Source organism: Schistocerca nitens, chromosome 1 (genome assembly GCF_023898315.1).
Source record: "Schistocerca nitens isolate TAMUIC-IGC-003100 chromosome 1, iqSchNite1.1, whole genome shotgun sequence".
In the NCBI taxonomy this organism is placed as follows: Eukaryota; Metazoa; Arthropoda; class Insecta; order Orthoptera; family Acrididae; genus Schistocerca; species Schistocerca nitens.
The window spans coordinates 845,109,030-845,181,118 of record NC_064614.1 but is presented as its reverse complement, the minus strand read 5'-3'; positions in this window follow the sequence as shown (position 1 = coordinate 845,181,118).

Genomic DNA, 72,089 nt, shown 5'->3' with positions numbered 1-72,089 from the left:
AACTTTTGTAAAACTTTTTAAAGGTGCCGAGGAAGGTAGAACGAGGCAGCTGGTACCCCACTTTTAAGTCAGTCTTTATGAAATAAACAGGGACATATTCGCATATTTTTCACTGGTTCCCTTCTTTTTCCCTGGTGCAGCAGGGCATGAAAAGAAATGTATTGCTCAGTAAAATTTAGGTAGTTCACTTACGTGAAGTTGAAGTACGCAAAACTAATTTTACACTTCAGAGCGGATTATACGGGTAAAGTTTTTATGTGCTTCAGTATTAAGACATTGGATTCCCAGATGATAACGGATACACTTTCAGGATATTTCTCCGTATTACGTCAGCTTATAAACTACGTTTTCGCCTCACACCGGATTTTACCTACATATTTTACGTGTAAAAGTAGCGTAACTTTGCACCTCTGTATCTCTGAAACAGATGTTCAAGGTTGTTGGAGATCGGGATCTTAGAAACACATTGTAAAAACTTCAGCCATTCGCTGTTCATTGCCGTCTTGGAACTCTCGGATAGGTTTTAGTCCGCTGGTAACGACGAAAATATAGTAAAAAAAACTTTCTTGTTGTTCTCCGAGGAACCGTGAATGAATTAATGGTGCCTTCATGACTCCCGTAAAACCCGCCGTAGACCACGTCAAATGCAAAAAGAGCCAGACGATTTGCTCGGTTTGCGTAAGCAGGAGGAAGTACGTAATATTCATACGCTGACCCTGTACTATACTATAGTGACACTAAGACGATCTTCCTGTTTCGTATACAACTGGTGCCTAGCCCAAGGGCTATCCAAAACATTTGACCCTATCTTTTTATCAGGAATAGAACCTGAGGAATGAGCATCTGAAAGTACAGTTTTTATGCGCGGCGTTTTGGAATATTTTTTCAAACGTCTGTGGGAATGTCAACTGTAGCGAGTGTCAGTAATTCGCTCGCTTGGTATTTAAATGTACTGACACACGCTTTTACGGCTTCGTTGTGATGAATGCAGTGTCAAATTATTATGGTTGATGACAGTGTGTGTTTATTCATAGCACGGGGGGTGGGGGAGGGGAGGGGGCCGGGGGGGGGGGGAGAGATAACGAGAGGTGTAATCCGTAGCAGCCACGGTTGCTGGTTCCAGAGTTCTTTAAGTACATCCAGTAGTTACAAACATGGCACTGGAGGTAATCATGGAGAGGAAACATTGTAATATTTCATCCATCCTTGGTAATGTTACTTTAATGTGAAAAATGCCGATGTTCTTCGTGCTTCAGTGTCGACGTCAGTTGGTGTCTGTGTCAGTCAGTTCAGAGATCGGAGGAAGGCCAGCGCATACCGCCTCAGTAGATGTTCATACCACGCCTTTGGTTGATGGCAGCTTTAATTTACCGTAGACAACATTTGTCACCTCGTTGTCTGCGTGGAGTGAGCAAATATATATATATATATATACATACATATATATTACAGGGTGTTACAAAAAGGTACGGCCAAACTTTCAGGAAACATTCCTCACACACAAAGAAAGAAAATATGTTATGTGGACATGTGTCCGGAAACGCTTACTTTCCATGTTGGAGCTCATTTTATTACTTATCTTCAAATCACATTAATCGAGGAATGGAAACACACAGCAACAGAACGTACCAGCGTGACTTCAAACACTTTGTTACAGGAAATGTTCAAAATGTCCTCCGTTAGCGAGGATACATGCATCCATCCTCCGTAGCATGGAATCCCTGATGCGCTGATGCAGCCCTGGAGAATGGCGTATTGTATCACAGCCGTCCACAATACGAGCACGAAGAGTCTCTACATTTGGTACCGGGGTTGCGTAGACAAGAGCTTTGAAATGCCCCCATAAATGAAAGTCAAGAGGGTTGAGGTCAGGAGAGCGTGGAGGCCATGGAACTGGTCCGCCTCTACCAATCCATCGGTCACCGAATCTGTTGAGAAGCGTACGAACACTTAGACTGAAATGTGCAGGAGCTCGATCGTGCATGAACCACATGTTGTGACGTACTTGTAATGGCACATGTTCTAGCAGCACAGGTAGAGTATCCCGTATGAAATCATGATAACGTGCTCCATTGAGCGTAGGTGGAAGAACATGGGGCCCAATCAAAACATCACCAACAATGCCTGCCCAAACGTTCACAGAAAACCTGTGTTGATGACGTGATTGCACAATTGCGTGCGGATTCTCGTCAGCCCACACTTGTTGACTGTGAAAATTTACAATTTGATCACGTTGGAATGAATCCGTAAATAGAACATTTGCACTGAAATGAGGATTGACACACTGTTGGATGAACCATTCGCAGAAGTGTACCCGTGGAGGCCAATCCGCTGCTGATAGTGCCTGCACACGCTGTACATGGTACGGAAACAACTGGTTCTCCCGTAGCCCTCTCCATACAGTGACGTGGTCAACGTTACCTTGTGCAGCAGCAACTTCTCTGACGCTTACATTAGGGTTATCGTCAACTGCACGAAGAATTGCCTCGTCCATTGCAGGTGTCCTCGTCGTTCTAGGTCTTCCCCAGTCGCGAGTCATAGGCTGGAATGTTCCGTGCTCCCTAAGACGCCGATCAATTGCTTCGAACGTCTTCCTGTCGGGACACCTTCGTTCTGGAAATCTGTCTCGATACGAACGTACCGCGCCACGGCTATTGCCTCGTGCTAATCCATACATCAAATGGGCATCTGCCAACTCCGCATTTGTAAACATTGCACTGACTGCAAAACCACGTTCGTGATGACCACTAACCTGTTGATGCTACGTACTGATATGCTTGATGCTAGTAGTGTAGAGCAATGAGTCGCATGTCAACACATGCACCGAAGTCAACATTACCTTCCTTCAATTGGGCCAACTGGCGGTGAATCGAGGAAGTACAGTTCATACTGACGAATCTAAAATGAGCTCTAACATGGAAATTAAGCGTTTCCGGACACATGTCCACATAACATCTTTTCTTTATTTGTGTGTGAGGAATGTTTTCTGAAAGTTTGGCCGTACCTTTTTGTAACACCCTGTATATATATAATATTTTTGCCGCTGGTGTCTACATTATACTCAGATGGCGTTCCGTCCGGTGTACTCTCCCGTCCTGATCCCCTCCCATTTCTCTCTCTCTCTCTCTCTCTCTCTCTCTCTCTCTCTCTCGCCCTCCTTCCCTCCCTCCCTCCCTCCCTCTTTCTTTCTTTTTTCTCTCTGACTGTTGTGTTGCCACAGCTGTGTGTGGAGCTTTCCGTACTGCACTGCGTGTGACTTTTTCGCTGCACAGTTAATGCAGTACAGGCCGGGCCCGCGCTGGCAGCAGTCGGCGCCCCAGTTGTGTATTTTAATGAACCTGTCCCGGGCACTCTCCCCGGTAATTTTATTGATGATATGCGCTGTAATGTATACACTGTATGATAAACAGCGTGAATAAACATGTCTTGTTGAATGAAACTGGAGGTGGCGGCGACAAGTGCGGCCGCGCTCTGGAAAGCACTGGCAGCCCTAAACTGAATGAAAATCGGGATTTAGGCTAGGAGTCACTGCAGTGACATGGTCTCGGTGGCCCTGCTGCTCTTTCCAAAGAGAATTGTTTCCACGAAGCTGTGTGGGCCACTCCCCAGCAAAGTGAGACCTGGTCACCGGCAAAAGTCAAGGAGGCCTCCACGTCAGCAGCCACGAAACTCACTGTTCATGTGTCCAGTTTGGTACCCACTTCAATGACTTTCCGACAGTGTATTCCACATCGAACTACCCCCCTGCGGGTCTGGGGTAAGAATAGGCCCGAGGTATTCCTGCCTGTCGTAAGAGGCGACTAAAAGAAGTTTCAACTGTTTCGGCCTCCTAGTAGTAGGTCCCCCTTGGGGTTTGACCTCCGTTTTTCAAAATTCTACAGAAGTACGAGCTTTTTGGGGAAGAACGCCTTACATGGTGTATCACGGGTCCTCAGTGCACTAAACCTTGGCACTCAGCATTGTAACGGCGTTGTAACCACACCCACTATTCCTCAAATTGGGCCTAAACGCCTGATGGGTTGCACAAGTTACGCCCATAGTGCGTCCCCATCTGCACCTACGATCATGATGGACCTTCCATGGCACCCGAAATCCAGCACGGTAGCCAGCCCGTTGTGGTGGGGTCGTCATGTACCCTCTAGGTTGTAGCCCCCTGACAACACAGGGATCGTACTGCCGATACCTGAGCTGCACCCTCCCCACGTCGGCCAAGGAGTAGATGCCCGTCTCCTTGGGGCATCGGGACTCCCGGCAACGGTCATCCTGCCAGGTGGCCCTTGCTGAGGCTAAGTGGTGCCCGTGGGCAGAGCCCCTGGTCGGAGTGGGTGGTATCGGGGCGGACGTTTCGCAGATGAAACGTCAACATGTATCAGGTCGCTCTCCGGCCGAGTCTTTTAAAAAGAAAGGTACTGTCTCTGGTTCTGGTTCTCCTGCCCTTTCCCCCTTGGCCACTCCCTGGGAGGAAGGACAGGCCCGCCGGCTTGGGGCGAAGTCCTTCCCCCGCTATTTAGTCTGTTCTCGGACCGATGGGGGGACGTTCGCCACCTCCAAGCCCATGTTCTTTGTCCAGCACATCGAGGACATCTTCGGGGAAATCGAGGCTCTCAGTAAAATGCGTTCGGGGTCCGTTCTTATAAAGACCGCCTCCGCCACACAGTCGGCGGCGCTCCAGGCGTGCGACCAACTAGGGGACATCGCAGTGTCTATTGTCCCGCATCTGGCACTGAATAGGACGCAGGGGGTTATTTTTCATTGGGACCTCCTGCTGCAATCTGATGAGCTCAGGGCCAACCTGGAGCGCCGAGGCGTGCATTTCGTCCGGCGAGTTCAGCGCGGCCCCAAAGACCGTCGCATCGACACCGGAGCCTTTATCCTCGCCTTCGAGGGGGACGTTTTCCCGGAGAAGGTAAAGGTGATGTGCTACCGGTGCGACGTGCGACCTTACGTCCCGCCTCCTATGCGCTGCTTTCGGTGTTTGTGCTTTGGGCACATGTCGTCACGGTGTGAGGCTGAGCCCGTTTGTGGCGATTGCGGACGTCATCTTCGTGAGGAACATACATGCACCCCACCACCTCGGTGCGTCAATTGTCCTGGCATCCACTCGCCTAGATCTTTAGACTGCCCCGCGTATCAGAAGGAGAAGATTCAAGAATTAAAAACTTTGGATCGTCTCTCTTATTCTGAGGCCAGGAAGAAGTATGACCGCCTCCATCCCGTGACGTTGACAACTTCGTTAGCCTCAGTCGTGTCCACTCCTTCCACAGTATCCTCACCCCTCTCCTGTCCCGCCTCCACCTCCTCACCCCATCCGGGGTCTATGCCTCCGCCTCCCAAACCCCTCCCTTCCAAATCCTCCTCCCTCGCGGCCCCTTCCCCCTCTGCCCCGGGGCCACCCTTCCTCCTCCTCCTCCCCCTCCGCTGCCTGAGAAGCGATCCTCTTCTCAGGCGTCCATCGGGGAAACGTTCCGGAACCCGGCTTCCGAGGTCCGGCGTTCCAACACGGACCCCGCGCGTGAGGATCTTCTTCGGGTGCAGCCCACCATCCCTGAGCCTCATCGGACTTCCAAGAAGGCATCCAAGAAGAAATCTTTATCCCCCTCTCCACCCCGGCGCGTTTCGTCTGACGCTCCATCCGTGAGTCGCTGCTCCCGGCCGTCCTCAGTTTCGCCGGGACGCTCTGCTGCCAGGCGCTCAGCTGGCCTCTCGTCGGCGAATGATGCTGCCCCTCCTACGCAACCCGGGAAAGCGGCCGCCGCTGGCGACGACTCGATGGAACAGGATCCGCCTCCCGCCGGTTGTAGCGTTGTTCCCTCGACACCTGGCCCTCCGCGGCCGTCGAGGTGACCAGCTCTTCTTCCGTTTCGTTCCCCCTCTTTTCTGACTAGCGATGGCTTTGTTAGATTGGAACATAAGAGGTATTCGATCTAATCGGGAGGAATTACAACTGCTCCTCCGCCTGCACTGTCCGCTCGTCCTTGGTCTCCAGGAAACCAAGTTGCGCCCGACTGACCGTATTGCCTTTACCCACTATACCTTGGAGTGGTTTGACCTCACCCCTGTGGACGGTATCCCAGCTCATGGTGGGGTCATGTTGCTCGTTCGGGACGATGTCTATTACCATCCCATCCCATTGACCACCCCACTCCAAGCAATAGCTGTCCGTATTACTCTTTCTGCTTTTACTTTTTCAGTTTGTACCATCTACACTCCATCGTCATCTGCTGTTAGTCGGGCTGACATGATGCACCTGATGGTTCAGCTTCCCCCGCCGTTTTTATTGTTTGGCGACTTCAATGCCCATCATCCCGTTTGGGGCTCTCCTGTATCCTGTCAGAGAGGCTCCCTCTTGGCGGATGTCTTCAACCATCTCAATCTTGTCTGCCTCAATACTGGCGCCCCGACTTCCCTCTCGGACTCTACTCATACCTACTCCCACTTGGACCTCTCGATCTGTTCTACCACTCTTGCCCGTCGGTTCGAGTGGTATGTCCTTTCTGACACCTATTCGAGCGACCACTTCCCCTGTGTCGTTCGTCTCCTGCACCACACCCCATCCCCACGTCCTTCGAGCTGGAACATACCGAAAGCTGACTGTGGACTTTACTCCTCCCTGGCGACCTTTCCGGACCACGATTTTTCTCAGTTGTGACAGTCAGGTCGAATACCTCACGGCTATTATCAATGCTGCCGAGCGTTCCATTCCTCGTACTGCCTCTTCTTCACGTCGCGTTTCCGTCCCCTGGTGGAATGAGGCTTGTCGAGACGCTATCCGTGCTCGACGACGTGCTTTACGCACCTTTCGCCGCCATCCTACGTTCGCGAATTGTATTGGATACAAACGACTCGGAGCGCAATGCCGTAGAGTCATCAAAGACAGCAAAAAAGCTTGTTGGGCCTCTTTCACCAGCTCCTTTAACAGTTTTACTCCCTCTTCTGTCGTCTGGGGTGGCCTGCGCCGGCTGTCGGGCATTAAGGCCCACTCCTCGGTACCTGGCCTGACTTCAGGTGATGAGGTCCTTGTTGATCCTGTGGATATCTCCAACGCCTTCGGCCGCTTTTTCGCGGAGGTTTCAAGCTCCGCCCATTACCACCCTGCCTTCCTCCCCAGGAAAGAGGCAGAAGAGGCTCGGCGACCTTCCTTCCACTCGCTGAATCTGGAAAATTATAATGCCCCCTTTAATATGCGGGAACTCGAACGTGCACTTGCACTGTCCCGGTCCTCTGCTCCGGGGCCAGATGCCATTCACGTTCAGATGCTGGCACACCTTTCTCCAGCAGGCAAAAGCTTCCTTCTTCGTACCTACAATCGTGTCTGGACCGAAGGTCAAGTCCCCATGCGTTGGCGTGACGCCGTCGTTCTTCCTATACCCAAACCCGGGAAGGATATACACCTTCCTTCTAGTTACCGCCCCATTTCTCTTACAAGCTGTGTCTGTAAGGTGATGGAGCGCATGGTTAACGCTCGGTTAGTTTGGATTCTTGAATCTCGACGGCTACTTACCAATGTTCAATGCGGCTTTCGCCGCCGCCGCTCCGCTGTTGACCACCTTGTGACCTTGTCGACATTCATCATGAACAACTTTTTGCGAAAGCGCCAAACGGTCGCCGTGTTCTTCGATTTGGAGAAGGCTTATGATACCTGTTGGAGAGGAGGTATCCTCCGCACTATGCACAGGTGGGGTCTACGCGGTCGCCTGCCCCTTTTTATTGATTCCTTTTTAATGGATCGAAAGTTTAGGGTACGTGTGGGTTCCGTATTGTCCGACGTCTTCCTCCAGGAGAACGGAGTGCCTCAGGGCTCAGTCTTGAGCGTAGCCCTTTTTGCCATCGCGATCAATCCAATTATGGATTGCATTCCACCTAATGTCTCAGGCTCTTTTTGTCGATGACTTCGCGATCTACTGCAGTGCCCAGCGAACATGCCTCCTGGAGCGCTATCTTCAGCGTTGCCTAGACAGCGTATACTCATGGAGTGTGGCAAATGGCTTCCGGTTCTCTGAAGAGAAGACGGTTTGCATCAACTTTTGGCGATATAAAGCGTTCCTTCCGCCATCCTTACATCTCGGTCCCGTTGTTCTCCCATTCGTGGAAACAACTAAGTTTCTAGGGCTCACACTGGACAGGAAACTTTGTTGGTCTCCGCACATCTCTTATTTGGCTGCCCGTTGTACACGTTCCCTTAATGTCCTCAGAGTTCTTAGTGGTTCATCTTGGGGAGCGGATCGCACTGTCCTGCTTCGCTTGTATCGGTCCATAGTCCGATCAAAGCTGGATTATGGGAGCCTCGTCTACTCGGCCATCCCTCTTACGCCGTCTCAACTCCATCCACCATAGGGGGTTACGTCTTGCGACCGGAGCTTTCTACACTAGTCCCGTCGAGAGTCTTTATGCTGAAGCTGCCGAATTACCATTGACCTACCGGCGCGACGTACTGCTTTGTCGGTATGCCTGTCGGCTGTTGTCAATGCCCGACCACCCCTCTTATCAGTCCTCCTTCGCCGATTCTCTCGACCTTCAGTATGGGTTGTATGTGACTGCCCTGCCCTCCCTACCACCTTCAGAGAGGGTGAGAGCCCGACACCACCTTGGCTCCAGGTTCCAGTTCATGTTTATCTCGACCTCAGCTCGCTCCCGAAGGAGGGTACTCCGGCTGCAGTGTATTGCTCACGGTTTGTCGAACTTCGTGCGCGACTTGCCAGTCACACCTTTATTTACACTGATGGCTCCAAAACTGACGATGGTGTCGACTGTGCCTTTGTCGTCGGGGCCGTCACCTTTAAATACCGGCTCCTCGACCAGTGTTCCAGCTTTACGGCCGAGCTTTGTGGTCTCCATCAGGCCGTTCAGTATGCCCGCCGCCACCGCCATTCGTCGTATGTACTCTGCTCTGATTCACTCAGTGCTCTTCAGAGCCTTGGAGCTCCATATCCAGTCCATCCCTTGGTGCAACGGATCCAGCAGTCCCTCCATTCTTTCGCCGAGGGTGGCTCTCCTGTCAGCTTTCTGTGGGTTCCCGGCCATGTAGGAGTGCCTGGGAATGAGGCTGCTGATGCTACAGCCAAGGCTGCAGTCCTCCTGCCTCGGCTAGCCTCCCATTGTGTCCCGTCATCTGACGTTAGTGGGGTAGTTTGTAAGAGGCTTGTGTCCTTGTGGTGGGATACTTGGTCCTCACTTCAAGGAAACAAGCTCCGGGGAGTAAAACCGTTCCCAACTGCTTGGACAACCTCCTCCCGACCATCTCGGCGAGAAGAGGTCCTTCTGACCAGGTTGCGGATTGGGCATTGCCGGTTTAGCCACCGCTACCTGCTCTCAGCCCCGCAGTGCCCTTGTGGTCATGCATTAACAGTGCGCCATGTTTTATTGTCGTGTCCCCGTTTTAGTCAATCTCGTGTTGTCCTGTCTCTGCCATCTACTTTACAGCATATTTTAGCGGATGACGCTCGAGCAGCTGCTCGTGTTCTTCGTTTCATTACTTTGACTGGATTGTCCAAAGACATCTAACTCTTTCACTTATTTTATCTGCATCTTTGTAAGAACTTTCTGGTGTCGTCGTTCCCCCCCCCCCCCCCCCTTGAGTTTTACTAGATTCTATGTGCTCTAACAATTGTGACTGGGCGCTAATGACCTCAGTAGTTGAGCGCCCTTAAACCCGAAAAAAAAACATTGAACTAATAACTTCTCAGTGTTCGTGATCTACCTCTGTGTGTGTGTTTTTTTTTGTTTTTTTTTTTTCATATTCGAGCAGGGAGAATTTTGCGTTCCTCGTCGTTTTTCGTTTTCTGAATACTGAGGTGGGCTGTCGGACGTCGACGTTCTTCGGCTAAATATCTTCTACTGGTAGTTGCAAAATGGGTCGAATACTGAGAGACGTTATAGTCTTCAGCACAGATCAAAACTGTTTGACAAACTGGGACTCGAACCTAGACGTCGAAGTTCTGACAGGTGGAAGACAGATTCGGTATATCGGAAACTGTATTAGAGGATAAGCCCTCGAATGGGACGGACGATAAAATGGTTGATAAAGGAAAATCAACGATAATAAAAGGAAAGATACATCTCGTCGACGACGCAGTTCAAAAGACTTAACCTCGCCAAGTAGAACTACTGTAACAAGGTATGCAGCAGTAGTGTGCAGACACGGAGTGAACATGCCACCGCTAACTGTGAAGTACGTCAGGAGATATGTATGGAAAGGAAGGAAGATTATGGATTAACGTCTCTTTGACGACGACGTCATAAGACACGGAATGCAATCTCAGTTTAGGGAAAGACTGGGAAAGGTATCGGCTTTACCTTTGGAAAGGAACCGTCTCAGCATTGGCCTTAAGCGAGTTAGGAATATCACGGAAAATCTAAATCAAGATGGCCTACGTCACATTTAGATGACTACTCCGCAGTTCTCAATATAGTGCCTCACAGAGGCTTCATCGAACCACCTTTATACTATTTCTCTCCGTTCCAGCCTCAAACGGCGTGGCCAGAACGAACAGCTAAATTTTTCCGTGCGAGCTCTGATTGCTCTTATTTTATTATGATGACTAGTTGTACTTACGTAGATTGCAGTCAGCAAGGTAGCTTCGCATTTAGTTGAGAAAGTTGTGACTGAAATTTCGTGAAAAGAACTCGCCTCAACGAAAAACGCCTTTGGCTTAATGACCTCAACTCGGTTATCATGTTAGTGATACTGTCTCCCCTATTTCGTGATAATACAGAACCAACTGACCTCCTTTGAACATTTTCTATGTACTCCGTCATCCTATCTGCCACGGATCCCATACGGCGCTGCAATACTCTAGGAGAGGACGGACAACCCTTGCGTAGGCAGTATCTTCAATAAACCTCTAGCATTTTGTAAGTGTTCTGCGAATAAATCGCAGTCTTTGGTTCGCCTTCCCCACAATATTATCTGTTTGATCTTTCCAACGTAAGTTGTTCGTAATTATAACTCCTAGGTATTTAGTTGAACTGACAACCTTGTGATTTATCGTGTAATGAAATTTAAGCGGATTTCTTTTACTGCTCATGTGGATGACCACACAGTTTCCATCATTTAGGGTTAATTGCCACTTCTCGCACCGTACAAATGTCTTACCTGAAATCATTTTGCAATTGGTTTTGGTTCAAATGGCTCTGAGCACCATGGAACTTAAATCTGAGGTCATCAGTCCCCTAGAACTTAGAACTACTTAAACCTAACTAACCTAAGGACATCACACACATCCATGCCCGAGGTAGGATTGGAACCTGCGACCGTAGCAGCAGCGCGGTTCCGGACTGAAGCGCCTAGAACCGCTCGGTCACCACGGCCGGCGAAGAGCAAAAGCCGAACAGTGTTTACATTTGTGTATTATTATGTTCGTTGCCCACTTTTTTTTGTACTATACATAGATGTTTTCCCTTGTTTTGGTGTGTGTGTGTGTGTGTGTGTGTGTGTGTGTGTGTGTGTGTGTGTGTGTGTCTGTGTGGGTGGGGTGTGTGTGTGTGTGAAAATTCCTAAGGGACCAAACAACTGAGGTCATCGGTACCTAGAGTTACACAGTACTTTAAACTAACTTTAACTTATGCTAAGAACAACACACACACCCAAGTCCGAGGGAGGACTCGAACCTCCGGCGGGAGGGGCCGCGCAAACCGTGACATGGCGCCTCTAACCATGCGGCGACTCCGCGTCTCTGGTTTTGCCAAGGAGAGAGTTAGCGTATTTTGTTAATGTGGATCATACATTTCTCTTAATCATTTATGGCTTAATTATACTTCTGTTATTCTTATAGTGAATGAATAATTTATTTGATGTAAATAGCCTACTCATCTAACAATTTCAGAGTGTGTGTGCTTGAGAGTAAAATGGAACTGAAGCGATGAAAAAGGAAAGGAATATAGAATATTGTATCTACAGATATAAAATTTAAATTTGTAAACCATTTGATTTCGTGATTTAGTGCGGTCAATATTGCACTGTTGACCATATATAATGGTGGATCATTTTCACCACCACCGCCGCCATTATCACTATCTGTAAAGGAAGGGGGCGGGGGGGGACAAGTCTTATTTCATGAGCCACTCCACCATCAATCTAACTCTTTTCTTTCATCGCGATTGCAATTAACTGGGCGTTTTACGAGCGGGTGGCAATCAGCAGCGAGATTTCCATCAGTAGTTTGCCGTCACGTTACGTATTTTTCCGTCGACTCGCAGTAGCGAATTCAAGGACTGGTGGTTCAAGAGAAAAACACTGGGAAAAACATCGTTAAAGCAGATTGAAATACGCATACATAAATCTCAGCTCTGACCCATCTGCGTAAATTTGTATCACGCTGTACAGTTTTATATGGTCTCGACTGCTCAGCGGAAGACTACATTCTGCCTGTCGCGCTGATTTTCGTGCACCACAGACGCGTTTTCTGGTATGGTTGACACCTGTTTTCTAAAATAGACTATAGTTTTCAGAATGACTCACTTCGCTGCATGATGTGCCCTTTAATGAATGTTTCCAACAAATTACAGTTGCCATACCTGGTTTCTTGCCACTTACGGGCAATCTGCTTTACAGCTGACCCCGAACTTGTCCGCTACGTTCTGTTCTAAGACGTGGTAGTTACAACAATATCTGGCGTCTCCGAGTGATTTAATGCAACATATTGTGCCTTCAAGACAGAGCTTTGATACATTATTCTGTAGCTTCCTTTCTCCCTACTTCGCTGAACCGAAAGGTGATTATTTCTGTAGTGTTTCTAGAGGGAATCGAATCCGTCAGTCCAACTGGAATAGTGCTAAAGTGTGTGGAACCCATACCAGATAGGGCTGACGGGGCATATTCAAAGTATGCAGAGAAGGGCAGCACGAATGATCACAGAATTGTTTGAGCGTGGGACAGAGTCACGTAAATACAGAAGAAACGTAAGTGGCGGGCTGTTGAAGATAGGCCAGCCGCGGTGGCCTCGCGGTTAAGGCGCTCAGTCCGGAACCGCGCGACTGCTACGGTCGCAGGTTCGAATCCTGCCTCGGGCATGGATGTGTGTGCTGTCCTTAGGTTAGTTAGGTTTAAGTAGTTCTAAGTTCTAGGGGACTGATGACCACAGAAGTTAAGTCCCATAGTGCTCAGAGCCATTTTGTTGAAGATAGCAGAATTTCTCGCGGTAGTTTACGTCTAACAACATTTCAAGAAGCGACTTTAAACGATGAGTGAAGGAATATATTCTAACGCCCTACTTATCGCTCACATAGGGAGCGTGAGGTCAAGAGTAGAATAATTATAGCACACAGAGGCATTCAGTCATTCTTCCCGCACACCATAGGCGTATGGAACGGGAAGAAACTCTAATAACTGGTACAATGGTATGTACCCTCTGCTATCCATTTCTCTGTGGTTTGCAGAGGGGGGGGGGGGGACGTAGATGCGTCTGGTTGGACAATGAAATTTGATATTGTCAAACGGGAGTACGAGATCCATTTTGAAAAATACTATTTTACTCTCAGCTGTGTTCATCGTGCTGGACAAAATGTATAACAATTTTGAAAAAGGACATTTTTCCACCAGAAAGCATTTTAAAATGTGTATTTGCGCCACTAGCCCCTATTCACCACGTAACTTAACTGCAGCGATCTTAGAGGGACTTGATAACGCATAAGCAGTTCAAGAAAAACCAATGATTATTTTATCATATTCACGCTCAGCATCGATGCTGTTAAAATGGTACAATATCAAAAACACCAAATGTCCTTAGGTTAGTTAGGTTTAAGTAGTTCTAAGTTCTAGGGGACTGATGACCACAGATGTTAAGTCCCATAGTGCTCAGAGCCAGAGCCAAACAAGAAAACCAAGGAGTAGACACTTTGGTTAAGGAAGCTGTGTATAAGTGTTTCGTGGAATTAGGAAGTGTCACATGATGAGCTCCTACGTATCATAAGGACTAGAATCAGGGCACGGAGGATTAAAATCATGCATCGTGTCAGGGAGCTTGAATTGGTCGCCTGGATTAGTCTTGCAAATGCGCTTCCTGCTCAGTCATTTTGTTTAGACCCATCTGCGTAAATTTGTTTTAAGGATGGTCATGCTGCTAAACTTCAGCAACGATTTTCTATTTCATTATAATATGGATGTATGGAAGGCGTCTTAATGTTCAGCGTCTCGTAGGTGATGGCGAAGGGCTTAGTGAAGCAGCTCAAATTTGGGAAAGAGGTGATGTACTCACGCGAAGGCAAAGCGTCAAAATAAAAATCTGCTAAGGGCGGCAGTTTAGTGGTAAGCCAATATCTGTCTGCATAAAAATTAGTAGGGAGTTCTATAACCATTGTTAATAAACTGCAATGTAAGAAGTGGAAATGCTTCAACAGGAATTTGGTGGTGATGCATTTCCTGCGTTGTTCTAACAGCATTTCATTTGCTTCAACCAGCAATGCATTAGTTTTGTAACTATAACGTGGACACTGAAAAGAGACATCTACTGAGATTGGGAGGGAGGGGGAGGGGGAATGTATTACCCAGATGGATGAGACGAACGCGTGGTCGTGCGGTAGCGTTCTCGCTTCCCACGCCCGTGTTCCCGGGTTCGATTCCCGGCGGGGTCAGGGATTTTCTCTGCCTCGTGATGGCTGGGTGTTGTGTGATGTCCTTAGGTTAGTTAGGTTTAAGTAGTTCTAAGTTCTAGGGGACTTATGACCACAGCAGTTGAGTCCCATAGTGCTCAGAGCCATTTGAACCATTTTTTTTTGAGACGAACGCGCGCAGCCAGAGTGACAACATAGCGTCTGCTAGCGAGAGCGGCGTACTTGCTGCGGAAGACCTCGGCTCCTCTTGCGTCCAGCTGCTCTGCTTTCTCCGAGCACTGTCTAAGCGGAAGTCCGTCGTGTCTCGGCCACAGTGAGGCGACCTCTTTCAGGAAAGTCCTCGCGTGTGTTGACGGCACAAAAAAAATATATATATAGCGCACGCCTGTTTGCTTTGTATACGCGACACGGCGGAGCTTTCGCAGAAGCAAGGCGGTGGCGTCTGGTGCCGCGAGTACATAAACGTCGCCTGAGAGAGAGAGAGAGAGAGAGAGAGAGAGAGAGAGAGAGAGAGAGAGAGAGAGAGGGAGAAAAACGCACATTACACAGCGCCCAGCGTGTTGGGTGTTCTCGCAGACGTTGATTGCGCCACGGGGTCCCGCAAAAAGCAGCCCTCGGCGTGACGTCGGGCAATTTAGACGTTGCCTTTGCGGCGGCCCTTCACTGCGTCCCCCTCTATTCTTAGTTGACGCCGGAACTGAAGGTAACTCGCAACTTTGACACAGTCATTACAGCGCGAAATTGTCCCGGTCGCAATGCGGGCTACCGACGGCACTCCGTTTTACTGCATCAGTCGCGGCGGCGGTTGAGTTGTTAAGTCAGAACAGCCAGGGGCCTGCACAGTGAGGAGCTCAGGAATGTAAGACCGGGGAGGTAAGAAAGAAGGGAGTGATACCGCTGCGTGGTTTCCAGCACAGAACGTTTTGTCACCTCTGCGGAACGTGTAGAACCATCGGGATTCACATGATACGGGTCTGCGATGTTGTCCATACGACAAGATGGGTGCATTCAGTATGGCCCATATAGTAAATATGGACTGAAAGCTTTTGAAGGGAAGCGGGGAATATGGAAGAATGCGATACAGGCAGAACACATATATCAACTATATTCATAGGTCTACAATATAATTCAATTTGTCGACACTGCATGTAATTTAATCTCATAGTGTCAACGTACTGAACTATGCTGACCAGCACAATTAAAGGATCACCTTTACGAAACCCTGTAACTGCCTCCCACTACGACGTATAAAAGTGGGTTGATGATGTCATATTGGCACTAAACTTCACCACACTTTTGCCCTACGCCACCGTGGAACTGTCACACGATGGGATGGTCCTCTTACACAAATTTCACCCTTTATTTTGACGCCTGTGCGATGGAGGTCAGAACCGCGTTTCATAGCGTTGAAATCACGCGGTTTTCTTATGGTTGGTCAAGGAAAACATTTTAGACACAGTGCCGCTGAGAACAGACACGTAAAGGCGTGAGGGCAACATAAGGGGTGTCAGTGAAACCACCCCTTTTCTTGGGGGCGTAGATTCTCAAAAATTTCGCTGTTGAAAACGGCATTTTGCATTGCGATGAGGAACAGAACAGCGTTCTTGACGATCTTTGAGACTGCTGGCTCCCCCGACGTTTCAGGCCTTCTGAGGGTGTTGTGGGGTTGCATTCCAAAAATGATTCAAATGGCTCTGAGCGCTATGGGACTCAACTTCTCAGGTCATTAGTCCCCTAGAACTTAGAACTAGTTAAACCTAACTAACCTAAGGACATCACAAACATCCATGCCCGAGGCAGGATTCGAACCTGCGACCGTAGCGGTCTTGCGGTTCCAGACTGCAGCGCCTTTAACCGCACGGCCACTTCGGCCGGCCGGTTGCATTCCCATTGAACGTGATCACACCCCTTTGTAGTGCAGCACGACTGCAATTTTTGCTCTCATGTACAGGTAGGAACCGCTAGGGATCGTTCAAAACCGTTCGACGAAACTTGAACGTGAGCCAAAGCAGCAAAGGGTGGTTGTGAATTTCAACTCTCTTGCTATACGCCGTCCTTTGGCGTGATGGCCGCCCGTGTGGCCGTGTGGTTCTAGGCGCTTCAGTCTGGAACCGCTCGACCGCTACGGTCGCAGGTTCGAATACTATCTCTGGCATGGATGCGTGTGATGTCCTTAGGTTAGTTAGGTTTAAGTAGTTCTAAGTTCTAGGGGATTGACGACCACAGCAGGTAAGTCCCATAGTGCTCAGAGCCATTTGAACCTATCTATCTCCCTACGTCGCAGAGTTGACCAATCAGTATCAAAGCGTTGACGCCATACGTGGAGTTTCCCTGTTTGAATCCTTGTGCTAAAAGTAATTTCACGTGCAATCTGTGACTGGCAAGGTGAGAAGAGGTGGTGGCTACGTACAGTTCCTAATTTCCACACTGCCCTTCGTTGTCGGGCACTTCATTAGCAATAGTTCAGCCGTGTTTCAGAGTAGATGAGCAGCCAGGCGTATTTCTTTCCCGAGATCCACGCTCACGCTGTGTTGCCTGTTTCGCAGGTACGTCCTGCGCCTTGTCTTGAGTGGCTGACTGCACGTTGCTAACACTGCGCCCCCCCCCCCCCTCCCCCCAACTACAGTCTGTCAGTCACCAAGTTATTTTATTCAAGTCGTACTGTTAGGTACCCGTGGTCTAGGGGTAGCGTCTTTGATTCATAATCGAAACGTCTTCGGTCCCGGGTTCGGTCCCCGCCACTGCCTAAATTTTGATAAATAATCAGCATTGGCGGCCGAAGACTTCCGGCATAAGAAGTCAGCCTCATTCTGCCAACGGCCTTGTCAAAGAGGGCGGAGGAGCGGATAGAGGTTCAGGGCACTCTCTTGTCCTAGGGGTGGGAAATTGCCCCTAAAGGCGGAAGAATCAGCAATGATCAACGACATGAGGGTGCAGAAGGCAATGGAAACCACTGCATTAAAGACACGTAACGTGCATCCACAGGACATGTGGCCTGTAATTGAAGAAGTGTCACGATGATCTCTCCATTGGCAAAAGATTCCGGAATAGTCCCCCATTCGGATATCCGGGAGGGGACTGCCAAGGGGGAGGTTACCATGAGAAAAAGATTGAATAATCAACGAAAGGATAACGTTCTACGAGTCGGGGCGTGGAATGTCAGAAGCTTGAACGTGGTAGGGAAACTAGAAAATCTGAAAAGGGAAATGCAAAGGCTCAATCTAGATATAGTAGGGGTCAGTGAAGTGAAGTGGAAGGAAGACAAGGATTTCTGGTCAGATGAGTATCGGGTAATATCAACAGCAGCAGAAAGTGGTATAACAGGTGTAGGATTCGTTATGAATAGGAAGGTAGGGCAGAGGGTGTGTTACTGTGAACAGTTCAGTGACCGGGTTGTTCTAATCAGAATCGACAGCAGACCAACACCGACAACGATAGTTCAGGTATACATGCCGACGTCGCAAGCTGAAGATGAACAGATAGAGAAAGTGTATGAGGATATTGAAAGGGTAATGCAGTATGTAAAGGGGGACGAAAATCTAATAGTCATGGGCGACTGGAATGCAGTTATAGGGGAAGGAGTAGAAGAAAAGGTTACAGGAGAATATGGGCTTGGGACGAGGAATGAAAGACGAGAAAGACTGAGTTCTGTAACAAGTTTCAGCTAGTAATAGCGAATACCCTCTTCAAGAATCACAAGAGGAGGAGGTATACTTGGAAAAGGACGGGAGATACGGGAAGATTTCAATTAGATTACATCATGGTCAGACAGAGATTCCGAAATCAGATACTGGATTGTAAGGAGTACCCAGGAGCAGATATAGACTCAGATCACAATATAGTAGTGATGAAGAGTAGGCTGAAGTTCAAGACATTAGTCAGGAAGAATCAATACGCAAAGAAGTGGGATACGGAAGTACTAAGGAATGACGAGATGCGTTTGAAGTTCTCTAACGCTATAGATACAGCAATAAGGAATAGCGCAGTAGGCAGTACAGTTGAAGAGGAATGGACATCTCTAAAAAGGGCCATCACAGAAGTTGGGAAGGAAAACATAGGTACAGAGAAGGTAGCTGCGAAGAAACCATGGGTAACAGAAGAAATACTTCAGTTGATTGATGAAAGGAGGAAGTACAAACATGTTCCGAGAAAATCAGGAATACAGAAATACAAGTCGCTGAGGAATGAAATAAATAGGAATTGCAGGGAAGCTAAGACGAAATGGTTGCAGGAAAAATATGAAGACATCGAAAAAGATATGATTGTCGGAAGGACAGACTCAGCATACAGGAAAGTCAAAACAACCTTTGGTGACATTAAAAGCAACGGTGGTAACATTAAGAGTGCAACGGGAATTCCACTGTTAAATGCAGAGGAGAGAGCAGATAGGTGGAAAGAATACATTGAAAGCCTCTATGAGGGTGAAGCTTTGTCTGACGTGATAGAAGAAGAAACAGGAGTCGATTTAGAAGAGATAGGGGACCCAGTATTAGAATCGGAATTTAAAAGAGCTTTGGAGGACTTACGGTCAAATAAGGCAGAGGGGATAGATAACATTCCATCAGAATTTCTAAAATCATTGGGGGAAGTGGCAACAAAACGACTATTCACGTTGGTGTGTAGAATATGTTGTGGCGTAGTAAGACAACCACGCCACTTGGAAGTAGCCGAAAGGCACGCGTTAACTCACGCAGGCTAGTAGATAGGTCTGAAACAGGATACGTAATGAATGCTATAAAGAAAAGTACGTAGCTCCTGGAATACTTAACTTTAATCCATCCTTGTGGTACATCGCTGTTGATGAGACATGCGTCATACGATAACTATCAATTGCTATGTAATGCTAATGGCGCCTTGCTAGGTCGTAGCCATTGACTTAGCTGAAGGCTATTCTAATTATCGGCTCTGCAAATGAGCGAGGCTTCGTCAGTGTGCATCGCTAGCTACGTCGTCCGTACAACTGGGGCGAGTGCTAGTAAGTCTCTAGAGACCTGCCATGTGGTGGCGCTCGGTCTGCGATCACTGACAGTGGCGACACGCGGGTCCGACATGTACTAATGGACCGCGGCCGATTTAAAGCTACCACCTAGCAAGTGTGGTGTCTGGCGGTGACACCACAGAATATATGAATCTGGCGACATACCATCTGACTTTCGGAAAAGTATCATCCACACAATTCTGAAGACGGCAGGAGCTGACAAGTGCGAGAATTATCGCACAATCAGCTTAACAGCTCATGCATCGAATCTGCTTACAAGAATAATATACAGAAGAATGGAAAAGAAAATTGAGAATGCGCTAGGTGACGATCAGTTTGGCTTTAGGAAAAGTAAAGGGACGAGAGAGGCAATTCTGACGTTACGGCTAATAATGGAAGCAAGGCTAAAGAAAAATCAAGACACTTTCATAGGATTTGTCGACCTGGAAAAAGCGTTCGACAATATAAAATGATGCAAGCTGGTCGAGATTCTGAAAAAAGTAGGGGTAAGCTATAGGGAGAGACGGGTCATATACAATATGTACAACAACCAAGAGGGAATAATAAGAGTGGACGATCAAGAACGAAGTGCTCGTATTAAGAAGGGTGTAAGGCAAGGCTGTAGCCTTTCGCCCCTACTCTTCAATCTGTACATCGAGGAAGCAATGATGGAAATAAAAGAAAGGTTCAGGAGTGGAATTAAAATACAAGGTGAAAGGATATCAGTGATACGATTCGCTGATGACATTGCTATCCTGAGTGAAAGTGAAGAAGAATTAAATGATCTGCTGAACGGAATGAACAGTCTAATGGGTACACAGTATGGTTTGAGAGTGAATCGGAGAAAGACGAAGGTAATGAGAAGTAGTAGAAATGAGAACAGCGAGAAACTTAACATCAGGATTGATGGTCACGAAGTCAATGAAGTTAAGGAATTCTGCTACCTAGGCAGTAAAACAACCAATGACGGACGGAGCAAGGAGGACATCAAAAGCAGACTCGCTATGGCAAAATGGCATTTCTGGCCAAGAGAAGTCTACTAATATCAAATACCGGCCTTAATTTGAGGAAGAAATTTCTGAGGATGTTCGTCTGGAGTACAGCATTGTATGGTAGTCAAACATGGAATGTGGGAAAACCGGAACAGAAGAGAATCGAAGCATTTGAGATGTGGTGCTATAGACGAATGTTGAAAATTAGGTGGACTGATAAGGTAAGGAATGAGGAGGTTCTACGCAGAATCGGAGAGGAAAGGAATATGTGGAAAACACTGATAAGGAGAAGAGACAGGATGATAGGACATCTGCTAAGACATGAGGGAATGACTTCCATGGTACTAGAGGGAGCTGTAGAGGGCAAAAACTGTAGAGCAAATAATTGAGGACGTAGGTTGCAAGTGCTACTCTGAGATGAAGAGGTTAGCACAGGAAAGGAATTCGTGGCGGGCCGCATCAAACCAGTCAGTAGACTGATGTAAAAAAAAAAAAAAAAAAAAACTGTTAGGTAATCAACTGAAGTCTTCACCTCCGACACGCACCACGGCGCAGACGTGTTCGCATTATGAACGCCTTTCGTGGCCTGTTCAGTTTTACTTTGGAGAATCACAATTGTTGTGAAAGCATTTTTTTGAATAATTGAAAAATGAGATCACGAAGGTGTAGTGAATGCAAGATTATAAATACTTGGGAACATTGATGTCTGCTATGCACCCAGTCATCACTGTGCAAGATGTGAATTTCTTTTTGTAATTCCAATCGGTGATCAGAAACAACTTGTCACAATATCGATTTTGTTAATAATGAACGTCTTCAGATCTCCCTCGCTCATGCTGCGGACAACCTTCTCATTCCTTACCTTAGCGGTCCACCTAATTTTCAACATCCTTCTGTAGCACCGTATCTGAAACGCTTCGATTCTGTTCTATTCCGGCTTTCCCACAGTCCATACAATACTGTGCTGAAATTTGTTCCACAACGCCTGTATTCGATACTAGTTGACTTCTCTTGGCCAGGAATACCCTTTTTGCCAGTGATAAGTTTCTCGCTGTTCTCATTTCTGCCACTTCTCATTAGTTTTTATTTTTGTTCGAGTGACTTTCAGTCCCATATTCTATGCTCATTAGGCTTTCCTTTCCATTCAACAGATCCTGCAATTCTTCTTCACTTTCACTCAGGATAGTAAGGTCGTCAGCGAATCTTATCATCGACATCTTTCACTCTGAATTTTAATCCCACTCTTGAGTCTTTCTTTTATTTCCGTCATTACTTCTTTTATATACAGATTGAAGCCTACGGGCGGAAGACTGAATCCCTTTCTTATACTCTTCTTAATCCGAGCATTTCTTTCTTGGTCTTCCGTTCTTATTGTTCCCTGTTGGCTCAAGTACACATTGTATGTTAGCCGTCTTTCCCAATAGCCTACTTCTATTTATCTCAGAATTTCGAACATCTTGTGCCATTTTACATTGTCGAACGCTTTTTCTAGGTCGACAAATCCAATGAACATGTACTGATCTTTCTTCAGTCTTGCCTCCATTATTAGTCGCAACATTAGAACTGCCTCTCTGGTACCTTTACCTTTCCTAAAGCCACACTGATCGTCATCTAACAGATCCTCAATTTTCTTTCCCATTCTTCTGTATATTATTCTTGTCAGCATCTTGGATGCACGAGCTGTTAAGCTGGTTCTGTTACAGTTCAAGCACTTACATGCTCTGAAAGTCTGATGCTGTACCACCACTCTCCTATATTCTACACACTAACATGAATAGTCGTTGTTGCAACTTCAATTAAGGATTTTAGAAATTCTGATGGAATATTATCCATCCGTTCTGCCTTATTTAATCTTAAGTTGACTGTAAGTTCTTTTAAATTTATGTAATCCATAAATTATAAAATAATGAAAAGGTACTAATTTCATATATGAGAGAGAGAGAGAGAGAGAGAGAGAGAGAGAGAGAGAGAGAGAGAGAGAGAGAGTTGAGCTTCGATAAAGACAAGTTTTATGTTAACCGAGTTCTGTTAGGAAATGATACGCCAGTAAGATTCCGTGCAGACAAAAACGTTAAAAAATCACCGTAGCCCTCGAGCGCTAACGACCCGTGGATATTAACAAGCGAGTAAACAGACCGAGCGCTTAATGCTGATGAGACCGGCCTAACGCTTTCTAAAATGAGTGCCCCAGTGGTTCGGCAACCCACACCACTACTCCGCGGATGACGCACGGAGTTCCCGAGAGCTGCAATACAATGCATCGTTGCATAGTGTTATAAATCACCTACAGTAAGGCAGTAGCATATATTGAACATCAGACACCCATAGTTCCACTGCATGTTTCGTAATTTAGTTTTCTTTCACCCTCCAACTATTTTCAGCCAACAGTTCTTTTTGAAGTACGCGCCATGTAAGGGTTATAGGCAAACTCATCAGCTCATGCGATACCGAACGAAAGCAATGTTTCTGATTAAGAGTCGTCGTGAACATTGCCTATCTGTTTGCAGGCACAGCGCCCCATTGTACGCCAGACACGGTCAGACAAGCGAAGCACGTCTTGTACAAGGTGCAAAATAGCAGCAAAAATACAGAGTTCACCAGAAAAATGCATACACGCTTTGTCAGGCTCTATCGAGATATCGATATTGTCGTTCGATTTGAATTACGAATGTGTTGTAGTATAGTCTTTCGCTCAACAGATGTTGCTACATACATCTCCGTATTGAGAAAACAAGATGGCTGGAGCACGCTTGACATTCTAGCAACGAAAATGTATTGTGAAGTGGTTTTTCAGGTTTGATAATGCCATTGAAGTGCAACGTCAGTGGAGGCAGGAGTTTGAAATAGAACCTCCAACCCGTCTAACAATTAAACACATCACTGACGAGTTTGAATTGCATTGAACGATTTGTGTTATTCACAATGGAAGATCAGGAAGACAGCGTACATCTACAAGTCCTGTTTCGCCGGCTCTCGTGTTGGAAACGTTTGTTAATTCTCCATAGAAGTTTGTTACGCAGTGTGCACTTGACGTGGGGGTTAGAAGTATAAGTGTACGAAGAATTCTGAAAGCTGCAAAGTGGGAAGTTTACATTCCACAATTACTGCACGCCAATAATGATGAAAATCGTGATCGCCGAATGCAATTTTGCGAATGGTATCAGCAAATGTTAACTGATGAACAATTTCTGACGAAGGTAGTGTGGAGTGACGAGGCACTACTTAAACTTAATGGAACCATGAGTCGGCATAAAAATGTGGACTGGGCACCGGAGAATCCACATGTTTATGTGGATAAACCGGTCAGTCTGCCAGAAGTCCATGTGTGGTGTGGCATATCATCTAGGGGCTTAGTAGGACCCTTTTTTTTATGCTACTGTCGCTGGAGAAGTGTACCTGGAAATGTTAGGCACATCAGTTTTGCCACGTATACGTGCGCTTTGCGGAGCTGGTGAAGAGATATTCTACCAACACGACGGGGCGCCACCACACTATCACCTAGCCGTACGAGCTTTCCTGGATGACAATTTTCCGGGTCATTGCATTGGACGAAGAGGGCACATTGAGTTCTCTTCACGGTCGCCAGACCTAACACCTATGGACTTCTACTCGTGGGGGACTGTGAAAGATAACGCCCATCGACGTAAGCCACGCACGCTGTAGGAACTTTGCCTGGAGATTACAGCGACATGTGCAGCGATCTCCACTGTAACATTGACTGACGTAGTTGCTTGTCGTTCTGCTATGTGTATAGTCGCCAACGGTGAACATTTTAAACATTTAAAGTAACCATGTGCTAAACTGAACGTTACAAAACATGTGTGATCAATTACTAAATGTAAAATACACACATAAGTAATGCTTTTCGTTCCTTAAAGTGTGTATACATTTTTCTGTCGGATTTTGTAGGTAATGACCCAGGAAGTTCAGAATTTATTTTTTTAATTCGAAGCAAACTGTCGTCAGACTACAGATTGTGGTCTGTAATGATCGTATTCAGTTCTGTCAGAAAGAAGGTGGATGATATACATCTTGTAAGCCGTAAATTATAAAATAATGACAAGATATTTATTCAAAATATGCAGAAAACATGAGCACAAAAACGTAATGAAACATACTTGCATAAAACAGGTGGCGGCTTATATTATGCTAATATGTAATTATGACGAAGTTGTATAATAATACAGTGCAGGCCAGGCCATGGTTCTGGGAAAATCGTAATGGGAACTGCGTGCTGTCCGCAACAAACTTGGATGCTGTGACAACATGAAACAAATGTTTTTTATACAAATTCTGTTGGTGTCACTACGCACAAATATTTAACAAATGTATAAGTACAGTTATATAATCGTATTAGGACAGTAAAAGCGTTCTGTTTTATTCAGGTACGTTTCATCTCATTTTGAAGCCTTGGTTTGTCCGTAATCCATATTATGAACCAAGTTGGCTGCCATTCAGTTGAATCGTTCTTTTCAATTTTTCAGAATCCTTGTGTCGTCATTGAACTTTATAATTAGTGGCTGCTCTCGTTGTACATTTTTTCCTTTCTTCTGAAATTCTGAGTTTTAGTTTTGTTACTATTCTCATTCCATTATTGTAGATATTGTACTCTTCTCCCTCTGTCTATACTTCAAATTATTCTAACGATCCGAATCTCTGATCCTCTCAGCGGAATTCTTTTTTTCTTTATTGCACAAAATTGTTAAAGTCGTAATTATGTTGAATGACAGAAGACCGAAGATAAGGGTTTAACGTCTCGTCGACGACAAGATCATTACAGACAGATTATGTCTCGTATTGATGGAGGAGGAAAGTTGCTCATGTCCCTTTCAAGGGAACCATCCTGGAATTTGTCGTATCCATCTGTAACAAGAAGCTAAGCTGACACTGTTTCAGTGCACTAAAAGAAACTCCAATAGAAAATAATACAAAGAATGTCTTTGGAAAAGTTATTGATTGGTTTTCTACGAATGGACTTACTCCGAACTTTGAAAAAACACTGTACATCCAATTTTCTACTGGACGGAGCACAGTTCCTTCAATAAATATCACACATCAAAAGAAGTCAGTAGCCAGGGTAGAGCATACTAAGTTTTTGGGTGCACAAATATATGAGAATCTTAGTTGGAAAATTCATATTTTGGATCTCCTAAAGCGACTAGGTTCAGCAAATTTTGCAGTCTGAATAATTGTAAATTTTGAGGATATAGAAATTAGTAAGCTAACACACTTCGCATACCTTCACTATCTGATGGCATTCGGAATAATATTTTGAGGTAACAACCTTCTTAGGCAAAAAGTATTCACTGCTCAAAAGAAAGTGGTTAGAATAATGTGTGGGGCTGATAGCCGCACATCTTGTAGACATATGTTTAAAAGGTTATAAATTCTTACAGCAGCCTCACAGTACATTTATTCAGTAATGAAATTTGTTCTCAACAACATGGGCCAGTTTAGAAACAACAGTAACATTCATGATTATAATATCGGAAGAAAGACAGACTTACACTGTCATCTACATAAGCTCAGAAAGAGGTAAAATATGCTGGTGTGAAACTTTTCGTAAATTACCAGATGAAATAAAATGTCTGACAGACAGCAATAATAGCTTCAAAAATAAATTTAAATCACATCTCCTTGACAACTCCTTCTATACCACAGACGAATTCTTGAATAGGAATAAATAAATCTATAGGTATAATATATGCATTTTGTGTCATTTAATGGAATGTGGTAGGTAATAAAATTTTTAAGCTGTAGTAAAAAAAAAAAAAAAAAAAAAAAAAAACTCGATTCATGTGTGCATTTCTAATGCATTTGACATGTTTCACCTCACAATGGTTACCGTGAGATTGATCAATGGAACACCTAACTAACTATCTAACGAACGTTGCCCTGTACGAAATCCTAAATGTAGATCGCCGTAAGGGGAACAGAACTCTGGGACATTATAAAGCAAGTTCATTGCTTAAACCACTGCATCATCTCGATCGGTTCACGGCACACTTAAAAACGCAACCCGTTCAGCCGTTCAGTAGCGAGACCGAACCCGCTACCTGCAGATTACGACGCAGCGCGTCCGCCCTTCACACCAAGGTGACAGACTTCTGAAGTGATTCTAGGACTCCGCCTCTGTGACGCTCACATTTGTGCAGTACGCCGCAGCTGCATGATGGCAGTCAGTGACATGTTGTTCTCCTTTCACGTCACAGTTGTAACGCATCATTTCCTGGGCGCCAGTGTGTGCTAGCTTTGTTTGCTATTGTAGTAGCCTCGGCTGGTTTCCGATTGCAGGGGTAAGAGGGCTTTTGTTCGGCCTGAAGACGACTGGCAGGTGTGTACCTAATCCTGCTAAAGTGGCGGCACTTTTAAGTCGATTACGCTGGTTTTAAGGACGAGTAATTTCTCTGTCTAAGCCAGTCTTTACCTACATCAGTCGTAGAAAAAGTTGTTTCTTGATGTCGCCCGCCACGAGTCTCTTTTTCCTGCGGTAATCTCTTCAACTCAGAGTAGCACTTGCATATTACGTCCTCAGTTATTTTTTCGATGTATTCCAGTCTCTCTGTTTCCCTACAGGCCTTACCCTGTACAAAACAAACGCCTCTATCACAATTCCCGTACGTCGAATCACATGCTCTCACATCCTGTCCCTCCCTCGTATTAGTGTCTTCCGTATGTTACTAACTTCGCCGACACTCCGAGGAACCTTCTCATTATTTTTTTTACCTTACCAGTTCACCTACTTCTCAACATTCTTGTGTATCACCACGTGTCGAACTCTTCGATTCACTTCTGTTTTTTTTTTTTTTTAACTGTCGTTGATATACTACCATAGAACGCTGTGCTCCAAACGTACGTTTTCAGAATTTTCTTCTTCAATATTTGATACCAGTAGACTACTCCTGGTCAACAATGCCGTCTTTGCCTGTGCTAGTCTACTTTTGATATCCTCGTTGCTCCGTCCGTCATGAGTTATTTTGTTTCCAAGGTAACAGTAGTCCTTAACTTCTTGTATTTCATGGCCACCCATTTTGATGTTAAGTTTATTGCTAATCTCATTTCTGCTAGTCCTTATTACTTCGTATTTCTGCTAGTCCTTATTGCGATTTACCCTCAAATGGTTCAAATGGCTCTGAGCACTAAGGGACTTAACATCTGAGGTCATTAGTCGCCTAGAACTTAGAACTACTTAAACCTAACTAACCTAAGGACATCACACACATCCATGCCCGAGGCAGGATTCGAACCTGCGACCGTAATGGTCGTGCGGTTCCCGACTGAAGCGCCTAGAGCCGCTCGGCCACACTGGCCGGCGATTTACCCTCAATCCACATACTGTGCTCGTTAGCCTGTTCATTCAGTCCAGCGAGATCTGCAGTTGCTCTTAAGTGTAATTCATGATAGCTATATCATCAGCGAATCTTATCATTGATATCCATCCAGCCTGAATTTTAATCCCAGTGTTGAAACTTCCTTTTATTGTCCTCCATGTGTAGACTGAACAGCAGGGGCGAAAGACTGCATACCTGTCTTATCCCCTTATTAACTCTAGCACTGCCTTCCTGGTCGTCCACTCTTATTGTTCCTTCTTAGTTCTTGTTCATATTACATATCCGTCTTTCCCTATAGCTTATTCCTATTTTTGTCAGGAATTTCGAACGTCTTGTACCATTTTACATTGTAGAACGCATTTTCTACGTCCACAGATGAGCGTGTCTTCCTTCCGTTATCAAGCCGAACGTCAGAACTTAGTCTGTATTGCCTCACGTTTCCTAGAGCCAGACGTCGTCATCTATCAGATCCTGAACAGCACCTTGTAGAAGTGCTATAAGTGTGAGCAGAAAATGGCTGGAAAATCTAAACGCTAAATAATTTCCTGGTTTTGAGCTCGCGAAATCAGGAAGTCGCTCGGTAGCGCTCGCTGAGTGTAGAAGTCGTGTGTTCTTCGGGGTGGAGCTGATGTTCTCGTAGTGATTCTCAGATGTCGGGAGACGTGATTAGCTGAGATATTTCTTGCAATACCGAAAATGACGCAATCGTGAATTCGGGTTGAACTTCGCGGTGTCATGGGCAAGCATTACCTTTATGTGAGAATGCGCATGTCTGGTAAGTAGAGCCAGTAGCCAGTTCTAATGAACGAGACAGATTTGACGAAGTTTAGTAGAATCTATCTGCGGCAGATCATTCGAAGGCAGGTTATATTACTAGCGGGTATTACGCAACCCGATAGCCGTGTCATAAACATCTGTTCGTCGTAAAGAGGCCAGTGCGAATCGATGCCGCAGCTGTCAGTTGTGACTGGGCGTAGCAGCAGACGCAGTCTGGCTGCAGCTTCTTGACCATCCAAGTCCCCGTCGGCTTCGTCAAGGGCCGCGGGCGCAGCCCTCGCCGTCCAGTGGTGGGGAAGCTTCTCTGGCGCGGTTTCGCTGTCGGGTGGGACGTCCGTCTGTTCGGCCACTACTTCTGCTTGCGGTGTGTCTTCTGCGATGTGCGGTCAAAACGTCGTATGATTGCTGCTGCTGCCGTCCTTACGTAGCCGCTCTGGCTTCAGTGACGCCTCTGGTTCTCGCTCCAGCACCTTGTACGGTAATTTCTGTGGACAGTTTTATGTCGGATAGACTGTGCTTTCTATTGAGCATCCCCCGGTAGAACACGAGAGATGTTTTCGCCTGCGGCAGAGGCGGCCACGGCGTGCCAAATTTCGCGCGGGCTCAATGTGCGGGCCACAGCCGAACATCTCTTGGTTTTTGTCGTTCCTTCCCATTAGTAGTACTACAGGGCGACACTTCGTTTAGTATTGTACTGTGGCATTTTTCAGTCGGCACAACTCTCTTCAGTTTTGCAGAATCGTGGCGGCAGCACTGTTTATCCCTCGCTATTTGTTTGTGGTATGAACGACGTTCACAGGTCCAGTGACTGCCTGCACAAGAAGAGGCAGTTTAATGACCTGTCGTCAGAAACCTTTAAAAATTAGTGGGAATGACAGAATATAGGGATGAGAAATCACAATATATGTTGTGCAATTGCGTAAGCAATGGGTGCTGCAAATTTGCAATGAAACAATATTACTATACCATGCAGAAATAAAGATTCAGTTGACAATTAAGGACAAAAAAATGACAACTAGCGACAGGCGAGATTCATTGTCCTGTACGTCAAGAAGCAGTTGTGCTAAACTTGCAGGCATACGGCACATGAAGAGATTGTTGGTACGAATAGTAAAATTTCAGAAGTCGCGAGCATTATTCAATTGTTAGTTGGAAGAGTCTTCGAAGGAATTGATCAAAGAGTATGGAGACTTTATATATACTGTCAGGTACGTTGGTTAAGTCACGGGCATGTCTGGAATGAGTTTTTGATTTAAAAATCACTATTTTTGTTTTTATGAAGGAAAAATGAGGGCAGAAACGAACACTAAGACATCCACAATGGATTGCAGACCTCGCACTTTTAAGTGCTGTTGACTGCACGCTACCCATAGTAAGACACTGCAAGATGAGAATCAACTTTTTTAATTTGGTGGTGATGCATGTAAAAAGAAAATTTCGTTGTAGTAGGCTCACAATGTGACACCGTCCAGGTTCCTAAGCTCACTGCTTCTAAACAAAACCTGAGGCTTGAAAAAATTCATGGTTGCCTGGAAAGAATTAAGAGGATAGTATCCTAGACGTTTTAAGGACGCTGCCTATCTTACATCTGTTTTCGAGACTGTTTGCCATTTCATATGAATGCGCCCCTGAGCTCGTGCAGACGTAACTTACTGGCCCGCAAGGTAATTCCCGTTTTAATAACAGATCCTTTACATTAAAACTGCCCACAACGTTTACGTTGCTTCCCTCAGGCAGAATTTTCATGTCTCATGGAAAATTGCTACAGTATTTCGATAAACATATTTGCTTGATAGACCTTTTTTCGATTATGAAACCAAATATGTCACGATTACATGGCAAACTCAGTGCAAAAATTTGTGTAAATATCTGTACCTGTGTGTACGCCGACAGTTTGTACAAGACAAAAATTAATTCTTAAGCGCACCGAAAATAATCAAATACCGATTTCTTTTTTGTGATCTATATTGGAGTGAAATGTGAAATAAAACATTTAAATGCGGCACGTTCGCAGTTTTCGAACCTTCCCCTCCACGCACTCTGACACGGTGCAGTGGTGGAGGAGGAAACGTGCAGCGAGACTGATCACTCTGGCAGGGCAAGGCTCGAGTCGAATTCTTGGCCGCGCGTGGCCTACAGTATCATGAGAAATACGTGAGAGCTGAGCGTGCTCTGCAAAACGGACACAGTATTGCATTTGACGAGACATCTGCTATCACGCGGCCTAATGGTTTAAAGGGATAGCGTCATAAAAGAAATGATCGAGATAAAATTTTGTGAGAACACTCTCAAAGGCAGTGGCCTGCGTCTAAAGACAGCTTGAGAGCCGGCCATCAGAAAGTTGAAGCAGGGGTGGCGGGAGCGCAACAAAAACATTACCATATATGGCGCCGAAGAGAGCGCCAAGGATGCCACAGAAGACAAGACAGTGCGGCTACATAAGATATAAACAAAATACAGTCACCATTTGACTGTGGACGAGGAAAACTCGGCCAGAAACTCGTGGAATCAACAATTTCAGGCAGCTGGAAGCACAAAAAAAAAAAAAAAAAAAATTGTTCAAATGTGTGTGAAATCTTATGAGACTTAACTGCTAAGGTCATCAGTCCCTAAGCTTACACACCACTTAACCTACATTATCCTAAGGACAAACACACACACACCCATGCCCGAGGGAGGACTCGAACCTCCGCCGAGACCAGCCGCACAGCCCATCACTGCAGCGCCTGAGACCGCACGGCTAATCCCGCGCGGCGCTGGAAGCCCCAGAGAATTTTATCGACTACATTCTTGTTTTGTTGTTGCGGTGATTTCCGACCGCAACTAGCCTGTTGAAGGCGGTACACGGAACGGTTGGATGTGAACGTATTACAGTCCAGTGGTTGGATCTCGGGATCTTCCATTAAAGTAGTTATACAGCTAAAGGGCTTTTAAATTATTGACGTTGAGGTAGTGTCTCGCGGGTCAAAACGAAGCTGGCGACTCTTGCTTAAACTGATTTTACATCTGTTCCAGGGCAGAGAATCAATCCGGGTCCGAAAATACACGTTTCGGATGAAATCTGCGAAGAAGCAAGTCGCGTAATTTGTCTTACGCGTCGCACATTTCCAAAAACTGAGTAGGTTCGTCCCGGCATTTGCGTCAAGCGATTTACAGAAATCACGAAAAGAGTGGAATCTGAGAACCTGGACGGTCGGGCGCGGGTCTGAACCGTCGTCCTCCCGAATGCGAGTTTAGTGTGTTACATCGCTCTGTGTGACTCCGCGGTAGCTCTGAGGCCAGGACGAAAGGAAAGTTTCGCCCTGGGTGTGACGTGGCGTATAACGCAAAAGCGTGCGCGATCAGATTCGGCATGTCTCCGCCCACGGCTCCAGCGCACGGTTGCGCCGCCGTTCCGTGCGCGCGGCAGCTGACGCGCCACTTCACACTGGGGCGGAGCGGCGGATTGGCTTGCGTAACGCTCATCAGCTGGCTGGCTGCCCACGTGTGCCCACCCCAGCCCGGCCGTGCAAATCACACGGCTGGCTTCCCGTCGAGGTGGCGGCTGATACCGTTCCACTGTCAGTTTAAATCACCAAACTTAGGGTTACTGTCGCTCTACAGAAGCTGAAACACTCTTGGAAGAAGAATACTTCTGTGGAAGTGAAATGCAGACGATAAACAGTTCAGGCAAGGATATAATAGCAGCTTTGAAATGTGGTGCTACAGGAGAATGCCTACAGTACGGAGGTTCAAATGGATGGAGATTGAAATAGTTATGCATGAATGAATGAATGCGGCTTGCACGCGGTAGGGTAGTGTGGATGGTTTTATTAAGCCAGTCTTCTGACTGAATATCTCAACAACAACAGTTTCCTTTCCAACTATAATGCAGTATGTACTTCATTCCCAAACATATGCCATGTGTGGACAAAAATATGGAAGTACCAAAAACACAACACATTACCATGGCTAATACATCCTGGAGAAACCGTTGGTGTTCAAAACTCCTCCTAGCCCCCTCGGAGTGGATAAATAAAGGACCTGTCTGGTTTTCAACTAATACTAGTCTTCCTAAGTTCAGGCTGCGCGGCTTCCCCCGTCGGAGGTTCGAGTCCGCCCTCGGGCATGGGTGTGTGTGTTGTCCTTACGTAAGTTAGGTTAAGTTAGATTAAGTAGTGCGTAAGCCTAGGGACCGATTACCTCAGCAGTGTAGTCCCATAGTTCTTACCGCGAATTTCCAATGTCAAGTTCACGTAACTGTGATCGAGGTGCATAGCGATCACACACCTTTCTCTCCTAATTCGAACTCAAATGCTCAATAATAAGACTGTGGTGGCTAAGGATGATAATTCATCCTTGTTCTCATGAAACCAGCCCTGGGCGATTCAAGCCGTGTGAACTGAGGTCCTGTCACCTTGCAGCACAGCGTCGCCATGGGGAAAGAGACATTATATCATCAGTTACACCTGATCAACCAAACCGGTCACAAAGTCCTTGGCAGTAAGGCGACCTTGCAGAGTAACCATGCGACCCATGGAATGCGACGATTTGACCGCCCAAATCACCACCAAAACTCCACCATGTGCTTAGCAAGTAAATTCGGCCACAAATTGGAAACATTGTGTAACAAGACACATCCAACCAAACTACTTTCTCCCATTGGACCATAGTCCAGCTTTTATGCCCTTGGCACCACGTTTCGCTGTTGAGGGCATTTGCACCACTGATAACGAGGTCTGCAATTCCAGCTTGCCCTACAATTCCATACTTACGAAGCTCCCTCCATATTGTTTGAGTGCTGAGAGGGTTTGCGAGTGCGCCATTCAGTTCTGCAGTGACTTCTTCAGCTGTCGCCTTATTTCCACCACAATCCTGTTCAATGATCTGCCCTTCATGGTAACACAACACCCACCTTCGCCCACGTTGTAACATAGCGAATGATGTTTCCTCGCTTTCCCTGTATGTGGCATAAATCTTAGATATGGTGCCGCTTGAAACACCAAATACTTCGGCTATCTTGATTGTGAAAGCATCCCTCATATGAACACAGATTCAGTTAGCTCTTGCTTGAAGCACTGACAGCTACGCAGAACTCTGTTCGGACGGAGAAATTCTTTAGAAAACTGCATTGGGGAATTTCCGGATCGATACAAACAGACCAGCGACGCAGTTGATCACATGAAAGGTCCGTGGTACACTCGTGATCTACGCAAGTAACTTTGAGGTGTCAGGAGCCGGCACAAAATGTCCGATTGGCTGAAAATATACTCGGAAAGAGAAAAAGGGGCGTTGTTGCGACGCAGTTTAAAGGTAGGCCCTTTGCGATTGGCAGGGGTAGTTTCCACAAGATGAAAGGAACGCTCCCATTGGTCTGAAAAAGTCGTGACGTGAAGCACGAAAAGGTGGAGGACAGTTTGTAACCAAAGACACAATACCGAAAATTTCGGCGATTCTCCTCTTAACCAGCATAAAGTGTAGAACAGGGTGTATCACACTCTGTACGACGCCAAAAGAGGAATTTTGTGTGAACACTGCGTTCAATTTGGCTGACATTCAGCTAGAAGTTAGCTAAAGAGTCGTTGAGCTCCGATAGCGGAGAAACGAAACAGCCACGTAGTTAATTGTTCTTGCAAGAACTGAGAGGGCATTGAAGCATACACCTGTTCCATATATGCACTTGTTTATCGCGATATTTTCCAGACTAGGAATGAGTGCTTGTTTTCTCGCTTAAATAGAAACATAAGACAGTTTCAGCTGATAAAATCAGTAAATATTTTGATTAGCTTTTTATAGGATTTTCAGAGGGCGAGAGCAGCCACGAAGCTGACAGCACGTTGCAGCTGAAGGTAAATGCCGCCGCCAGAGCCGCAAAATTGTTCGATCACCAGCTTGCGTCCATTCTGAACTCTAGTAACCTTGAGTAATCTTTTGCTCATCTTGTTACAAAAACTAACCATCCTCCATAGACTTGATTGTCATCCCAAATAGTACCGAACTTAGAACCGGAACCGGATGATTTGTCGCAATATCGGCCAACTTCACTGTCTAAAAGTAAGAATCTTGTAGAGAACATTCTATTTAAATTTTATACTGTTGTGCTCGGTGTTATTTCTGCTTAACAGGACATAATGTGTTATATTGACAACTGCCCTGAAATTGTCATGTCACAATGTATGTAAACCCGTGTGCTTCTTTAACAACAACAGGAATAAAAGCAATTTTACAGCTAAACACCGATGTGCTCTGCCATATAATAAGGGTCCACTCCTAACCTCAAAAAGTTAATTTAGTGACGCTAACGCACTCACAAGGTGTTCTTGCTGATTTTTGACGAACGTGAAAAGGAGTGGAGTATCAGACAACAGCGCAGGCTTGTCCAGCGTCTGCGTTTATGTTCAAGGATACATTTCTTGCGGTGTTTCTATATTTTTGCCCAATCAGAGACCCTTCTGTAGAACACCGAATTTCACGGCCTTGGCTGTTATACAGGCTCATCGTCGATGTATGGTAGACGAAATTATCTATTTATTAATTTTTTTTTTTTTTTTTTTTTTTGAAAAGTGAGCACTCGCAGTTTAGTAGACTGCCTCAATGAACAGTGCATTTCTTTTACCCTTTCCATCTACCGTAAACGAAAGATGTGTATCATGACAGATCGACTGACTAAACGAATCAACAACGACGCGCTTAGATCTTCTTTGGATATTCTATTAATCCAGATTCTGAATGGCTCCAGAGTGACGAACATTATTCAAGCGACCTCTTTCGTGCTTGAATTACATTTACTTAGAATTCTTCCAATATATCTGACTTTGCAGTGGGCAAATTGCCTATTGGCTTCTGTCTCGGATTCTTCGATGATTTTACTGACCTTTCGCCAGCGCAAGTGGCTTGCATTGTCATAGCTTCACCCTCCACTGTTGGTGGTGAAGTACAGTCGAACTCGCGGGCGCAGACTATATGTACGTGGCGCTCCGTGGTCTCGCGGTTGCGTTCTCAGTTCCCGAGCGCGAGGTCCCGGGTTCGATTCCCGGCGGATCACAAATTTTCAGGTGCCTCGAGATGACTGGGTGTTGTTGTGTGGTCTTCATCATCATTCATTCCCATTACGGTCTGAGGAAGGCAATGACAAATCATCTCCGTTAGGACCTTGCCTAGTAGGGTGGTGCGGGTCTCCCGCATCGTCCCCTACACTGTGTCGAGGAGTATGGGACTTCATCATCATCTTTGATCTCATGGTCAACACCGGTTCAGTGTTTTTGTGTATCCTGCTCAGATTTTTTACTAATTTGTCATTTCCTTATTGGTGCCATCAACCTAAAAGGGAGCATCCATTTGAAAATAAGCTTTCTGTTCGAAACCGGTAACTGTGCTATTTGTGTAAATAAATAGCGTTATTAACAGTGGCTGGTTTCTGTTTTCAAGAACCAGCTTGTATTTGGTACACAGCCACCGTTTGAAAATGTCAGTTTTCGACAAAATATCTGTTTCAAATGCTCTCGAGGTTTACTGTTTTGGCCATACGTGGAGCAACATGTTTACTTGAAGTTATTTGTTTCATGTATTCTGTCAGTTCGTTTCGTGTTCCATTGTATTGATGCTTCTGGCAGGAATAAAAAAACAGAAGTTCCTGTCCGATCCCTGCAGCTTTAAGACTGGCGCCGACGGAGATAAAGGGAACTGGCGACAGGGCGCAATCGGCTCGCGGCTTGCTCTCTGGAGCGCAGCCTGGGGTGTGGACTGGAGAGAGACGGCACAGCCAGGAGCAGAAGCGGAGGCACGGGGTGGCATTTCCTGCTGTCACCTGCAGGCGCAGCCACTGCCATAGAAAGGGGTGGCGAGAAGGAGAGGGGAGGGGGCACATCAGCCCGGCCCAACAGCCCTCCCCCATTCTACCCCCCACCCCCACCCCTTCACAAAGACGCTTCCGAGGTGCGCCGTGCCAAACAGCTCCGCTGCCGGCGCTTATCTGTACGCAGGCCTCGCGGGAAGCCGGCTCCCTCTCTCCCAGTGCTTGCAAAATAAAGAATTGATGCGTATTCGCCTCCTCGCAAAAGCCGAGGGCCAAGGGGTGAAGCTAACCACGTGACTTAATGTTGCTTGGGACGCATTTTGAAGAACAACTTTCATTCTCAGCGATAAAACATTGCGCTCATTCCTTACATGTAAACTCGTCTATACACAAGAGGCGTTCAATAAGTAATGCAACACTTGAATGATGTTTTCACTTTCCAGCGGAGTGTGCGCTGATATGAAAGTACCTGGCACATTAAAACTGTGTGCCGGACCGAGACTCGAACTCGGGGGACCTTTGCCTTTCGCGGGCAAGTGCTCTACCAACTGAATTCCGGAAACATCCCCCAGGCTCTGGCTAAGCCATGTCTCCGAAATATCCTTTCTTTCAGGAGTGCTAGTTCTGCGAGTTTCGCAGGAGAGCTTCTGTGAAGTTTGGAAGGTAGGAGACGAGGTACTGACCGAAGTAAAGCTGTGAGGACGGGCCGTGAGTCGTGCTTTGGGTAGCTCAGTTGGTAGTGCACTTGCCCACGAAAGGCAAAGGTCCCGAGTTCGAGTCTCGGTCCGGCACACAGTTTTAATCTGCCAGATAGTTTCAATGCAACACTTTTTCGTGAAAGCAGGTTGGTGTTGTTAATGCTACAGTACGCTATTTTGCCCACAAAACCTCATTTTTCAACATAATCTCTGTTCCGTGCGACGGTCTTCCACCACGTTACCGTCATGGCCTGGATGCCCGCTTAGTACCACTCTAACCACTTTAGTGGTCTACGTCGGAGCCAACGTTTTGCAGCGTCAACAATCTCGCAATCCTCCACGTACTGCTTCCAGCGAAGTACCTTCTTCATCGGGACAAACAGATGGAAGTCGAAACATGTGAGATCCGAGATGTAGGGTGGATGAGGAAGATCAGTGCAATGAACTTCTGTGAGGTCCCCCATTGTTCTTAGACTTATGCTAGACTATGCGTTGTCGTGGAGAAGCAGAAGTTCGTTTGCATTTTTGTAGTGACGAAGATGCTGAAGTCCTTTCTTCAGTTTACTGAGGGTAGCACAGTACCTTCAGAGTTGAGCGTCGCACCATGCGGGAGGACATCAAACAGGATTGCCCCTGAAGAGTCTCAGAAGACCGTCGACATAACTTTACCAGCTGAGGGCGCAGCTTTGAACTTTTGCTTCGGGTGAGAGGTGGTGTGGGGCCACTCTATGGATTGCTGCTTTGTTTCCGTTTCGAAGTGATGGACCCATGTTGTATAGTTTGTGGCGATGTTCGAAAAAAAAAATTGTCACGGTCAGTCTCAGCAATTCCGCACCGATGGACCGTCATTACTCTTTACGGCGCCGGCCGCTGGTGGCCGAGCGGTTCTGGCGCTACAGTCTGGAACCGCGCGACCGCTACGGTCGCAGGTTCGAATCCTGCCTCGGGCATGGATGTGTGTGTTGTCCTTAGGTTAATTAGGTTTAAATAGTTCTAAGTTCTAGGGGACTTATGACCTCAGCAGTTGAGTCCCATAGTGCTCAGAGCCATTTGAACCATTTGAACTCTTTACGGTCTTCTGATAAGCGGCGAGAAATCCAGCGGGCACTCACCTTTGAGCATCCCAACTGATCGATGAGTGTGTCAGCACTACCAACAGACACGTCCAGTTGTGTAGCGAGGTGTTTGATTGTGATCCTTCCATCACCTGTAATGAGTGTGTCCGCGCGTTCCAGCATTCCAGGAGTCACAGCTATGGGCGGATGCCCGGCACGCGAGAGATCCGATATGTTTGCGCGACCTTTTTGTGATAAGGACAGACGCCTCGCCAACGACTCACCATGCTTTCGTTCACTGCCAGGTCTCCATAGACATTGTGCAAACGCCTATGAATATCTTCGATGCTTTGGTTTAACACCAAATAAATTCAGTGACAGCTCTCTGCTTGTAACGCACCTCCGTCACCATTTTGAAGCGTACGTATAGCGCCCCCATCTGTCGCAAGTTCATTAAAATATAAGGGCTGAAGCGCGCGTATTCCAGGATGCCCAAACAAATTCAGGTTTTTTTTTTTTCAACCGAAATTAGCCGAGAAATAAAGTGTTGCAATAGTTACTGAATGTCCATCATACATATGCACCGCAAGCCACTTCACAGTGCATGGCGAAAGATACTTCGATTTTCTGTCCTATTCCATTGGCGTATTAAGTGACGAAGGAATAAATGACTATCTAAATGTGTCTGTACATGCCCTAATCTCTCTCGTCTTTCCATCGTCGTCGCTGCGTCAGGTATGAGTTACTAGCAGGAGAATTGTAGCAGTCTTCCTCGAATACATGTGTTCTAAATTTAGCCAACAAGGTTCTGCAGCAACTGCATCGCCTCTTTTCCAAAGATAACTATTTATTTATTATTCGACGGATGGATTCTTGGTGTTGAAGGGACCAGACTACGATGTCATAGGTCCCTCAATATCTTCTGTGCCATTTGGGAATGGTCCCCAAGGAGGAAGAATACAAAAGACAACTCCCGGTGAATCCGATTACATACGAGACTCGAGAAAACCAAGTGATACAAACAAGTGGAAGTGAGAGAGGGGTCAAAGGGTGAAGATGGGAGAGACGCCCCGCCCAGAAAGCATCTGGAGGCCCCCGCGACATCGGGAGAGGCATCCTTCATTACCGTAAGAAAACTAGCAAAACGGACAAGTTGATAAAATCTCAGGAAACAGAACGACGACGAGACAGTAAATCAACGACAGATTTAAAATAATAAGAAGAAGAATAAAAAGGTGCGAAGGACAGGAGTCAGGCCGGACCACCGAGCAAGGGCAGCCATGGGCCCCCTGGGTCAGAGCAGTAGACGGGACACTCCTCCAGTCCCTCAAGCGGCCGACGAGATTAATGTGCCCTGCGTCACAGAGAGGAATAAAAATCATGTTCACGGGTTAAACGTAAAACGGCCAGCATACACACTTTCCCGCTATCACAGTTTAAAAAGATTGACAAATGTAGCAAGGTAGCATTTCACCTTCATTACATATACATTTTTGTGGATGCATTCGTAATTTCGTCTTCAGATTGAAAATGTTACGTGTATTCATTTACACTACTAGATACAGTTGATAGTTAATCAACTGTTTGTGTTTAAGCAGTTAGTTCAGTTAGTGAAGTTAGTTCAATGGGCACCAATACTTGCAGATTCTGATGTCTTCTTGAGCTACAAAACTGGCTAGTGCTTCATATGCACACCTGATTGAATCTTCAAGAACTGGAAAAGTGCGAAGCGGCTGGCAGTGACAAAATCTCGAGACCTCCTTTAAAAGTGTGACTCTGATAATAACTTCAAACATTAAAAGATACTCTAGAATCGATCTCACTAGCGTCTTGTATTCCATTTACAAATGGACTGCTCTTTTCCAGAACTCCTCTAACAGATCTTCAGTGTTCCATTCGTGTCCCCCAGTACTACCTTCCGCTTTCTACGGTTTCAAACATCTTCTCTTTTTACCGCTCAATATATTTAAACGATTCGGCGTGCATAAAATGTTCGTCACTAATTTTAGGATCAGGTACTATAGATTTATTGCAGTTATTACTGCACATTTATTTACATTTAAAGAGACCTATAGTTCAGCATACAAAGTGAAAGTTTAGTGACAGTCTTTCTGCATTTCTTTACGGGTATGATATTTTCGTGTAGGACACAGCATTCCTGCGAACGTTCTTACTGTGCTGTTGATTCTGATGAATCATTTACGTGTATAGTGAAAATGTTTTTGAGTCAGTCTTCTGACTGGTTTGATGCGTCAGCCACGAATTCCTCTCCTGTGCCAACCTCTTCACCTCAGAATAGCGTTTGCACCCTACATCCTCAGTTATTTATTGGATGCATTCCAGTCTCTGTTTTTACCCTCTGGTTGCTCCCCCTGGAGCCGTAGTGGATGTTCCCTGATGTCTTAACACACCACCTATCATCATGTCCCTTCTTCTTGTCAGTGATTTCCATATGTTTCTTTCTTCGCCAGTTCTCCAGAGAACCTTCTCATTCCCCACCTTATGAATCTACATAACTTTCACCATTCGTCTGCAGCACCACACTTCAAACCCATCGGGCCTGTTCTGTTCTGGTTTTCCCACAGTCAATGATTCGCCACCATACAATACCGTGCTCCGAACGTACAGTGTCATGAATTTCTTCTTCAAATTGAGGCCTATGTTTGACAGCAGTAGACTTCTTGTGGCGAGGAATGCCTTTTTTGCCAGTGCTGGTAAGCTTCCGGTCATCCTTGCTTCGTTCGCTGTGGGTTATTTCGCTTCCAAGGCAGAATAGTTCCTTAATTTGTGAAGGTAGAAGAATTCCTTAATTTCGTGTACTTCGTGATAACCACTTTTGATGTTAAACTTCTCGCTATTCTCGTTTCTACTACTCATTACTTTCGTCGGTTTATTCCCAATCCATGATTCGTACTCTTTAGTTTATTCCTTCCACTCAGCCTATTCTGTAATTCTTCTTCACTTTCCTGAAGATGGGAATGTCATCAGCGAATCTTATCATTTATATCATTTTACCCTGAATTTTAATCACACTCTTGGACCTTTCATTTAGTTCCGTCATTGCTTCTTCGATGTATAGATTAAACAGTATAGGCGAAATACTGCTTCCCTGTCTTACAATATTACTCTGTACTTGGTCTTACGATCCTACTGTTCCGTCTTAATTCTTGTACATATTGTATATTATTCACCTTTCTCAGTAACTTACTCCTTTTTTTTCTCAGAATTTCGAACGTCTTGCACCTTTCTACATTGTGTACAGCTTTTTCGAGGTCGAAAAATCCTATGAACATGTCTCCATTTTTCTTCTATCTTGTTTCCATTATCAAGGGGAACGTCAGGACTTCCCCTCTGGTACCTTTACCTTCCCATCGTCATATAACAGAACATAAATTTTCTTTTCTATTCTTCTGTATATTATTGGTGTCAGCAGCTCAGATGCATGAGCTGTCAAGCTGGTTCTGTGATAGTTGAAGCTCTTGTGTGCTCTTGCCAGCTTCGCAATTCAATGGACGATGTTTTTTCCGAATGTCTGATAATCACCGTTCCTATTGTCCACACCAACTTCAGTAGTCCTTTGGTTGCCACTTCCTGCGACGATTTTAGAAATTCTGTTGGAGTCTTATCTATCCCTCGTGCTTATTTGATGTCAAGTCTACCAAAGCTCTTTAAATTCTAGCTCTAATACTGGATCTCCTCTCTCTTCCATATAGACTCCAATTTCTTCTTCTGTCACGTCATCAGCCGTTTCCTCCCCCTCATAAAGGCCTTCATTGCACTCATTCCACCTATCCGCTCTCTCCTCTGCGTTCATCAGTGGAAGTGTCATTGGATTCTTAATGTGAAAGGCCTTTCCTTTAATGTCACCGAAGTTTGTTTTGACTTTTCTATAAGCTGAGTCAGTCCTTCCGACGATTATTTCTTTTTAAATTACTACACATTTTTCGTGAAGCCATTTCGCCTTCGCTGTCCTGCACTTACTATTTATTCCATTCCTAAGCCTTTTATATTGCTGTATTCTGTTTTTGCATCAACATTTTTGAACTTCTTTCTTACGGCGATCAGTTGAAGGTTTCTTCGCAGTTACCTTCCTTCTGCCAATGCATGTCCGACATCTTCGATTGCTCTTTTTAGAAATGTTCTCGTCAACTCCTTATCGGTGTGTCAGTATCTTTAGCAAACTTCGAATGTGTGTCATTATTCCTCAATGCTTCAGTATCCCACTTCCTTTCACACTGATTCTTCTGGACGATTCGTTTAAACTTAAGTCTGTTCTTCATCATTACTAGTAATCTGAGTCCATATATGCTCCTAGGTACGTCTTATGATCCAACAGATTTCGGAATCTTTTTGTGATCTTGATTGCTGGAATCCTTTGTATCTCCGGGCCTTCTCCAAGTGTAACTCCTCTTGTGATACTTCAATAGAGTATTGCAATTAACATCTGAAATTTGTTGCAGAACTCAGTCTTCTTTCTCTCTCATTCCTATTACCGAGCCTACATTCTCGCGTAACTCTTCCTTCTGCTGCTTCCCCTACAAGCGCATTCCAGTTAACCAGTATTATTAGATTTGCACTGAATATCCATCCAATATCCACCTATACTTTTCTCTACCTCTACACCTTCGTCTGCGACATCTGAAAGTATGTACATCTGAACTATTGTTGTCGACGTTGGTTTGGCATCAATTCTGATGAGTAGTACCCTATCAGTGAAATGCAGTGGCTCTATGTGCTGCTTTCTTATTCATAACAGATCCAATTCCCGTTACACCATTTTCTGCTACTGTTGATATTACCCTACATTCATCCGACCGTACATCCTTATATTCTTCGGATTTCACTTCGCTAACCCCGGCTATACCTAGGTTGAGTCTTTGCGTTCCTTTTCAGATTTTATAGCTTCCTTATCACGTTCAAATTTCTGACATTCGACGCCACGACTCGAAGGACGGTACCCTTTCGTTGGTTATTCTATCTTTTTCTGATAGTCAGCTCGCCCTTGGCAGTCCCCTCCCAGAGACACGAATGGGGAACTAATCCGGAATCTTTCGCCAATGGAGCGATCATCAGGACAGATTTTCAGTTATAGATCATATTTCCTCTAAATACTTATTGTATCTTCATCTCAGTCGTTTCCATTGCTTTGTGCATCCTCATGTTGTTGGTCATTGCTTATTTTTCCACCTTTTGGTTCAAATGGCTCTGAGCACTATGGGACTTAACTGCTGTGATCATCAGTCCCGTAGAACTTAGAACTACTTAAACCTGACTAACCTAAGGACATCACACATGTCCATGCCCGAGGCAGGATTCGAACCTGCGTCCGTAGCGGTCGCACGGTTCCAGATTGTAGCGCCTGGAACCACTCGGCCACTCCGGCCGGCCCACCTTTTGCGGTTAGTTTCCCACCCCAAGGGCAAGAGTGTGCCCTGAAACACTGTCCGCTCCTCCGCCTTCTTTGATAAGGCCGTTGGGAGAACGAGGGGGACTTCTCATACCAGAAGTCTTCGGACCCCGTATTTTCTGATTTTTATTGACAATCTAAGCAGTGGCTGTGTTCCAACAAGGGTCCTAAACTTTTGGTTACTAGTGAAAGACGCTACCCATAGGCACACGTAAATAATGAAACAATGAGTCATCAAAGCGATACGGGAGATAAAGTCCACGAAACCGAAACCACTAATAGGTACTTTGGTTACCGTTGATTACAGCGAAGCCGCATGTACGTTCAGAGTTAGTAATAGGCTGGTAAGTCGAGAATCTGCAGTTTAAGTATTATCCGACGGGGGCTGTGGCAAGAGCCTAGGAAGGCGGATGTGATGGTATTAAGAAACTGATGAGATACTTAATGATTTAGTAGCCTGTGGAAGCCAAAGAGGAATCAAGCACAGCTACGCCACAGTGTCCAGGAAAGTATTAGATTTGCGGACAAACAGTGGTTGGATGCGATTGTCATAAATCTTCAGTGAAATGGGACAGACGCGAATGCTACTGCCGTGGACGAGCTTCGCTTGGTATAGGAGCTACATCCAAAGACGTCTTAGCTGTATCAAATAAATGAATTTCTTCAGTACTTAGGTACTAATTCTGGAGAATACGTTGTCATTTTTCCGTTCTTAGGAAGTACCGGCAAAGGATATTCACCCACGCCTCTTGCGAAATGTAATGCAGCACACAGTCATAAAATGCTGCAATTTCTTCACCCGAAAAGAAGTTCTCCTTTTGCGTTTCTTGTTTGGCGGGCTGGGACAACACCTGAATCTGATAAATCTGCTGGAAGTTGGCAATTGGCAGTTGTGTGAGTTGGTTCATTCTAATGTTGTCGAAGTAACTTGTGTTTCACGTTGCGCTTTGCAACTTCGTAAGGAAAAAGAGTTGAAGCACATGAGCGAAGAATCCCCGTGCGTGAAATAACCTAAGGAACGGATGGGAAATCGGCGATCATTTTCTTCACTTGCACTTCCTGTGGAAGGACCAGACCCAGATCATGTTAGGTTTCCTAATAATAAAGACAAGTTTTTTTATGTAAGCAAGTCTAATTTTTAGTCGCTAAGCCGTATGTTACGTCAGTATCCTCCGGTGAAGGTTTCATCATTGATTGGTGAACACATACTGCTGTTTGTGAAAACTGCAACGCCAGGGAGATGGTCTAAAACTGCAAAGAAATTTATTCCACCAGTTAGAAACATGACTACACAGAAATGATCGAATTTGCAGAAATATATACATGCACTTCGACCATGAGAATTAAGTACGGAGCGAAGTCTCCATCCCACACACTTTTGATGAGTTGACACGTCGGGCGAACGTGGAAGTCAGGGTAGCTGTAGTACCTACCATTCTTCGACGAACCCCCCTGCGGGTCCGGGGATTAGAATAGGCCCGAGGTATTCCTGCCTGTCGTAAGAGGCGACTAAAAGGAGTCCATCCCCCTCACGGGGGTAGTTAGCGCCTGCGTCCGGAGACGGACGGTTTCACGACCTATAATCGTGGTCTTTTTGGTTTTTCCTTCTCGTTTCTTCCTTCCTTTTGTTGGTTCCTTTCTTTGCTCTTCTCCACTTCACTGTCTTCCTTACTTTTTCCCTTGACTTCTCCTTGCCTTCTCCTTGCCTTCTTCTCCTTGCCTTCTCCTTGCCTCCTTCTCCTTGCTTTCTCATTGCCTTCTTCTCCTTGCCTTCTCTGGTCTCCGCCTCGGCGTTTGAGACAGTCTGTCCTCTTTCTCCCTCTCTCTTCTTTTTCCTCTTCTTCCTTCCTCCCTGTGCGTGTCTGAAGGCCGACCCACGCGTTCGCACGCGTAGCCGGTGACGGGGTAACGCGTAAGTCCCCGCCCTGGGTAGACATGTAAGGCACGCGCGTACCCCCTGGTAAAGGCCAGGCCCGGGGAGGGGTGATTGCCTGAGCTGATACCTTCTGACCATGCCGATTGGTCCCTCCGTCTGTTTCTCGGGAGGTGTGACCTGAGGTGTAAACATTCACCTAAGGCGGGAGTGCCCTCTGAGAGGGTCCCCACAAGGAAGGAGCGCGCCATCGGAGACGCTGGCAATCATGGGGGATTCCTCCGCAATGGATTCTACTCCATCGCTTTCGACTTCGACCCACAAACGGAAACGTGACCAGCCAACAGTGACAAAAATACTACCGCCTGCCCCACAGTTCCTCGTAGTTTCTCGATCTGAGGACGGAAAGGATTTTTCCTCTGTCAACCCTTTCGTTATCCAGAAGGGCGTAGATGCCATAGCCGGATCTGTCAAATCTTGTACCAGGTTGCGTAACGGTACCTTATTACTAGAAACTGAGAGTGCCTTTCAGGCACAAAAACTGCTTCGGGCCACACTCTTGTACACGTTCCCTGTCCGGGTGGAGGCCCACCGCACTTTGAATTCGTCTCGTGGTGTAGTCTATAGTAGCTCTCTCGACGGATTGACTGACGAGGAGCTTCAATCTTTCCTCGCTGAGCAGGGCGTGACGGCTGTCCATCGGGTCATGAAAAAGGTCAACAATGACCTTGTACCGACCCGGACACTTTTCTTAACCTTCGATAGTGTTAAGCTGCCATCGCGCATCAAGGCGGGCTACGAGGTTATTTCTGTTCGCCCCTATGTCCCGACACCTACGCGCTGCTACCAGTGTCAGCGTTTCAATCACACTCGACAGTCTTGTTCCAATGCGGCTAAATGTGTCACTTGTGGCAGGGATGCCCATGAGGGTGACTGTCCACCTCCGTCTCCTCGTTGTGTGAACTGTCAGGGTGACCATGCCGCATCCTCCCGCGACTGTCCTGTCTATAAGGAAGAACGCTGTATCCAGGAAATTCGAGTCAAAGAGAAAGTGTCCACCTCGGCTGCTCGCAAGCTATTGGCTAGTAGGAAGCCCACGCTGCTCCCAGCGGGGAAATACAGCACTGTCCTCGCCTCTCCTCGGACTACCCGGGAGGTAGCAACCCAGACATGCGATCTGACCTTCAGCACCACGGTCGTCCGTTCGGCCAGTGCTAAGATCGCGCGGTCGACGTCTCCTCTTCGTCCCATCACCCCACAGACACCAGCCTCTTCATCAGCTTCTGCTAAGACGAAGACCCAGAAGTCAGATGCACGGGCCTTCAAGAAGGAACCGTCCCGTGCAGACTTCCTACGTACCTCGACCTCCCAGCCTTCGTCCGGTACTTCCACCAAACGACCATCCAAGAAGGCTAATAGGAAGCACAGTTCTCCTTCTCCGCCACGGCGCATTTCTTCTCCTGCGCCACCCAGCGGTTGCCGCCCCAGGCCGTCATCCCTTTCGCCTGGCCGCACCGCTGGTAGCCGAACATCTGGCCGTTCACCGGCGGAGGAAGCTCCCCCTCCCGGCCATCTTCCCAAGATGGCCGATGAACCTATAGAACCAATGGACGATGACTGTCCGCCTACTGATAGCGGCGGCAGTGCTCGCTCGAAGCCAGGCCCTCAGCGGCCTTCGAGGTGACCCCTTCTCTCATCTTCCTTTTCTTCCGATGGCACTTATTAACTGGAATATTCGCAGCGTTCGCTCCAACCGAGAGGACTTGAAGTTGCTGCTCCGCTCGCATCGTCCGCTCGTCGTAGCCCTCCAGGAAACGAAGCTACGCCCATGCGATCAAATTGCCTTGGCACACTACACCTCTGTGCGTTTTGACCTACCCCCTGTGGTAGGTATCCCAGCTCATGGAGGGGTTATGTTGCTGGTCCGGGATGATATTTACTACGATCCCATCACGTTGCACACCGGCCTGCAGGCAGTTGCCATCCGCATTACTCTCCCCACTTTTACGTTTTCCTTTTGTACCGTTTACGCTCCATCGTCATCTGCCGTTACCAGGGCAGACATGACGCAACTTGTTGCTCAGCTACCTGCACCATTTTTGTTAACTGGAGACTTCAATGCCCACCATCCTCTTTGGGGCTCTCCAGCATCCTGCCCGAGGGGCTCCTTGTTAGCAGACCTTTCCAACCAGCTCAATCTTGTCTGCCTCAATACTGGCGCCCCTACTTTTCTTTCGGACACCTCTCATACCTATTCCCATTTAGACCTCTCTATATGTACTCCCCAACTTGCACGCCGGTTTGAGTGGTATGCCCTTGCTGATACATATTCGAGCGACCACTTCCCGTGTATTATCCATCTCCTGCAGCATACTCCCTCTCCGTGCTCCTCTCGTTGGACCATCTCCAAGGCAGACTGGGGGCTCTTCTCTTCCAGGGCGACCTTTCAGGATCAAACCTTCACAAGCTGCGATCGTCAGGTCGCACACCTCACGGAAGTCATTCTCGCTGCTGCTGAATATTCCATCCCTCACCCTACCTCTTCTCCACGTCGCGTACCGGTCCCCTGGTGGACCGCAGCATGTAGGGACGCTATACGTGCTCGTCGACGTGCTTTACGCACCTTTCAACGCCACCCTACAGTGGCGAATTGTATTAATTATAAACGATTACGTGCTCAGTGTCGTCGTATTATTAAGGAAAGCAAGAAAGCCAGCTGGGCTGCTTTCACCAGCACCTTCAACAGTTCTACTCCTTCTTCTGTTGTCTGGGGTAGCCTGCGCCGGCTATCTGGCACTAAGGTCCACTCCCCAATTTCTGGCTTGAAGGTCGCGAATGAAGTCCTTGTGGCCCCTGAGGCTGTCTCCAATGCCTTCGGCCGCTTTTTCGCCGAGGTTTCGAGCTCCGCTCATTACCACCCTGCCTTCCTCCCCCGCAAACAGGCAGAGGAGGCTAGGCCACCTAACTTCCGCTCCTCGAATCGTGAAAGTTATAATGCCCCATTCACCATGCGGGAACTCGAAACCGCACTTGGCCGATCACGGTCCTCCGCTCCAGGGCCTGATTCTATTCATATTCAGATGCTGAAGAACCTTTCTCCTGCGGGTAAAGGTTTTCTTCTTCGTACATACAATCGCATCTGGATTGAGGGACATGTTCCCGCATGCTGGCGCGAGTCTATTGTTGTCCCGATTCCTAAGCCGGGGAAGGACAAGCACTTGCCTTCCAGTTATCGACCTATCTCGCTTACCAGCTGTGTCTGTAAAGTGATGGAGCGAATGGTTAACTCTCGATTGGTTTGGCTGCTCGAGTCTCGACGCCTACTTACCAATGTACAATGTGGATTTCGAAGGCGCCGCTCTGCTGTCGACCATCTGGTTACCTTGTCGACCTTCATCATGAATAACTTCTTGCGGAAGCGCCCGACCGCGGCTGTGTTCTTTGATTTGGAGAAGGCTTACGACACCTGTTGGAGGGCGGGCATTCTCCGCACCATGCATACGTGGGGCTTTCGCGGTCGCCTCCCTCTTTTTATTCGTTCCTTTTTAATGGATCGACAGTTTCGGGTACGTGTGGGTTCTGTCCTGTCCGACACCTTTCGCCAGGAGAATGGGGTGCCACAGGGCTCAGTTTTGAGCGTCGCTCTCTTCGCCATCGCGATCAATCCAATAATGGATTGCCTCCCAGCTGATGTATCAGGCTCCCTTTTCGTGGACGATTTTACCATCTATTGCAGCGCGCAGTGTCCACGTGTCTTGGAGCGCTGTCTTCAGCGTTCTCTTGACCGTCTTTACTCCTGGAGTGTCGCCAATGGCTTCCGTTTTTCTGCCGAGAAGACGGTCTGTATTAACTTCTGGCGCTACAAAGAGTTTCTCCCACCGTCCTTACGACTCGGTCCCGTTGCTCTCCCACTCGTGGAGACAATCAAATTTTTAGGCCTTACCTTTGACAGGAAACTTAGCTGGTCTCCACATGTGTCATATTTGGCCGCCCGTTGTACCCGTTCTTTAAATGTCCTCCGTGTTCTCAGTGGTATGTCGTGGGGAGCGGATCGAACCGTCCTACTTCGTCTATATCGGTCGCTCGTCCGCTCCAAGCTGGATTATGGGAGCTTCGTATACTCCTCTGCACGGCCATCCATCTTACGCCGCCTCAACTCCATACAACATCGGGGTTTACGACTTGCGATCGGAGCATTTTATACCAGTCCCGTAGAGAGTCTTCATGCTGACGCTGGCGAATTGCCACTCACCTACCGGCGCGATATACTGCTTTGTCGGTATGCCTGTCGGCTACTGTCAATGCCCGACCATCCTTCTTATCGTTCCTTTTTTGACGACTCTCTTGACCTTCAATACGGGTTGTATGTCTCTGCCTTGCTACCCCCTGGAGTTCGCTTTCGTCGCCTCCTTCAACACCTTCATTTTTCACTCCCTGCAACCTTTCGAGTGGGCGAGAGCCGCACGCCACCTTGGCTCCAGGCTCAGGTCCGCGTTCGCCTCGACCTCAGCTCGCTCCCAAAAGAGGTCACCCCCGGTTCGGTCTACCACTCCCGTTTTTTGGAACTTCGTTCGAAGTTCAACAACATGACTTTCATTTATACAGATGGCTCTAAGACCAATGACGGGGTCGGGTGTTCCTTTATTGTCGGAGCACAAAGTTTCCAATACCGGCTCCATGGCCATTGTTCGGTCTTCACAGCTGAGCTCTTTGCCCTCTACCAGGCTGTTCTGTACATCTGCCGCCACCGACATTCTGCTTATGTCATCTGCTCAGATTCCCTGAGCGCCATCCAGAGCCTCAGTGATCCGTACCCGGTTCACCCTTTCGTACACCGGATCCAACGCTCTCTTCAGCAGCTGGTGGACGTCGGTACGCCGGTTAGCTTTATGTGGGTTCCTGGCCATGTCGGTATCCCTGGGAACGAAGCTGCAGATGCCGCGGCCAAGGCTGCGGTCCTCCAGCCTCGGACAGCTTCTTGTTGTGTCCCTTCGTCCGATTTTAGCAGGGTCATTTGTCGGCGCGTTGTGTCGCTGTGGCATGCCGATTGGGCTGCACTTACCGACAACAAGCTTCGGGCCTTAAAACCTCTTCCCGTGGCTTGGACGTCCTCCTCACGCCCTTCTCGGCGGGAGGAGGTCGTTTTAGCAAGGTTAAGAATTGGACACTGCCGGTTCAGCCATCGCCATCTGCTGACGGCTGCGCCGGCGCCGTTCTGCCCATGTGGGCACTTGCTGACAGTTCGTCACATTTTAATGTCCTGTCCCGATCTTAAAACACTGCGCCTCGATCTTAACCTGCCTACTACTTTAGATGCCATTTTAGCGGATGACCCACGAGCAGCTGCTCGTGTTCTTTGTTTTATCAATTTGACAAACCTCGCTAAGGACATTTGATGATGTTTTTTAATCCTATGCCTGTCAGTCTGTCTTTTATTGTGTTTTCCCTTTTAGTTGTTGTTGTCAACTTGTGCCTCGCGGTGCATTCTTAAAGTAGTCAGGGCGCTAATGACCATTGAAGTTGTGCGCCCGAAAACCACAAAAAAAAAAAAAAAATTCTTCGACGATGTTTTGTACATTTCTCGCCACATGTGGCAGGATACTGCACTGCTGAAGTATGGCCTGAAGAGGGGGAACACCTCGGGTTCTAATCGTCCTTGACGTTGCTGTTGGTGGTTAGCGTTTTCTTAATACACTCCTGGAAATTGAAATAAGAACACCGTGAATTCATTGTCCCAGGAAGGGGAAACTTTATTGACACATTCCTGGGGTCAGATACATCACATGATCACACTGACAGAACCACAGGCACATAGACACAGGCAAAAGAGCATGCACAATGTCGGCACTAGTACAGTGTATATCCACCTTTCGCAGCAATGCAGGCTGCTATTCTCCCATGGAGACGATCGTAGAGATGCTGGATGTAGTCCTGTGGAACGGCTTGCCATGCCATTTCCACCTGGCGCCTCAGTTGGACCAGCGTTCGTGCTGGACGTGCAGACCGCGTGAGACGACGCTTCATCCAGTCCCAAACATGCTCAATGGGGGACAGATCCGGAGATCTTGCTGGCCAGGGTAGTTGACTTACACCTTCTAGAGCACTTTGGGTGGCACGGGATACATGCGGACGTGCATTGTCCTGTTGGAACAGCAAGTTCCCTTGCCGGTCTAGGAATGGTAGGACGATGGGTTCGATGACGGTTTGGATGTACCGTGCACTATTCAGTGTCCCCTCGACGATCACCAGTGGTGTACGGCCAGTGTAAGAGATCGCTCCCCACACCATGATGCCGGGTGTTGGCCCTGTGTGCCTCGGTCGTATGCAGTCCTGATTGTGGCGCTCACCTGCACGGCGCCAAACACGCATACGACCATCATTGGCACCAAGGCAGAAGCGACTCTCATCGCTGAAGACGACACGTCTCCATTCGTCCCTCCATTCACGCCTGTCGCGACACCACTGGAGGCGGGCTGCACGATGTTGGGGCGTGAGCGGAAGACGGCCTGACGGTGTGCGGGACCGTAGCCCAGCTTCATGGAGACGGTTGCGAATGGTCCTCGCCGATACCCAAGGAGCAAGTGTCCCTAATTTGCTGGGAAGTGGCGGTGCGGTCCCCTACGGCACTGCGTAGGATCCTACGGTCTTGGCGTGCATCCGTGCGTCGCTGCGGTCCGGTCCCAGGTCGACGGGCACGTGCACCTTCCGCCGACCACTGGCGACAACATCGATGTTGTTTGCCACGGCAAACTGGCTGACACTGACGGCGGCGGTGCACAAATGCTGCGCAGCTAGCGCCATTCGACGGCCAACACCGCGGTTCCTTGTGTGTGTCCGCTGTGCCGTGCGTGTGATCATTGCTTGTACAGCCCTCTCGCAGTGTCCGGAGCAAGTATGGTGGGTCTGACACACCGGAGTCAATGTGTTCTTTTTTCCATTTCCAGGAGTGTATGTATGACGCGAGATCATACATTAGACCAAGTTCTCGGTGGCCAACAGTTCCTCCTGGTTCGACCTCACTCGCATGCTGATATTACGCCCTTCGACGTCGCCGTGGATTACTGGCACTTGCTTTGCTCGCTTCCACTTCGTTTGACGGCTCTGCACCAACTGAGCTTTGCGTGACACTGGCTTGTACAGTCATACAAAAGAGGGCGCTGCTGTTCCTACATGGACGCCTTCTCCCTGCAGTCGTAATCACTTATTGTGACTCCTCCACTACACGTGTCTTCCGATTTTGGAGTGATTCACAGCATTCCTTATGGTTACTGCCAGTTTTACGAAGTGTAATCACAGGCGTTGGAAAAAACATGGCCGGCCGGTGTGGCCGAGCGGTTCTAGGCGCTACAGTCTGGAACCGCGCGACCGCTACGGTCGGAGGTTCGAATCCTGCCTCGGGCATGGATGTGTGTGATGTCCTTAGGTTAGTTAGGTTTAAGTAGTTCTAAGTTCTAGGGGACTGATGACCTCCGATGTTGAGTCCCATAGTGCTCAGAGCCATTTTTTGGAAAAAACATGCAAGCACTGCGAGAGATGAAGTCTTCAATTTACATGCGGGTGCTAGGCTGCACTGTCGTATGCACCTATGCAGTGCCCTAAATAAGTTGCAAGTGTGAGTCGTAGTCAGTGTAGTTGTGAGTGCATTATGTCGGAGCTTAGTGAATTCGGAGGTGGGCGAATTCCGGGTGCTCGTTGGTGGGTGCATGCGTAACCAAGGTAGGTGTTTGGCATTCCAAGAGGCACCGTATCGAAAATTTACACCGCGTATAGACAAAGCGGAAAACCCCTATGTTACAACGCAGACGGAAGTGTGTGATCATTGACAGTGCCAGACGGTCATCGATGAGGGTTATGACGAAACATGAGGGGACGACAGCTGCATTAGTCATTGGAGAACTGAATGTCGCCCTCATGAACCCTGTCGGCACCAAAACAACACAAAGGAAGCTCCGTAAGCTGGGAATTACAGGCTGACCTGGAATTCCAAAACTACATCAATGATGCAAATGCCTGCAACATGAAAACATGGCGCCGAAGCCATGAAACCTGGACTATGAGGCAATGGACGGTCTCGTAAATTGACTTACGGCCGGGAGAGCGGTGTGCTGACCACATGCCCCTCCATATCTGCATCTAGTGATGCCTGTGCGCTGAGGACGATACGGCGGCCGGTCAGTACCGTTGGCCTGTTCGGGCGGAATTCAGTTTAGTTTTTTTGTGAAGCAATTGAAGAAAGTCATTTGGTCGCAAATGAGTCTTTCACACTGTTTCCAACGCCAACCCGAGTTTACGTCGCAAGACAAACATTGCGGAGGTTCGTTGGTGATTTGGGGAACCATACCGTGATATTCGCTGGTTACTCTGCGAGGTCACATTACTGGCATGGATTATGTTATTATTTTGGCTGATCAGAACCACCCTATGGTGCAAAGTTTGCTCCCCAATTGTGATGGTGTGTTCGAAGACGACAGGGCCACCGTTCACACAGTTCGCATCGTTCAGGATTCGTTTTTTGAGCGCGAGGATGAACTGTCGCATCTCCCCTGTTCGCCGCAGTCACCATATCGCAATGTTATTGAGCGTTTGTGGTCTACTTTGGAGAGAAGGGTGCGTGATCGCTATCCATCCCCACCATCGTTACCTCAACTTCTCACTGTTTTCCAGGAAGCGTAGTGTAAGATTTTCTTGAAAACTATACAGGCGCGTTATTTATCCATTCCGAGAAAAATGGAAGGTGTTTTGAACGCCACGGTGTTTCTTACAGTGTATTAGGCTTGGTGATGTGTCGAGCGACAGCAAGCCACAGCAAGGGACCCCGTTGGGTTACGTTACATGTAAGTCTGTTACCAGAGCCTTCATTTCGGTTCATTTGATGGCTCCGCCAATTCACAACGGAATAGTCGGCTTAGAATCTGACCTAGACATCGGGCTACGCCACAGATCAGTGACCACAACCAAGATTTCTCGTTCGCAGGTCTCCTGTCAGACTCTTGCGTAGCGCACTGTTGGGCCTCGCCTCTGTGGTTCGGTGCCGTGGGAGCTGAGCTGGCTGTTCGGCAATGGCGCCATGTGGGAGGAGGTGCGGAGCAGCGTGGGCCGGCGGTGCCGCAAATTTGTGGGCCGGGGTCGCCCACGGGCGCAGCTCTGCCCAAACCTGTTCCCTGCACGGAGTTCCTGCTGCAGGTTCCCACTGGCGGCGCGCGGGGTCTCTGCTGCACTTCAGTGGCAGACGTTACAGGAGAGGCGTTCCCCGTCACAGTGTGATTAACTGCAAATGTTCCGAGAGCCCACTTTACTGGAACAGCCAACCAATCTATTGCTGAATGAGAATTTCACTCTGCAGTGGAGTGTGCGCTGATATGAAACTTCCTGACAGATTAAAACTGTGTGCCAGGCCGAGACTCGAACTCTGGACCTTTGCCTTTCGCGGGCAAGTGCTCTACCATCTGAGTTACCAAAACACGGCTCACGCCCCGTCCTCACAGCTTTATTTCTGCCAGTACCTCGTCTCCTACCTTGGAAGGTAGGAGACGAGGTACTGACAGAAATAAAGCTGTGAATGGTTCAAATGGCTCTGAGCACTGTGGGACTTAACATCTGAGGTCATCAGTCCCCTAGAACTTAGAACTACTTAAACCTAACTAACCTAAGAATATCACACACAGCCATGCCCGAGGCAGGATTTGAACCTGCGACCGTAGCGGTCGCGCGGTTCCAGACTGTAGCGCCTAGAACCGTGCGGCCACATCTGCCGGCTAAAGCTGTGAGGACGGGGCGTGAGTCGTGCTTGGGTAGATCAGATGGTAGAGCACTTGCCCGCGAAAGGCAAAGGTCCCGAGTTCGAGTTTCGATCCGGCCCACAGTTTTAATCTGCCAGGAAGTTTCAATATATTGCTTCCTCCTACGCATAGGTCGCGAAATAACTATGAAGTAAAATTAGAGAGCTTAGATATTTATTTCTTTTTATAGAGAAGTGTAAGCCCTCCATTTGTTTGGGGACCATCATAGAAAGTTCCACTGTCACCTCTGGGAAGGGATTAGTGTTTCTATCGCGGCTTGACGGGATGCGGAACTGTGATAACCCGTTAATACCGTCCAGCGTAGGAAATTGTACACAGAAAGTGCAGAGGGGAAAATGTGCCACAGCAAGCACCGTGGGAAGAATCCTAGGCTACTAGAGTTGCCAGGGGTCCAGCTTCAGCCAAACGTGTCCGGCCAAACATATACACCTGTGACATGTCCGGCCTTTTTTAGGCTTTTAATCGATGAAATAGAGAACGCACAACCTGCCGTTGTGGCAGAGCGGTTCTAGACGCTTCAGTCTGGAACCGCGCGACCGCTACGGTCGCAGGTTCGAATCCTGCCAAGGGCATGGATGCGTGTGATATCCTTAGGTTAGTTAGGTTTAAGTAGTTCTAAGTTCTCGGGGACTGATGACCTGAGCAGTTAAGTCCCATAGTGCTGAGAGCCATTTGAACTATTTTTGGAGAACGCCCAACTAAGCCCAGTTCCTAGTTATCGACGTACAGGGGGAGGGGGGGGGGGAATAAGGAGATTTATCATAAGGACAAATACATTCTATTCGTATGTCTATATCCAATGTTTTTCTTCATAGGCCTAGGCCATACGTGTTTAACACACATTGACACAACCACGTTGCGCGCAGAGGAAGCGAGGCAAAGTATAAGGGGCGATCAGAAAGTGAAACGTCCCCTTAGAAAAAATTATGAATTACTGTGCTGGTAAACTTCTACGTTATTTGATACAAAGACAGCTGAGTAAAACTGAACGTACTCAGACAGTTCTCTATTTACTTATTCTGATCATCACTAAACTGACACACAATATCTTTTTAGCGCAACGCAATCTGACTTTCAATAATCCCTACAAAAGAATGGCCCTAACTAACAGTAACCTGTACCTTTCATGAATCACTTACCTCGCCGGCCGCGGTGGTCTAGCGGTTCTAGGCGCTCAGTCAGGAACCGCGCGACTGCTACGGTCGCAGGTTCGAATCCTGCCTCGGGCATGAATGTGTGTGATGTCCTTAGGTTAGTTAGGTTTAAGTAGTTCTAAGTTCTAGGGGACTTACGACCACAGCTGTTAAGTCCTATAGTGCTCAGAGCCATTTTTCACTTACCTCACAAAAATATTCGTTACTCGAACTACTGCAATACAGCTAGCGCCAATACTGCCAGCTAAATAAAATGTTCTAACTACTGAAGGCACTAACTACTGATAGGCATCGTAACAAATATATAATTTTGTGACATCCAATGAAACAAATTTCCTTTTTCTGACGGTCACACGTCCAGATCGTCCGCTCAAAACTCTGGCATATCTCTCTCTCTCTCTCTCTCTCTCTCTCTCTCTCTCTCTCCCCACGTCCACCACTGCTGGCGGCTCACCTCGAACTGCGCCAAGCTACGCGCTGTTCACATCCAACTGCCAATAGTGCAATAGCGAATATTCCAACAATGCCAACCGGCCACAGACTGCACACATCAGTCTGTGATTCTCATAGAGCGCTACGTTGCGTTACCAACATCAAAACCTAAACAACCCACTTACAAAAGTTTCTGTTCGGAGGCTGTACAGTCCACAATCGTTGTACCTATCAGGCAAGATGCCTGTGAGCACCGAGGCCGTCATCCCAGCGACGCACGGGGTTGAAGGTAGCTATTTGGTAAAACGCCGTGTCCTTCTGCGTGAAGAAGCCCGTATCTGCCTGGTCCACATCTTCGTCAGACAGGAATTGTCGACTCTTCAAGGGCTCTTCTAAGGGATCAGAGGCGTGATAATCGCATGGGGGCGAGGTCAGGACTATAGGGCGTGTCCTCCCGTATCTCCCACTTGAGTTGGCTTAATTTCAGCATTACGACATTCGTGTCTTGTACCGATTCGTGACAGGCGATGCCAGCTCGTGACGCCCCGCTACGCTTGCGCATCGCTCGTCCCGTGTTGACACGAAAGACCGAATGTCCGCCCCCCGGTAGCTGAGTGGTAAGCGCGACGGACTGTGAATCCTAAAGGCCGGGTTCGATTCCCGGCTGGGTCGGAGATTTTCTCCGCTCAGGGACTGGCTGTTGCGTTGGCCTAATCATCATTATTTCATCCCCATCGACGCGCAAGTGGCCGAAGTGGCGTCAAATCGAAAGACTTGCACCAGGCGAGCGGTCTACCCGACGGGAGGCCCTCGTCACACGCCATTATTATTATTATTATTATTATTATTATTATTATTATTATTAAGACCGAACGAGGCTTAGGAAGAAGTCGTCTCAGTTAAGACGACTCAGCACATAGCTGTTACCGTAATTCCTAAATTACAAGGATGTTTCCTCATTTGTTTTTATATTTAGTTTAACCACGTTGGACGGTTGTAGCGCTACTGGTGGACTTGTGCTGCTGGCAGTGACAGTTAATGTATGGGTGTAAGGGTATGTTAGTAGTGGGGTAGTGGGTGGGGTTGCCATTATTGGGCGACTGGGATTTCTCCTGGCCCAGCTTCAGCGTCCTCGTTGTTGCAAGATACTAACGTCGTCATCAGAGTGGTTAAATTGGTCATAAAAGTGGCCGCTCAGTTTAGAATGACGTGCGTGTTTGGTTTAGCGTCTGTGTGTTCAGTTTCGTCTGTCACAACCAGTGGGGCTAGGCTGCATGGGCGCAGCTGGCAATGCCAGTCAGATTCACTGAACCGCGTTGTCTGTGTACTTAGTTTATGGGCAGTGTTTCGCCATCGTCAGTGGGTTCATTTATTTTCTGTCACATAACACGTAAAGAAATTTTGCATGATACAGTCGTAAGATGGTGGTATTTACATTCATAACATTTTTCACAGAAAATATAAAGCTTAGTATATTATACTGTCTGTGTGACTGTCTGACATTTGTAGTATAGTTGAAATTTTTGCTCCCGTTTTTCATCTGCAGTTAATCGGGATTTCTCAGTAGTATGTTACTTATATTTACCGAAATGTAAGACATAAAACGAAAGTATTGCTTTTTTATTTGTATAACTATAATTATTTTATATTGTGACGCCAACACTGATTTCTTCTTTTCATTCTTTGTTAGGTTAAACTCGTTAAAGTAATAGTTTTCGAAAATGTTGTGCGGATTGTTATTTGTGAATGAACTTTGTCTGTTGGGAGGCTGAATGTGTAATTTATATCAACAAGTAAGTAGACACAAAGCTCCTAAGCATGAATTCATTAAAAGTCCCACAAAGACATGTTTAGACACCTGGTTTGACATTGTGTTCCCGTTTTAGTGAAGTGCTACGTCGTGTTGTACGAATGACAGAGACTCGTGTCTTGTTACACACACGGCATATCTAAACATGGTTGGCACGGGGATAGCTTCCGCTTAAAATAATTATGCTTTGACAGACTTCACACTGAGGTAGGAAGAGCTATATTTAAAAAAAAATAACATAGTTCATATCAAATATTTTCAGAACACAATGCACTCCTAGAGTTTAACTGGTCTTTAAGCAATTTATATTGTTACAGATATGACGCGAAAATGATACAGCAGGACAAAATACGATCGTGACGAAGAAACACATTTAAAAACAATCCTTCCTAAAAAGTATTGATTGCGGGACTGTGAACATAATCAAACAGAAAATAAAGCGTTAGACTCAGTCCCATACTCTCATTTACAAAAAAAAAATAGCTCACTGAATATCTCAATAGATTTGCTATTGGATTCAAGACTTCCTTGCAATCAGAACTCAGTATATCGCTGTTAATGGAACAAAATCAAAAGATGCAAAGATAATTACAGGAGTGCTCCAAGGAAATGTGATAGATGGTTACTGCTTAAACTATATACAGGGTGTCTCAAAATCACGCTGACAAAGTTCGATGCGATGCAGAAAATGAGGATAGGAAGTGGTGCCAAGGAATGTTATTCAACTATGCAACAGAGCTTCGAAATTACAGGCGTTGGTACTAGTACATCTATGTATATTTTATTTATTGGTGTGTTTAAACAGGGTGATTCAGAGATTATGTTACAAACTTTCAGGGTTGAAGGAGGAGGATAAACGTATTGTTAGAAGACGCTTTGACTGTCACCCATGAAGAGTGAAATGAGATGTCAGGGTCACAGTAGTTTTGCTTTATTAACTTCCTTATTCTGGCCGTCTTCCGTAGTAAACGAGGAACAGCTTGGTGGAGACGTCCAGTCGCCTCTCATGCAAAACATAAGACTTCTGGCATTGTTGACAGATTGGCACCAAGCGTCACGTCACGCAATTGCTGATGTCAGCGATGTCTCTGGCAGCGACTTTGATGACAGTGCGGGTGCAGCTGGTGATACTGCGGAGGAGTCCGTGAACGCCCTCCGGCGAGTTGGCAGCTGTCTGTTCTGGAGGTGGCTGCTCCCATGACTCGGACCAGGCTGACTGTCGCATGGTCAAACAGCAGATCCATCACTGCATTCCAGGATGTTGCTCCATGTGTCACAGGACGTTTGTGTAGACTATGATAGTGAGAGGAGACTATCTTAGTACACGAATGGCTGAGTATGCATACACTCCAGACCATGTTCGTTCAGGGCTTAAGGCACGTACTCGAAACACAATAGTGGCAAGTGAGGAAAGGCTTCCATCCTTCTGCTAGGAGATTGAGCATCGGCTATTACTATACCGTGTTAAGCTGGCTCCCAATCTGACATACTTTTTGACTGAATACAGTCGATATGCTACAATATCAATAACAGTTACGAGAGCCTAATCTGGAAACGAACAATTCGAAAGTTACAAGTGAAAATTGTGCCGATACCTCGTGGAACACATGTAACGGTACTATTGTTGCGAAGATTGTAGGGTAAGCAATTTTCCGAGGCCGTAGCATGGACCAAAATGAGAAAAACATCTACTAAACGTGGACACGAAAATGCATGCCCAAGGAGCTACGATCACTTGTTCAATAGAGGACATGTGTTTCGCTGCAGGGAAGATGAATGAGTGCTCATAGCTTCTCATGTATTCATTTCAGAGTCCATGTTTACTTTTTCTCGTTGTTTTGGTCCATGCTACCACCTCTGGAAGTTGTCTACCCCACAGCATAAATAGTACCGTTACATGTATTTCACTGTCAGAAGTATCAGAACGATTTTCGATTATAACGTTCGACTCATTCGTTTCCAGAGCAGGGTTCCTTAACTGAGACTGATACACGTATACTTCTCCATCGTCACTGAAAATTGTGTGACCATCTGGAGCGACCTTAAGTGGAATGACACATGAAACAAATAAAAGCACGTACCAGTCTGAAATTCAGAGGAATAATGCTAAGGGAAAGTAATTCATCCATGAAAGAATTGGCTTACAACACACTTCTTACGTATAGTGTTGAGTATTGTTCATCGGCCTGGGATCCTTGCCAGAGTGGATAAATAGCAGCTACACGAAATTCAGCCAAGAGCAGAAAGTTTCGTGACGGGGTCGCTTAGTAAGTACGAGAGTGTTATGGAGACGCTAGAAGAGAGGCGTGGTGCATGACGGAGAGGTTTGTTGTTGAAATTCCGAGAGAGTACATTCCGTTAAGAATTAGACAACATACGTCTTGCGAAATTACCGCAACGAGTAAATCCAAGAAATTAGAGCTAATGTCGTGGTTTACCGACAGTATTCTTCCCACATGCCATTCACGAATGGAACAGTGAAAGCGGGTGGAAATCAATTGGTGGTATCAGAAGTACCCTCAGCCACATACCGTGAGATGGCTTGCGGAATGGAGATGTGGATACATGTTCGTCTGTTTGGGGGAGGGGCCGGGGGAGCTATAGTGGAGTGAAGTGAACTTGAGTTAGGTCGAGGAGTCGCTACTTTGCGACCAGAGATCGCAGCGAGAGACGTCTACATCGCCTGTGACCATCGCATTTCGTGCAGTCGCAATACAGGAGTAGACGGAAAAACACGTGAACTGGATGGCGGAGGAGGAGGAGAGAAAAAAGAACACACGGCGGCGAGGAACGAAGGGTTGCTAATTACGGGACAAACTCGGAACGCGGCGGCGATAAAGCGGTCGATTTATCCCAGCACCAGAAGGCGTAGGTTTATTTCTCTCCCACTGGTCACTAAAACAGCGCGCGCTGCAGTTCGTCCGGCGGCGAGCACGCCCGTTAACCGAGTCCCTTTGCGTGCTGGCGCGTCTTTCTTTTTCTCTCGCCGCTTCTTTACTTTTTTTCCGACTCGCCGCCGGCCGGGGGAATCTGTTAGCGGCTGCCGATGGGGCGATAGCAGCAGCAGCGGCGCGGAGGTCAGCTTAGCGCAGCGCTGCAGCAAGACTGGCCAGCGCCGTGCAGAGGCGGCGGCGGGGTCGGTAATGAGGCCGCAGGAACCGCCACTGGCGGGCACAAAGGACCGCCAGCGCCGGCTGACCGACTGCGGCGAGCGGGGGCGGAGGCGGCCGAGGGCAGGGGGAGGCGAGACGTCGCGCCGCACCGCCCATTCCGTCTCTCTAACGGCAAATCCTATTCTCTCGATCTTCCGCAAGGGCTTGGTCCTGCGGGCTGTTCCTACTTCGTAGCTCCGTTGATAGATTTGCTTCTCGGCTGTCCCTTCCGGTTGTTCAATTTATCTTGACCCCCAAAATAAAGTTATGTCTAGAACCAAAATAAAAAAAAATATTAAGCAAATTTTGTTCAGCTTCCATGGGAACATGAACCAGTACCACTGCCTTTCTTGTAAGTTTGCCGGCCGGGGTGGCCGAGCGGTTCTAGGCGCTACAGTCTGGAACCGCGCGACCGCTACGGTCGCAGGTTCGAATCCTGCATCGGGCATGGATGTGTGTGATGTCCTTACGTTAGTTAGGTTTAACTAGTTCTAAGTTCTAGGGTACCGATGACCTCAGAAGTTAAGTCTCATAGTGCTCAGAGCCATTTGAACTTTTTTTTTTTTTTCTTCTTTCAAAAGACGTGAACAGCAGTATCGTGCCTTAGCGATAAGCACTTAACGTTTAGGAAGAGAAAGATTAGTCTCTGTTCCGGTTGCCAGGTGTCCGGCTTCATCTGGACATATCCAGTGTGTGTCCGGCATGTCCTGCTTTCGTTATGCTTTTTTGCGCTGTGGAAGAGAACGCACAACAAAGGCCCGTGGCACTCAAATTATGTAAGCGCAAAGAATAAATATAAGAAGGAATAAGAGGAAATACCATCAAGAAATGTACGGAGTGCGGCATGATAACATTCCTTGTAGATGGACCTGACGGCTCAAATTATCAGTATGATTTTGAAATAGGCTTCCACGAAATAGGTGGCTTCTGTCTTCAATTGTCTGTCAGTTCATGTAAATACATCAACAATAGTTTGGAATATCATAAGAGTTTAATACAGTAACTTCTTATAGTACAACGATTGAGATTTGTGCAATACCTTATTATATAAATAAACATAAATCCCGCTGAAAACAAGAACTATTTTGGTTGGTTACAAAAAAATCATTACAAAACAAAGCTGTCCCTCTCCTAATTGTACATCTTGAAAACAAAAACAGTGCAAATCTTTATCTCGTGATGATGATTATCGGTCATTAGTATGTCCTCCCCACACACTGATGAGTTCTTCCACTCTGCGAGGCATGCTGTGGATGAGACCATCAAGTTTATGTTGGAGTGTGAGGTCCTACTCATCAATGGCAGCTTCAGTGAGGTCCTGAAGATTGTCAGGTGGATTCGGACGCTGTGCAATTGCCATCTTCAGTAGACCCCTTCCATGGTCAGTTGCATTCATGTCTCCGGACTGTGCTGGCTAATGCATCTTTCAAGATACCAAGACACTGCTAGAGTACGGTGAGGTGTCGCACTGTCGTCGACTAGTATGTAGTTGTCACTGGCTTCACGATTGTAGGATCTTACAACCGTCTGTAGGACCTCTTTGAGGTATTGAGGACCAGTCAAATTGCCGTAGATGGGAATTAGATGGATCCGCTGTCCCATAATTATTGCCGCCCAGAACATTACAAAAAATGGTTCAAATGGCTCTGAGCACTATGGGACTTAACATCTGTGGTCATCAGTCCCCTAGAATTTAGAACTACTTAAACCTAACTAACCTAAGGACATCACACAAATCCATGCCCGAGGCAGGATTCGAACCTGCGACCGTAGCAGTCGCGCGGTTCCGGACTGAGCGCCTAGAACCGCGAGACCACCGCGGCCGGCCAGAACATTACACTTACACCTGCATACGGATGGACCTCCCGGACGTATCGGCGTTCCTGATGTCGTCTAGTGCTTCTCCAAACGATAACAGGCCTAGCGTCGGGTCGGAAACCAATCTTGGTCTCCTCAGCGAACATGAATTTACTCTGTTCTGCAATGGCCCAAAGTTGATGTGCAAGAGCCCAGGTCCTTCGATTGCGGCGGTTCCATTGATTCAGCGAAAAACTTCTGGAATGAAGACCACCCTGATGCAATCTTCTACGTGCTGGTTGGTCTGAGATACGAATGCCGGTTGCGCGGGAGAAGTCATTTCCAATATTTATGACAGTTGATGTCGGCCGCCTGCGAGCCGACAGTTGGAGGAAACAGTCCTACATTGGTGTTGTCATACGAGGACGAGCACTGCGAGGTCTATCGTTCACATTTCCCGTCTCCCTGTATTTTCTCCACACCTTAGACACACCACTTTGAATAACATTTAACCATTCGGCTATGTATGACCTGCTGAAAGTAGAGCCACTACCCTGACTCCAAAGTGTTGTAAGCCCATATGTAGCATGTTACCGCAATACTGAACGCAAACTGAATGTAGCTGCTGTCGATACTGGACTGCTCGTGGTGTGGCGATAGTATGTTTACATGACTGGGAAACTGTCGCAAAGGATGCTAGTAGTAAACGCGGTCCAGTATATGGCCTGTAACTGAATAATGGATGAAATGCCTAGGTCAATGAGACCTCTAGTATCATAGACAACATTTTACGATAGTATTCCAAATTTTTGTTGAGAAATGTATTTCAGCATCTACGTGACACTCTACCATGCCTCAAACAAACCTGTGACCATTCGTGCTGTCATTCTTTCTACTCGTTCAATATTCTCCGTTAGTCTCACTTGGTATGGATTCCACATAACTACGCAGTATTCTATAATGGGTCAGGCGAGTGTTTGTTTTTCCTTTTTAAAGAAATTTGTATTATAGATTGCATTTTCCAACTATCCTACCGATGACAAAGTCTGCCACCTTCCTTACGTGCGACAGATATTATATGATCTTTCCATTTCGTATCCGTACAAACCGTAACACCCAGACATTTGTATGAGTTGGCTGATTCAAAAGTGACTCCTTAATATTGACATAAGATACCAGGTTGTTTTTCGGTTCGTGAAGCGCACAACAGTACATTTAAGAGCATTTGAAGCAAGTTGCCAATATTTGCACTAGTCTGAAAAGTTAAATTACTGTGTCGCAAGGACATATCATTCCGCCAGCAAATGTGGCGGTCTTGTGGCGTTCTTTCTAGGCACTGTTCACGGGTTCGGTTCTTGAGTGGGCTGGTTATAGCTTGTTACTGCTTTGTCTCTCCCAGCTGAAGAGTTACAATAATTAATTTCGGTGCCCGGTGGAATATTATGATCTCTGTAGGAAAACAGCAGTTATGTCAAGATTGATCTTGTTTCGTCATATTCTGGTATAATTCCCTTTTTTAGCGTTGAAGAGAACTGAGGCAGATGGGAGTATGTCCGTTCATTATTTAATAACCGTTCAAGTGAAGAAATCGGTGTGCACAACTATTATTGTCCTGTGGCGCCTTTCACTGTAGAGAAGGCTTTTGTTAGAGGCTTTAAGAGAAGGTAAGTGAGAACGGATTAATTCCTGGCTGACTCGGACTGTATCAAAATGGCCGCTAGCGCGGCACGATTTAAATTTGCCATTTGTGGATCAAAAAAGCAAAGGAATAACAGTTTTCGCGAGGTCACTTCTTCAGAGATGCCCTCCGCCTCCTGCAAACCGATCTGAAACGAGAGAGGACTCTTTTTTTTCTTTTTTTTCCTAAATCGTAAAACTAATCATAATCATGAAATACGGCACAAGGAAAAAACCCGTTCGTACGTCTGTCTCTGATGTGGATCCCTTTTGCATGCTACGATTATCGATTCCACCAAAAACATCCTTCCGTTGAGGGCGTATCAGATTTTCAAAATTATTAAACTTATTTTTCTCTCACTAAGCAGTCAAGAATTTTTCTATGAGCATCGGTAAACACAAAAAAAAAAAAAAAAAAAAAACCTTGCGGTTACTGCCACTGTTAACATTCCAGAGATGTCTGTGATTTTAACGATGGTATCGATACATTGTAAAATGTTTTACTGTGATGATAATTTATTGGTAAAATTTTCCGAGTAGTCTGGCTACGACCACAAAAACCTGCAGACTTGCTGGTACATGACGATAATTTGTTTTCATTTGTGCCTGGTTCCTCGTATAATTTAGAGAAGCGTTTGGAAAGGATTCGTCAAATAATTTCAGAAATACGTTTGTCCTGCAATGGATTAAATAACTATAATTGCAACAAAATCTCACAACTCTCACAGGGGCGTAATTTACACAATATAAAACCATACCATGTAGTCAACTTTGTCACTGTTTCACTCAACATTGTGAACACAGGCCAGCAGACAGGCTATCGAAGGAACAGTGTACCTATAAACGTGTACCTTTCTTGGCTGGAATGTCATTTGCATGCTGTCAGATGGTTCAAATGGTTCAAATGGCTCTGAGCACTATGGGACTCAACTGCTGAGGTCATAAGTCCCATAGAACTTAGAACTACTTAAACCTAACTAACCTAAGTACAACACACACATCCATGCCCGAGGCAGGATTCGAACCTGCGACCGTAGCGGTCGCGCGGTTCCAGACTGTAGCGCCAGAACCGCTCGGCCACCAGCGGCCGGCATGCTGTCAGACGCATATATATCTATGCCGACAAGGAACTGGAAAGTAGCCTATTCTGTGTTTAACACAGCTTGTAATTTCTAGAAGTTCTTCTCATTTTCGAAATATGTAATGTTCAATCTACTTTATAATCGGAAACTTAGCCAAGGAATTTCGAAATTTATACATGTGCAGATATTAACGACAGTATTATAATTGTTTTTAAAAAAACGCAGCTGGAGCATCAACCATAGGATGATACCTTCGTGGAGAAATAATAAGCAACGAATCTGTTGTAATATGGAAGGTGTTGTTTAAATCCCTTGGCAATGTTTCAACTTTTATATAGATCTCTTCTTCAGTAAGATATTTAATGACAGCTGTGATACATGTTGTAGCGGAGATGGGATGAGAAATAGCCGAAAGACGTAAGTAAAATATAAAATTTTCACATCCATAATACTAAAAACATTCCCAACATGGTGGTCGCCACTGAGTAATACTTCGAGTGAGCAGCGCGTGCAGCCTCATTATCATAAGCTCGTGCACTATATTGATGAAGTATTACTCAGTAGCAACCACCACGTTGAGAAAAACACACGCGCACGCGCACGCGCACACACACACACACACACACACACACACACAGAGAGAGAGAGAGAGAGAGAGAGAGAGAGAGAGAGAGAGAGAGAGAAAGTCAATGTCTGATAGCTTATACCTCTCCGGTCAACTGATAGCTCCTCTGTTGGAAAAACCCGTGGAAGATTCAAGGCAAGTTTGAGAGCTCGATTTTGCACACTCATAAGATGAGTGATATGGTCATTGGCCGTCTTTCGCCACACAACAGTTCCGTAGTCGAAAAGTGAGCCGTGTAGCATATTGTACAGAACAACTCCAAGATCGTGTTGGAGAGTGGACGTTAGGTTTAGTGGCGGGAAAAGCTGGGGCTAACACACCACCGCCTTCTCTCTTCCCTACTTCGACCTGTTGGCTCGACGCTACGCCATAGTCTGTTGAAAGAGACACGCAGGTACTGGACCGTGCTTTGTCGTTACACAGCTCCATCCAGGATCTGTATCAGCCTCAAGCCCACGGTGACCTGGTGACTCGCCACTTAGCTTGGCACTTGGCTCATCACTGCATTGCTGGTCAAACTCCATGACACAAGAACGTCGTAGACCACATGAGCTGGACCCTACAGCTGCGTGTAAATGGCGCCGTGTCATCGACCCTAGAGAGCAAGTTCCACTGTGGCAGATTAGTAAGTCAGCTGCGCAAATTGCATATAGCACTAAACCGAGCACCGAACCTTGCGTACTCCAGCTAGGTTCAGGCCTTCTGAAGTCAAGTCATCCCTTGACCTTTCATGGAAGGTACTGTCTTCTAAGTAGAATTGTCCGCTACCGAACGATGAATGTCAGACGAAGTGAGACTAGCTGAATACAGTGCAGCATCTTCCATCTGTTCCGGTAACATACCACTGGCTGTCCACACTAAATGTCGTTTGAAGAAACGGTAATCATGGTGCCAAATACGCTTGAGGACCTTACAGATTATTACGATGGGAACCCCTGAAGCTCCAACCGTAGTCCGTGCTTATCGTCTGAGAAACAGAGATGCCATTAGTCTCATTACAGTAAAGTTGATGTGGTTGCTTTGAAAACGCCACGGTCAGTTTTCTTCTCCTTGAGGACCAAACACGCAGTCCCAGCTTGTGCTGGGCAGTGCTTCACTGAATACCTCAGTCGCTCGTCGTCTGATTGGTATGTTGTGACAATGACGATGAGCAGATGGACCTCCACGCAGATGCCTACGGATAGCCACTGGAGAGCGTGCGTCATACCTGTACAAGTAGTATGCATGCTTGGCCGCTGCAGGCGGAGCTATGCACGGCACGAAGATCTCCGCATTCCAGACGGCGCGTGCCGATGTGTGCGAACAGGTGGCGGTCGAAGCGGACCTAAACCGTCATTAGCAGTCCTCCGCTGGAACAGTCAGAGACCAAAAAACGGAGGTATACACAGCGTCAGCTCGTTGTTACCTGTATAAGCCGTCTGGAGCAGGGGAAGACAGCCTTTAATAATCACAGAGTCCTTCACTTGTTTTGTTTCCTTCTAAAGACTGCTCGGTCTACTGCATTCCATAAATTCACCACCTGCCGCCGTAAGAGGTCACGTTCTCTGGCAATGAATATTTATGCTTACTGATTGAAATATATTTTCGACTGATTGAAATATATTTTCATTAAACTAGCCCCGACACAACTGAAATGACTTCATTAACGCAACTAGATTCCAGATTTATTCATTTCATCGTCGGCCACGTAGGCACTAATGCTAGGACTTCCGCGTAAGCACAGAGCACGATCTGTAGACAACTATGTGGACGGTCGCGCCGTAAGAAATTGAAAGCGTACATCAGTAGACAGGGCTTATGAAGCTCACAGAGGGCGAAGAGATACCATTTCTAACCTAAGGTTCACACCTTTTGGTCTGATACAACGAAGACTTCGGAAGATCTCTTGTTTCTAATCATCAGTCTTCCGACGGATTTGATTCTGTTCGCCACGAATTTCTTCCCTGTACCAACAGCTACAGCTCAGAGTTGCAGTTGCATCCAACAATTATTTGTTGGATATACTCGTATTCCAATCACCACCGCCCCTTAACGTACTACGGAAATTATTACCTGATGCCTTAACACTTGTCCTATCGTTCTGTCGCTACTTCTTGTTAATCTTTTCCACCTGTTGTTCTCCTCGCCGATCCTCTGAGGAATTTCTTAACTGTGTATCTAATTTTGACCATTTTTCCATAGCACTACGTCTCAAACTCATCGATTCTCACATTTTCCGAATTTGTTGAAAGGAATCGACGGTATACTAAGCACTGAATATCATGCTCAGTAGTAGAAAGGCGAGTAACGACTCTTGATACATCAAAGTGTGGACGATTCAGCAGTGCTAAAAGTGAATGAATTCCCTTATCTGGGAAGCAAAATAATACGGAGTAATCGAGACGGGAAAGAAATCAGAAGTGCGAGGACTATCCCAAAAGAAACTTCCAACTTTCATTATGCTATAAGTAAAACTGAAATAGTTACGGTAAATTTAATAGAAAAATCTAAACCTACACCTTTGTATTAATTCTACATACGTAGTCTGATAAAAATATCCTGACAAATGTTAGTGGACTTAATGTGGCTGTGTCTACCCTTCGCCTTTATGACGAACTTTTCTGGGGACAGTTTCAGCGAAGAAGACGAATGTTTGTGAACGAATGGCAGCCCATTCTTTTTCAAGAGCCGGAAACAGAGAAGGTAGCGATGTAGGACTCTGCGGCCGGGAGCCAAGTCTACGTTCTGATTCATCCCAAAAGTGTACGGTTGGGTTCTAATCAGGACTCTGAGCAGGCCAGTTCATTTCAGGAATGTTGCTATCTACAAACCATAGCGTCACATACATGATGTGATCAAAAGTATCCGGACACCTGGCTGAAAATGACTTAAAAGTTCGTGGCGACCTCCATCGGTAATGCTGGAATTCAATATGCTGTTGGCCCACACTTAGCCTCGATGACAGCTCCATCTCGCATGCATACTTTGATCCAGGTGGTGGAAGGTTTGTTGGGGAATGCCAGCCCATTCTTCACTGAGTGCTGCATTTAGGAGAGGTATCGATGTCGGTCGGTGATGCCTGGCTCGAAGTCGGCGTACCAAAACATCCCAAAGGTGTGCTATAGGACTCAGGTGAGGACTCTGTGCAAGCCAGTTCATTACAAGGATGTTATTGTAGTGTAACCATTCCGCCACAGGCCGTGCATTATGAACAAGTGGTCGACCGTGTTGAAAGATGCAATCGCCATCCCCGAATTGCTCTTCAACTCTGGGAAACAAGAAGGTGCCTCAAACGTCAATGTAGTCTGGTGTCGTGATAGTGCCACGCAAAACAACAAGGGGCGGAAGCCTCCTCCATGAAAAGCACAATCACACCATAACACCACCGCCTCCGAATTTTACTGTTGCACTACACACTCTGGCAGATGACGTTCACCGGGCATTCGCCATACCCACACCCTGCCATCGCATCGCCACATTGTGTACCGTGATTCGTCACTCCACACAACGTTTTTCCACTGATCAATCGTCTAATGTTTACGCTCATTATATCAAGCGAAGCGTCGTTTGGTATTTACCGGCGTAACGTTTGGCTTATGAGCAGCCGCTCGACCATGAAATCCAATTTTCTCACTTCCCACCTAATTGTCATAGTACTTGCAGTGGATCCTGATACAGTTTGGAATTCCTGTGTGATGGTCTGGATAGATGTCTACCTGTTACACATTACGACCCTCTTCAACTCTCGGCGGTCTGTGTCAGTCAACAGACGAGATCGGCCTGTACGCTTTTGTGCTGTACGTGCCCCTTCACGTTTCCACTTCACTATCACATCGGAAACAGTACACCAAGGGATGTTTAGGAATATGGAAATCTCACATACAGACACACAACACAAGTGACACCCAATCACCTAACCACGTTCGAAGTCCGTGAGTGCCACGTAGCACCCCATTCTCCTCTCTCACGATGTCTAATGACTACTGAGGTCGCTGATGTGGAGTACCTGGCAGTAAGTAGTAGCATGTAATATGAAAATCGTATGTTTTTGGGTGGTGTCTGGATACTTTTGATCACATAGTGTAGGAATGAAATCGTTTTCCTAAGCCTCTTCCGATACGTTATAAGGTAACAAATTGTTCCATTTATAAAATCGTAGCTGACCCCGTTTCTGTGTCGTATAAAATAGTCTAAGAGGAACATGTTTCATCTTACTAGCGTAGAACTATCTTCCTGCTGCGTATTACTACGAAGGCTAATATTAGAGCCACACTAAGCGGTGTTCGCGCCGCACAAGCCCTCCCGGACGTCTTGTCTTTCAGCTTTAACGCACATTCGTGACCCAAAACAATATGACCATATTCTTAATAACGCTCTGTGTGGCATGGATTCGGAAAGTCTTTAGTGGGTTTTCGATACTGTACAAGGTGTCTACTAACAGTTCACGCAGCTCCCCTAAATCGGTAGTTTGCGGTTGCGGAGCTGGCGCAGTAGCGTTTGAGGCGTATTCCATTGCGTTCAGATCAGGCGAATCTGGTAGCCAAGAAATGGGTCAGTTCACAATTGTGCTTCTTTGAAGCGCTCCTGCACGATTCTGGTTTTGCGACGTGGAAAATCATCCTGGTGGAAGATGTCACCACTGTCGGGGAAGACATTAAGCAACTTTGCATGTGGTGCGCGATAAAGTTTTAGTCGTCACAGGCGTCATGGTTCGGTACACAGCTACCACATGTCCGATGGAAGCCCACGTGGATGTTCGCCATTGCAGTATACTGCTCCCGCCAGTCTCCGTCGGTGACACGGTGCGTGTTTCGAGCAGCCGTTCAGATGGACGACGGCGTACCTCCACACGATCGTCAAGCTGGTGTAAGAAGAAATGTAACTCAAGTGACCTGGCGACAAGTTTCCAATGACCGCGTGCTCTCAGCAATTGTAGCTGACGATGTCACTGTGTTAGTGGCACATGTTGAACAACATTCGCTGAACGGTGAGGTTTGAAACACTTGCGCTGCCGCAGATCCTGCTTTACACAGCAACCGAGACTCCACCTCCACGTAAGGCGCGGACTCCCAACACCCTCTCAACTACTCGTGCTTCCACAGTCTCGCAACGACTTTCCATAGATGATCACGGCAGCGGCACTCGAACA